At 31.9% G+C, this 72,089-nt stretch overlaps 2 protein-coding genes across 2 annotated transcripts; one reads left to right on the forward strand and one right to left on the reverse strand.

Annotated features, from left to right (window-relative positions):
• The first annotated feature begins 29,518 nt into the window (after positions 1-29,518).
• On the forward strand, positions 29,519-33,910 carry LOC137818402 (LOB domain-containing protein 19). The gene is made up of 2 exons (XM_068621812.1): positions 29,519-30,093; positions 33,403-33,910. The coding sequence occupies exons 1-2, from the start codon at positions 29,791-29,793 to the stop codon at positions 33,736-33,738; spliced, it is 639 nt and encodes a 212-aa protein (XP_068477913.1). The 5' UTR covers positions 29,519-29,790; the 3' UTR covers positions 33,739-33,910.
• A 392-nt stretch (positions 33,911-34,302) lies between these two features.
• LOC137818401 (uncharacterized) lies at positions 34,303-40,464 on the reverse strand. The gene is made up of 2 exons (XM_068621811.1): positions 37,738-40,464; positions 34,303-36,631 (listed from the first exon to the last, which is right to left on the reverse strand). Exon 1 carries the CDS (start codon positions 40,232-40,234, stop codon positions 38,396-38,398), a length of 1,839 nt encoding a protein of 612 aa, XP_068477912.1. The 5' UTR covers positions 40,235-40,464; the 3' UTR covers positions 34,303-36,631; positions 37,738-38,395.
• Positions 40,465-72,089: the final 31,625 nt, after the last annotated feature.

Below are 72,089 nucleotides of genomic sequence, written 5' to 3' on the forward strand. Positions count from 1 at the left end.
AGAATAAATTATTCAATTAAAAGTTATTAATAATTCATATAATTTAATCTCTCCCCCCTCTCTTTACATATATTTTTTGCAAACATTTTTTTTTATATTAACAAATTATAACTATGATTAATTTTAAAATAATTTACGTGTACCTTTTTGTTAAGATACTCCTTTTAAAAATACACGTAAGTGTCACATGCACATGTAAACTAAAATTATGTGTAGAGAATCTACGTAACCGGTGATTTTAATACTAATATCATTAATTACTCTCTGTTTTTCTTTTTCTTTTTTAATATGTTATAGTTTATCATCAAATTAGTAAAGGAGTTCAGTTAAACAAATATATTATCATGTTAGTACCCATGTGACCAAATGCATTATCAAGTTTAAATTTTCTTCTATTCCCACTTTTATTCTTTTCATTTTAATAAAAAATACATTTATTCTTGTTCATAGCAGCAAATAACAAATTAACCATTCCATTATTCGGACGTCAAATCATTTAAAAAAGACAAACTTAGGGTGAAGAAATATAAAATTCATTATTTTAATATATTAAGTAATCTTACATTACTTAAAAATTGAAATTAAAAATAATTAAAATACATCTTCCTTTCATATTAATATATCTTTTTCGTGATGAAACTTTTAATGTATTTGAAAAGTCTTACAAGCCAAAATGGGAAGGATTTGCAAATGATAACAAGAACAAAATGAATGAAAAAACTTATTTAACACATGATACAAGATCCAAAGTTTAGTTCTTTGAATTGACCACAAGTGTCCTTTGATTTGAGCATGAACAACTTCATAATCTATTATCAATTCTAACTAAGGACCCCACTAGTTCCCCCACTCGTGTGGTGAACACATGGAGATGATTAAAATCAACACACATCAATTTAATTATCACCACTTTCATGAATTTCAGTTTCAATAATTGTGTTTTGAACCCCAACATGTCACCAAAACAAGAGACAACATAGCTTAAGTAGAATTGTCTATGTGCCTAAGAAACCATAGCCAAAGAAAAACTATATAAAAGATATTTCTTAAATGACTTTAAACTAAAAGGGGTCAAAGAAGGAGCATGGACCAGATCAATAATGGCATCAAAAAATCATTTTTTTTTTTCACTTTCTTAGTCAAATTATATATGCAACTAGTGGCTCTAGGTTCCTCTAATGATCACTTGTAGTTATGCTTCAATTGCATGTAAGAGCCATTTTCCACTCATGGGGTTTCTTATTCTTCTAGAACTGTTATGTGTTTGTTAATTATGCATAAAGTAAGTGGAAATCAAAGAGTCATATTTGTGTGGACATATATGAAAACTTTCACTACTAAAATATTATTAAATAAAAATTAATTTTAAAGATAAAAATAATTAATTATTATATTTATTAAATTAAATATTATTTTAAAGATTAAAAAATTATTAATATTTAAAATAATTTTTTTATTAATAAATAATTTTTAAATTAATATTTAATTAGTTATATAGATTTTATCTATCAATTATTTAGATTTTAAAGTTGGTAGTTAAATTTTAGTACTTAATTAGATATTAATTTAAAAACTATTTATCAATAATAAAAAATATGTTAGATATTAATAATTTTTTTTAATTTTTAAATAATATTTAACTTATTTCAATATAATAATTAATTATTTTTATTTCTAAAATTAATACTTATTTAATGTTTTCTCGTAACAATGATACTTTTAAAAAAAAATGCAATAAAGTGTCAAAAACCAATCTGACCAAAAGTAACACTCATGAGCTAGTTAAAAAGGCGTTTTCAATTTATATAAAGCAAGAGAATTAGGCATTTTTTTATGTACAGAGGATTTTCTTGAGCCTAGTTAAAGTCATCGTCGTGCTTAAAGATAATTAGGTTTATGAACTTTCTGCAACGAGTTAAAGTCATGCATACTAGCATTGTATTGGATCAAATAAAGTCTTGATTCAAAGCTTGGAAAAAATTAAAAAGAAAAACAAGACTTCTCCAAAACTATATGTAAATTAGATTTATAGCCAGAAATTTAGTATCCATATAAAAATAACATAATTTGCGTTTATAGTAAGAAAAAATCATGTACTACTTGATTGTAAGTGTGTTTAGATGAAATTTTTCAAGCAACTTTTAGAATTTTATTCCCCACCATTTGGATAAGCTTCAAGATTTACAGGCTTACTCTGTTTGAAAATCTGATCGGGTAGAAATGTTCCTTAACTCCTTAACTCCTCTGCTACAGCGTTGTATGATCAGATTTTAAAATAGATGAGGTATGAAGTGAGAAATTAAGAGAGAAGGGAGAGGAGAGAAGTTGGTAGAGAGAGAAAGTGGTTTGGAAGAATGAAGAAGAAAGGAATAGTGTGGGCACGCTGTTTCTGCTTTTTTTTTTTAAAAAAAAGTGCCGTTACATTATCTCCAACTACAAAAATTTTCGTCCTCGAAAATGAACTTACCAAGAAAGAGATTAGGGTATGATGCTCGTATCACCTCTTCAATTTCCCAAGTGGAGTCTCCAGAGATGAGATCCCACAATACTTTCACCATGAGAATACTTCTTCCACGAAGTTGTTTCACTTGTGAATCTAAAATTCTGATTGGCTTCACTTCAAATGACAGATTTTCTTTCACTTGGACGGAATCAGACTCTAGAATGTGGCTAGGGTCAGATACATACTTTCTTAGTTGGGATACATGGAAAATATTGTGAATGTTAGCTAAAGAAGGAGGCAAAGCAATTTCATAAGCCACAGGGCCTATTTTTCGGAGAATTTGGTAAGGTCCTATGAACTTAGGAGTCAATTTCTTGGATTTGAGTGCTCTTCCTACACCAGTGAACGATGTAACTCTAAAAAAAACATGCTCGCCCGCAGAGAATTCTAAAGGTCTTCTTCTTTGATCTGCATAAGATTTTTGCATGCTGAGAGATGTTTTCAATCTTTCCTGAATCATTTGGACTTTCTCATTGGTTTGTTGTATTAATTTTGGTCCAATTAACACCCTCTCACCATCCTGAAACCAGCACAAAGGTGTCCTGCACTTTCTTCCGTATAATGCCTCGAAAGGAGCCATTCCTATGCTAGCTTGGTAACTGTTATTGTAAGTGAACTCCACCAAAGGTAGAATTTCATCCCAACTGCCCAAATGATCTAACACACAAGTCCTAAGCAAATCCTCTAAGGACTGGATAGTTCTCTCTGATTGTCCATCAGTCTGAGGATGATATGCGGAACTAAGTCTGAGTTTAGTCCCCAAAGCTTCTTGAAGCGTTTGCCAGAATCTGGAGGTGAATCTGGGATCTCTATCTGAAACTATGCTGGAGGGTACACCATGCAATCTGACTATTTCATCTATGTAAATCTGGGCCAACTTCCGCATAGAGATTCTCAAGTCTATAGGTAGGAAGTGTGTCGTCTTTGTCAACCTGTCCACTATGACCCAAACAGAGTCATGCTTCCTCAAAGTACGTGGTAAATGGGTAACAAAATCCATTGAGATACTATCCCACTTCCACACTGGAATGTCTAACTGAGTTAACATGCCTCCAGGTCGTTGATGTTCAATCTTTGATTTCTGACAAGTCAAGCAAGCAGCTACAAACTTAGCTATATCATTCTTCAGGCCATGCCACCAATAAGACTTCTTGAGATCTTGATACATCTTGGTCATTCCTAGATGTAAACTGAGTTTGCTTTTATGACCTTCAGATAACACTATTTGCTTTAGTTCATTATCCTCTGGTATGCATATTCTGTTTTTGAAACTCAAAATACCATCCACTCCTAAAAGAGAAGTCTTTAGCTTTGTCAGTATTTAATAAGCCCATGAAGTTCTTCAATTTTGAATCTTCCAACTACTTCTCCTTCACCTTCTCCAGAAATTCATTAGTTATAACAAGCATATTACAACTAATACAATTTGAAGACATGGAAACCTCCAAATTCATACTCCTGAAATCTTCAATCAATGCTAGCTCTCTAATCATAAGCGAAGATATTTGTATCTTTTTACGACTCAACGCATCTGCAACAACATTTGCCTTCCTAGGATGATATATTAGCTGAAAATCATAGTCTTTTAAAAATTCAATCCATCTCCTTTGCCTCATATTTAACTCCTTCTGATCAAACAAATACTTCAAGCTTTTATGATCACTAAACACATTAAAACTAACTCCGTAAAGAAAATGTCTCCATATTTTTAAAGCAAAGACAACTGCTGTCAATTCTAGATCATGAGTTGGATAATTTCTTTCATGCACCTTTAACTGACGAGAAGCGTAGGCAACAACTTTCTTATTCTGCATCAGAACACAACCCAATCCCTGATAGGAAGCATCACAGAAAACTTCAAAAGACTGATTGGTATCAGATTGTCAATACAGGAGCATTAGTCAATCTTCTTTTCAACTCTTCAAAACTTCTCTCACATTGTTCAGTCCATGCAAAAGAATGATCCTTTCTAGTCAATTGGGTCAAAGGAGCCACTATTTTAGAAAAGCCTTCTATAAATCTCCTGTAATATCCTGCTAACCCGACAAAGCTTCTAATTTCTGTAACTGTTTTAGGACGTTCCCACTGAAGCACAACCTCCAATTTAGAAGGATCTACTGATATTCCCTGTGCAGAGATGACATGTCCTAAAAATTGTATTTCTGACATCCAGAAGTCACATTTTGAAAGTTTAGCATATAACTGTTTTTCTCTCAAAATGTTCAGGACGGTTCTAAGATGTTCTGCATGTTCTTCCCTTGTACGAGAATAGATCATGATGTCATCGATGAACACTACCACAAACTTATCAAGAAAAGGTCTGAATATCCGATTCATATAATCCATGAAAATAGCTGGAGCATTAGTCACCCCAAATGGCATAACCAGAAATTCATAGTGACCATACCTTGATCTAAAAGCAGTCTTCTGAACATCTTCCACTTTCACTGAAATTTGGTGATAACCTGAGTGCAAATCTATCTTAGAAAAGACAACTGCCCCATGCAATTGATCCATCAAGTCATCAATTCTAGGAAGAGGATATTTATTCTTTATTGTTAACTTGTTTAATTGTCTGTAATCTATGCATAGACGTGACGAACCATCTTTCTTCTTCACTAATAGTACTGGAGCTCCCCATGGAGAAACACTAGGTCGAATGAATTACTTCTCCAATAAGTCTTCTAGTTGTTTCTTCAATTCACCTAACTCCGCTGGTGCCATCCGATATGGAGAAATTGACACGGGGCCTGCTCCGGGAATCAAGTCTATTGCAAACTCTATCTCTCTTTTAGGTGGAAGTCCAAGAATCTCATCAGGAAATACATCCATAAACTCCTGAACTACAAACATATCTTTTTGTACTTTATCAGTAACTATAGAACAAACCAAGAGCATAAAACATTCTGCACCTTCTCGTATCTCTCTCTCAAACTAATGAGCTGAGATAACCTGCATTCCTTCTAATTTAGGGAAAATTAACTTCTTCCGACCACAATCTATAATGATTTGATTAGCAGACAACCAATCCATTCCCAATATAACCTCCAAATCTTTTAGAGGTATACAAATCATGTTGATTTTGTATCTCTGCCCACCTATAATTACTGGACACTCAGCACACGTGGAAGAAGTTACTATAATACCTTCTGTTGGTGTAGATACCACCAACTCAAATTCTAATTCTCGGATTGGCAACTTAAGTTTCTTAGCACAATCAAAAGATATAAAAGAATGGGTTGCCCCAGAATCAAACAATACAGATAACTGTGTTCCAAGGATAGAACAAATACCTCTAACAAGGCTATCAGACTGTGAAGCTTCAGCTCCACTAATAGCAAAAACTCTGCTAGCAGCTTTGGGTTTTTGATTACTATTTTGTTGTACTTGTTGCACTCCGCCAGAATTTGGAGCTCCCAATTGGACAAAACAGTCTTTTGTTGCATGACCATACCTGTGACATCTATCACATGTCACATTTGACATTGGATGAGGGCAAAATCTAACAACATGTGGCCCACCGCATCGAAAACATCTGAAACTAGGTGGTGATTGAGAACTGAGTCTTCCACTGCTATAAGATTGAGGTTTGAAATAAGGTTTCTTTCTATCTTCATATTTAGGCATGCTTTTAGAAGGTCCTCCCACTTGAGGCTTAGCAAGTCTGCTACTACTTTTCAAACTCTCCACTACTTTTGCTTTCTCCACTAGAGCAGGGAAATCTCTAATGGACATAGGAATCACCACTTCTTTAAGTTCTTGCTTCAATCCAAACTCAAATTTTCTACATCTCCAAGCCTCAGTCATGGTCTGGGTGTAGAATCTAGCTAGGTGTTTGAACCTAGTAGCATATTCAGTGACTGAAAGATTTCCTTGTTCCAGCTGCATGAATTCAATTTCTTTTGCATACCTGACACTATCAGGAAAATACTCCTCTAGGAATCTTACTTTGAAGTTCTCCCAAGTAGCATCTTCACCTTTGTCTTCCATCATTTGCTTCATGTCTATCCACCATAATTCAGCTTCTTCAGTTAGTACATAAATGGCATAGGATAACTTTCTCTCTTCAGGGCATTGAGTAGCTTCAAGGATTCTTTCTATGTCTCTCACCCACTGGTCTGCTCCATCTGGATTTACCTTGCCATTAAATTTGGGTGGATTATGTCTCAGAAAATCCTCCAGACTAAAGGTATGGGGTTGTTGATGAAGCAGAAGATGCTTTTGCTGCTAATCTAGCTGTTTCTAATTGATGAAGGGCGGCCTGATGCTGTTGTGCCATAGTAGCACTCTGTTGTTGCAAGGCTGTTGCCATCATCTCTATTGCCCGAGCTAAGTTGGGCATATCTACTGGTGGAGGAGGAGTAGGTGGTCTACGTGCCATCTACTAAGCACATAAAGAATTGGGTTAGAAATTACTAAAATTTCCAACTACATCTTTAAGACAAATTAACTTCAAAGAAATAATCATACGAAACAGGTAAAAACCAATCACAACTTATCTCTAAAATGTACTCTAGCTACTTAGAAATAAGATAGAAAATAATCTTGATCTAGTCATGAGTGTGCACCATCACCACTCTATCAAGATTCTTTTCATTCTTAATGCTTTCATCTTTATTCATAACAATTAACTTGACTCGAACAAAAACAAGATTTCAAGAAAAACAACTTTGTCAAACATCTTATTAGAAACTTTTAACTAAGTCTTGAGACTTGACTTAAACAAAAATCTACACGCAAGAGAAACAAAATAAACCCACTACCCTCAGGTTATCCTAAGGATGAACCGCTCTGATACCATTAAATGTAACACCTCATAATTTACATATAACTATTACAATACCGGTTCTACATATTTCTATACAAGCTTACAGTTTTTTTTTCAAAATATTCCTAATACGTGATTAGGACATATAGAAATACAAATATTTACAATATAAGTTTCAAAATCAACGCCTTAAAACTCTTCTGATCCTCAGACACCTGTAAGATCATCTGCTCGTGTACGTAGTACAGTCATCGTAGTTCAAACACAACAAGAAAAGCAAGGGTAAGCTAGTGAAAATAGAATTTTATAATATACGCAATTAAATCAAAAGAGAAAACCAAGTTACATGATCAATTTCTCAAATTATACAATCTTTTTCAAATCCCAACATTAAAACAATCACATGGATCTACACATCCAAGGTATTCAACAAACAACGTCTTCCGGAAGACCCGTATTAAGTAAGTCCTACCAAAGACTAACACCTGATCCAAAGATTACCAGCGAATCCAACAGAAAGGATCAGGGTAAGTTCAATACAACCCAAGCCGTGCATCTCATATGTCACGGTGTGCATGAACTCCCCCATCAGCTTCTCACCACCTGATATCTTAGTCTATGTGACTTAGATCATCAGTGAAGCTCGGAGATCTCTGTTACCACATAGGCATCAATACTTAATACATAGCAAACATCAGTCCATACATTATCCCAAATGTATGAATTCAATTCCATACCATTCTGTCATACAATATCATTCAAAAAGTGATCCACAATATTCAAAAGCGTAATTAACATAAAAAAAACAACACTTAAATATTAAACCATCAAAATATAATATTTTTATAAATTTAAATAATATATAAACAAACAACCCAATATATAAACACACAACATCCCTGCAAGAAAAATTGAATATTGGGACCACGTCCCTTCCGCATTTAGATCTTCTATCCTAGGGTGCTATTAAAAATTAAATTTAGCTTCCCTTACCTCAATTGCTTGATTTCCAAGCAACTTTTAGAATTTTATTCCCCACTGTTTGGATAAGCTTCAAGATTTACGGGCTTACTCTGTTTGAAAATCTGATCTGGTAGAAATGTTCCTTAACTCCTCTGCTACAGCGTGGTATGATCAGATTCTAAAATAGATGAGGTCAGATTCTAAAATAGATGAGGTATGAAGTGAGAAATTAAGAGAGAAGGGAGAGGAGAGAAGTTGGTAGAGAGAGAAAGTGGTTTGGAAGAATGAAGAAGAAAGGGATAGTGTGGGCACGCTGTTTTTGCTTTTTTTTTTAAAAAAAAAAGTGTCGTTACATTGTGGGTAAAGTATCGATGGTTAAGAGGTAAAGTGTCGTTAAAAGAGCGAAAACTAAAGTTCAGCCCGCGTTACACGCTCTCATTCATTCTTCTTTTCATTCGTGCCTCTCTCCCTTTCCACTACACTCAACGCAGCTCCCTGCCTCCGACCTACACCCTTCGCACCCCAAGCTTTCTTTCGCACCTCTCTCCCTCTCCACCATAATCAACGACGTTCCAGCCTTCCTCCGCGACTGCACATCTCTCCTTTGCACGCGCACATCTCTCCTTTGCACGCGCAAACAACTGCCTCTGTCGCCAACCCTTCATGTCTGCAACACCTCCACACACTAGCAACACCTTCATTATAGAAGGTTAGTATTTTAAATTATTTAATAAATACTTGCATGTATGTGTTGATTAATTAGTAGTTTAGGGTTTGTGAGAACTTCATTTAGTGGATATTTGATGGAGGAGTCCTGACATTGAAGAGAAGAGTGATAGATGTGAAGTTGCCAAAAATTAGCATGAAAAAACTTCAAACGATCATAACTTTTGCAGAGAAGTCAGATGAAGACGCATAAAATATGAAAGTTGCTCGAAACGAGGTAACAAATCACGTTTACTTTTTTTTTTAAAAGTATTATTTAGGTATTCTTTTTAAGGTTTTAGTTCCCATACTTTCACTTGTTAGAAAATTTTGAAATTTTGCATGATGTTCCTAATATAAATTAGAGATTTATCAAACTATTATGATTATATTACATTCACAAATTTATTACTCATACATTACATAATTTTATGTGTTCTAACATGAAATCGTATTAATTTAGTGCTTATCAAACTCACTTGAATGCACCTTAAGGTATTTAAAGTATATTTGTTCACTCACTTTAATGTGTCTCATTCATTCATTTAATAAAATTTATTTGGACTTGTAGTGCAATAAACAATCTAGATATTATGAGTGTGATTACTATGTTATGTAGTTGATGTTGACTATTGTGTGAACTAGAATTGATAGAGGTTAGGATCAGGTGATACCTCAATACAAAAAAACTTCAAACTTTGGGGTTTATTATTCATGCACTAATTCAAAAAAAATTCAAATGTCATAGTTTTTCAATGACCCACAACCGCTAGATTCAGAAGCATTGAAGTATGTGAAGACAACATGGTCAAAATATTTTGTAACCATGTATAACACTTTAGAATAGATGAATTATTAGAATGACAGAACTTTTTCATATATTTGTAAAACTTTTTCTAAAATGTTATATGTACTAATTATGATATCACAAGCATTATTGTTCTGGAAATTGGATATTTTATGTACAACTAGAGTATATTTAATAAAACATTTCTTTAAAAAGAAATACATTTATAATGACGATTCCAATGGAAATGTCTTTAAAAATATATTTTTTTTTAATTTTTTCATTGTTTATTTGACGAGTAACGACAATTTTTTACACATATCGTTAATGTGGTTTTATATGACATTTTAGAACTGTCGTTATAAACAACTGATTTATAACGACACCTAAAGCAACGACGATTCTCAAACTATATTTATATGATCGTTTTAACGGTCGTTAAAGCACTATTATGCAGTAGTGTAAATGACGCCTATATAATATTAATTTTCAAATATATTTTTAATAAAATATACTCATATTCTTTATTACTTCTAATCACCTCTCATAATTTAAAAAAAAAATATTCTCCTTCTTAATATTTTTAATAAAATATTATCATCTTCAGTAAAAAAAAAAAAATCACAAACAACTTTAGGGAACAATTAATTAATTAATTATATATACATATAATTTTATAAGGATATTTATATTTAATTTTTTTTTATCAGCGATGAATAAATAAAATTAAAGGAGATACTTCAGGGGTATCCCAACCCATATACATTATCCAGAAGTGGATTTCCTAAAAATAACCAACATCGGCGACCACCGACTACACCTATGGGTAACGCCGTTTCATCGATCGACGATCTTGTTGACAGAACGCCGCTTCATCAACCGGCGATCATGGTGACCTTTGCTTACCTACGGCGACCACCGACTACACACATGGAGATCGCCGTTTCATACCGGCGATCATGTTGACCTTGTATAGCTTCTGCACCCTCCGACTACACACAACCAGCGATCATGTTGACCTTTACATACCTACGGCGATCACCGACTAATGGTGATCGCCGTTTCATCGACCTGCGATCATATTGACCTTGTATAACTTCAGCAACCTCCAATAACACATAACCAGCGATCATGTTGTTACGGCGACCACCGACTACACACATGGAGATCGCCGTTTCATACCGGCGATCATGTTGACCTTGTATAGCTTCTGCACCCTCCGACTACACACAACCAGCGAACATGTTGACCTTTACATACCTACGACGACCACCGACTAAGCACATGGTGATCGCCGTTTCATCGACCGGCGATGATATTGACCTTGTATAACTTCAACAACCTCCAATACTTACGGTGACCACCGACTACACATGGAGATCGCCGATTATGATGACCTTGTATAACTTCAGCAACCTCCGATTACACACTTATGGAGAACGCCTCTTCTTCCATCGGCGATCATGTTGAATGGAGAACGCCGCTTCATCAACCGGCGATCATGACTACCATGCAAGAGGTCACTAAGCTTAGAAGATGTCACTGGTCGCCTCTCGCTTAGAAGAGGTCACTATGCTTGACGTGTATGAACGTATTTTCCTGCGTCCTCCTCCACCCCTGCCACAACCGAGTGCACACTATGCCCTTCCTACCCAGACCCTCGTACAGCCGACTTCCCTTGGAAGATTGATATACACCCACTCAACCAGATAGCAGCTGCGACAGAACCTCAATTTGCTGCTAACACACGCCCCACCTCTACACTAACCCGCACCTCCAAGCCTCAAATTTTCCAAATTGAGCATATGTTGCTTCCAGGCTACTGCACCCTTAGGTATTGGAGCACCAACCCCCTCCCTTACGAACATAATCTATGCAAGCGAGACAGCATCATCCAGAGACTCTTCTTATCACTACTCCATCTCAATTTTATGCAACCACCTTCCTACTTACAGATTTTTAGGCAGATAATTGGGTTGAGAACCCATTCTACGAAGGAGTGATTAAAGGATTGCATCTTATGTTTCATCCACATCCAAGTCTTAAGTTGCACCTTTTGGAAGATCTCCTCCGCGTCTACTACCCCTTGCTTGAAGATGATCAGGTTCCTTTGATCCCATATGCATCTGACAACAGCTACCCATACTCCTTTCCAAATCAGATTTTGGTTGTTACTGACTTGGAACATGTGGAAGCTAAGGAAGTGTGACCTCAGGTCATTCTGCTGGACAAAGGAGATATCTAACCACCGGAAACACATAGACCACACTCTTTGAGCGTGACAACATTCCATGAAGAGATGTTGAGCCGACTCCTCCTCCTGCTGGCATAGGGGACATTCCATGGAACTTAACTGCACCCCTCCCCTGTTTAAGTTCACTCTCGTAGGAAGTTTGTCCAATAACACCCTCCACGCTGTCACAACTGCATTTGGAAAAGCCTGTAGCCTTCCGCAAGAGTTCGTACACCTCGGACTGATTACCTCTATATTTAAAATAGTGTTTTAGATATTAACTATAAATAAATTAAGACTTTCTTTTAAATAAAATTTAATATCATAAATATTAATTAGATTTAATTACCTTATTCATCCCTACATTTAGGGTCAATATTCAATTTAGTACTGTGGTTTTTAAAAAGATCAATTTAGTCCCTATGTTTTTTAAAAAGTACCCAAATTCGTCATTTTTGTTAAATCTCACTTATGGCGTCAAATACTGCTTATGTGGCAAAGATAGGTGGGATTAAGTGTTTTGTGAGGTGTGAGGTGTCCAGTGACGTGGATTGAGAAATTAGTTTAGTGAAAATTAATTGGGAATTAGGGGTTTTTAATTAGAATTGTGGATTAGGGTTTTTTAATTGGAATGGGGGAGTACATTGCAGAAGAAAATTCGTCTGCCTCGCCAACCAATTCGCGGGAGGGGGTCGTGCGGCGAACAGAGGTGAGCTGCGCGACGGAGGTTGCACAGTGGCGTTCTTTGCGAGAGAGAACCAAATGTTTTCTATTCCAGGGCTTCTCTGCAACATGTGCTCATGATAGAGATCAAATAAGAGAGGATTTTACTAATGGAGGAAGATGTCATCCACCCAAACATTTAAAGTTCTTCCTTCTAGTCTTCTAAAGAATTAAAGAAGAATTAAAATAAAGAGAGGACTAAGCCTAAAGCCAAAAGAAGACTACAAGCATTCAAGAATGGGCTCCAATTAATATCTCTCTTTATAGTTTCTTTTGTATAAATTTGTAAATAATATAGAATAGTGTTTAGGAAGGTGATAAAGAGGGAAACCTAAGACACCTATTTTGTATAGCACCTATAGGCATTAGTTTTTAGGACAAATCTAGAAGGTGCCTCTTCACTCTCCATTTTAGGCGCTAGAAGTGGAAGAGTTATAGGCTACCTTGTAAAGCTTCTCTTGTAAGCTTCTTTGTAATAGATGACCGGTCCTTCTCCCTATAAAAGGAGGGCTTGGGTCTTTGAAATAGATAGAATTGATTTTTGAGTAAAGAACCTCTCCCAAATTGGTGTGTGAAATTGAGAGAGACTTGGTCTTCTTCTCTTCTAGTCTTATCTTGAGTGCATTCTTGGACTCTCAAGTGGCGACAACTACACTCATCTTGAAGCCTTTCATCCTTCAAGTGGCGTGCACATCTCCAAGAGCTACAACCACATAAGTTTCCTAGTTCTTTTCATCTTCTTCATCCATTTCCATTCCAAAACAATTCCTAAAACATGTCTTTGATGTTTCTAGTCATTTCAATCGGTAGAACTTGCTTATTTTGTGTTTTTGTTCGGTAGTTTTCTCTTAGTTTGTTGTTCTTGTGAATTTGGTTGAGTTTCTTTGTGTTTTAATCGGTTCAATTGTGTTTTCTCTTGTTCTAATCGGTTCATATGCCATATTATGGGTTTCTAAGTGAGTTTGGCTTGGTTACTTGAGTTTTGGTTAGTTCTTGAATGTTAAGAACATTGATCCAACTCTTAAAAAGTGCCTAATCATATCTCAACTCTTGTTGAATCCATAACATGTTCATATAATATCTCTATCATGTTATTAGAATAATATCATGTGGTATCATGAGTCTTAGGTTTGTTCTTATGTGTGTTTGAGTTGTTTTGACACTTTTAATTCAAGAACTTTACATTCTTGTTGTTACCTTTCTGTTTTAGGTTTATTTTTGAGTTTTCTTGCTGTTTTCTTATTCTTATTACATTGTGTTTGTGTTATTTTGATTTTTGAATCCTTATAAGTTTTGTCAAAGTCATGTTTCTCCAAAAATGTTATCAATTTTATGTAGTCATTTTGTTGATAATTTTTGTTTCTTGATTTTGTTTTGAGTATAGTTTTATGTGTTTGCTTTCTTGATCCTTTGGTGCTTTTTCTTTTTAGTTTTGAGTTCATATTTGTGTAATAGACCTATACCAGTTCTCAAACATCACTTCTATTATGTCTTTTTTAAGTTCTTAATTTTGTTTTTCATTCCAGTTAGGTTTCCTCTATTTTCTTAAAAACGTGCTGATTGTTTCGATTTATTGCAATTTCTTTGCTTATTGGAAATTTCTGAAATTCTGGACATATCAGCTCATAAACAAACTAATGCTCTCATCTCTCAGCTACACTTCATTGTCGCTCACCCACCCTGTCGTGGAACTTTAACACCACCGACAACTTTTTCCAACAACCATCCGTCGATGGTGAATAGTGTTGCTACCTGTGAGGGCGAAGCCAATTTCGTCACTTTTGGACAAGGTTGTTCTTTCTCCCCCTAATTGCAATTCAGAAAACCCTAAATCCCAATTAATTTTTCACTAAATTAATATCTCAATCCATGTCACTTGACACCTCACACTCACAGAACAACTTGTCTCTGCCACATAAGCAGTACTTGATGTCGTAAGTGAGATTTAACGAAAAGAACCAATTTGGATACTTTTTAAAAAACATAGGGACTAAATTGATTTTTTAAAAAAACCACAATACTAAATTGAATATTGACCCTAAATGTACCAATAAAGTAATTAAATCTATTAATTACTAATTTATATGAATGATATATAATACAAGATGAGTTAAATTAGTTGGTAGATAGGATAATGCAAAACTGTGTAAAGTGAGTTGAACATTTAAGTCTGTCAATCCATATAGACCCGTTTTACATAATATGTAATTCGTGTAGGTTGATTCGCTTCGTTCCATCTTACTGTGCACATTATTTTTTTAAAATTTTTATTATTGTAAAATTTATTTTTCTAAAATAAAATACTTAATTTGAGATTAGAAAATTACGACATACTTTATTAATCCGTAAGTTTTATTCAAAGTAATTTGTCGTGATTCGTTTTTGGTAGATCAAATGCGAGGGTGCCAAGATGAGGCAGGATCACCCCTACTAATTTCATATGTTACATAAAATATTCGTACAAATTTAATAAAAAAAATTGTTTATGTTAATCCTAAATCTTTAAGAAAATGTTTATTAATGTTAAAGTTTATTAAATTAAAATAATATGTTATTCTTTAGATGATAGTTAAGAACCATTTAATATATTTTAAATTGATTTTTATGTTATAAAAGCAAATTTTAGAAGATAAATAATTAAAAACGTTAATTGTTTCTTCTTTTAAGGTCTATACATTCGTAGGTTTGAATCCATAATATTTAAATAAAAATAGAAAAATATAAAGAGTGCACTAAGAAGGGATAGATAAGAGAATATTTATTATAGTCTCAAACCTAAAACTACAAGTCTTGAAATTAAATTTACGATATTGACAAAAAATTAGTAAATAATGTTTAAATAAAAAAAATTTATAATAAAATTATATAGTACAAGGGAAAGACTACAATAAATTTAAAAAATAAATAATATTCAACTATTTTATTTTAAAAGGAAAAATAATTATTATTTCTACAAAAGAAAATATAAAAAGGAAACTAGTGCATTTATATAAAAAAAACAAAAGAGTATTAATCTCTTCATAATAATACTAAATATGATTTTCTTAAAAAAGAATTAGTATTTAATTTAAAAATATAAACTATTTTAATATAAATATGTATTATAAAAATTATTATTCTTTAATTTCAAAATATAAATTATTTGTAGTGTTAATATTATATACAGATTTAAATTGAAAAAATTCAGGAGCTCTAGCCCCTAACTCCATGTCTTTTCGTCCCAATCTCCCTTTTTTCTTTTCTTTTTATCAGCCCCTTATTTTATTTTAATTTTTATATTTTAAAACTTTAATTTTTTAATTTAATAGTTTTATTTAATTTTAATTAATATGATAATTTTAAATAAAAGAAGGGAAACGAATGTCGCTTTATTAAAAATACAAAGAGGTGAATATCATTTATTAAAAACTTAAATAAGATGAATGTCTATTTAAAAACTATAGAAAATATGATGTTATTTTACCAAAAACATAAGGGTAGTGAATGTCTATTTTAAGATTAGAGAGGACGTGGGTGTTATTCTTATAAGGACATAGTGACCTTCAGAGGACCATGACTGTTCTCTTCCTTTGAACTAAAGTGTCCTCTTTTATGTGGAGTGTTATCTCCTTTAGGGTTCTGGATTTTAATATTAGACCAACATGGTGTGTCTTCTAGAAGATGTTCTAACACTTAAGTTAGATAAACTAGTGGTGAGGTAATAAATGTGCATTAAAATGAATAATGCATATCTTACAATTTTCATATATTTGTAGTATTTTAATGGAGTTTTAATTGCATGAGCCTTTATATACAACCTTAACCCCTCAGCTAATTAACTATTGTGGTTCTTTAACATAATTTTAATGTATACTCAAATTTAAATGGTAAGAATATCCTTAGTGGAAAGAAATATTAGTTTTATAATATATATTTTTTTAAGTTGGAGTTCTTATTGGAACTATTGGAACATTGAGAATAAAGAAACATCGGTTGAGACTTTTTTCGCTTTATCTTTATAATAACCTTCCAAATTCGAGGCATGACAAGTGACGAATAGTCTTTTTTTTGAGAAGAATGTTGATACCACTTGGTGTGAACCTAACTTGAAGGTTCAAGGAAGGGTAGATATTTCCACTCCAGTTTCAAGAACTTAAAGAAAGATTTAACTATGATATCTAATATGTATAGTAATGTTTAACCAAGTGATAAAGTTGGTATACATTTGATTGTATTTTTTGGGACTTAAGTTTATTTGTACAATAAAGCAAAATGTTACAAACAAAGCTCCTATGAGACTCAATTTGTCACATTAGTTTACTTGAAGAAATATTAACATTTGCTTCATATTATTATCCTTCTTAGATTCCATCAAGGAGGACATGAGTTCCTCAAAACAACGATGCAAGTAAAAAATTTTCGTCCAATCCTCCAATATCAATTTTCAATTATCCAGGTTGTATCTTTGAAAAATGCATCACTTTTACATTGAATGAAACGTACAAAAATATTGCATATTTGTATATCCTTTCAAACTCTAGTAAGTATTTCAAGTTGAAACTAGTTATATCATACATTATTATTTGTGTGTCATTCATTTGGTATGATGACCGACTTTATACGTACAATATGTATTCAACTTTCTTATTAGAATTAGAAATTGACATGGACAAAACAATATTAGATGCGAGTGCGATGACTATTATTTTTTTACATTAATTACATCTATTTTGTTTAACAAAAGAGTTAATAAAATGTTTGTAATGATCTGATTTTAAGAATTTTGACATGCAATCATATTATAATTGTTCCTAAATGGCTTAACTCTATTATTAAAGGATACAACAAACTAAAAAATGAAGGAACAAGAACAACAAATTACCTTGTTTATGAATATGATGCATATCAAGTTGATTACCATAGAATAGGGATGGAAAATAAACCTATCCCACAAGTAATTTTCAAACCAGTCCCGATTTTGATGGGGAATCCTTGCATTGATCGAGTATGAATATAAGTATGAGTAACACTTAATTTTTTGAATTGGGTATGAGGATGAGGATGTACATATATGTTCGTCCTCATTCTCATACCTGTTCGTATACTCGTCTTTGTCCTCATACCCATCCTTGTTTTAAAATATTCATAGTTTACTAAGTAACCTGACAAACTTATCTTCATTGTTCTCTCTTGTCTTCAATTGCATTTCATTTGAAAAGCCCTTATTTCGTTCTTTTGTCACACAATTTTTTATTTTCTCTCTCATTTTTGTTCGACTTATTCAATATTTAGAAACTCTACTGAAATCCCTAAGGTATTTTCCATCTTATTACAACCTTGGTTACACATATTTTTTCCTTTATGCGATTTCGTTCAAATGATGTATTGCATATGAGGAAACACAAACCTCAATTTCGTTAAAACAAATAATTTTTTAGAGCACACATTTGACTTTTGTTATTCCTTTTTAATATTTTTATTTATTGTTTAATTTTTCACATGAGAATATCTCAATTTCAAGTGTTCAATTGTGTAAACCCTTACAATGTGCATCATTTTGATATGGAATCATTGATAATATCATATTTTCTTTGATGTGGTTTTTATATGTAGAAAATATATTTAATTAATATTTAAAAAAATAAAGGAGTAGGTATGGGCACGTTATGAGTATATATGTTACCCGATAGGGGCGAGAATGTGAGTACATTATAAAAACCCTAAACCATAAGCTCTAAACAATTTTATTTAAACTTGAGTGATTTGACATTAGTTCTAATGTCACAAGTACAAGTGAATATGACAATGTTGAAAGTAAAAAAAGTATGAATATCACAATTAAGATATTTTTGGATTCACTCAACAAATAGAGAAAATCTATATTTCGTTTTTTCCCTAAAGGCCAATGCACATAGTAAAATATAATCCAGTACAAGTGATAAACTCAAAGTTACATACAAAAAAGATAATTATACACATAAAAGACCCATCATTGTTGTAAATGATGATTTCCACCAAAATTCTTTTGAGACTATTGTAATCAAACAAAAATATCCATAAATTTGGAAGAAGAGAAAAGAAAAGACAAATAAAAATAAGAAGAGGATGACACATACTTATCTCCCATTGATGAAATAAAACATGAAGATGAATATTACAGACAAGAAGATAATTGTGACTATTTTGAGAACAATAGAAAAATTATGATTTAAACTAAGTTGTACATTTAATATATGTTTTTGGAAGTAGTTGTGGTATACCTTTATTTTTATGTTATTGCATATATTAATAACATGTTTTGATTTTTATTACGATTGAAATGGTGTTTTCTTTATATACATTGATCTCGACTCTCATAAAAAAAATGATTTGCATCAATATTTAGATGGTAAAGAATAATACGTCAATTAGAGGGAGAAGTGTTAGTAGAGAAAGAGGAAGGGGTAGACATAATGGTAGCATTTGTTATGGACGTAAATCAATTCATCCAAGTCCACAAAACATGTAAATAACCTTAACATTTGAATTACTAAATCAATTATCATATTTATTTTAAACTTGTTTAGTTTATCTTATTTGACAAGTTTAAGCTCCCTTTTAAGCCCACACGTGATCTTCCCTGAATAATAAAAGGAAATTTTGAAGAATGTTGGGAGACTTACGAAGAGGTGAAAAACTCAAACTCATATATGGCATAATGTGGCTTGAAGAATTTTCGATATAATAATATTTTTATAACCTTTTTTCTAAGATGATCATGTAACAATGTTGTTTATATGTTAACAATGTTGAATATTGTAATGTAGAGAAAATACATGTACACAATGCAAAAAAAGCCTTTTAAGGCTTTCTTAAATGCTATGTATGAGGTTTGATGTGGTGTTGATTTGGGGTTTGAATTCTTGTTGCAATGAGACAACATTTAGAATAAAATTGGAGCAACTAGGATTGATAAGACTAACGTCAATAATATAAATTCTTTTGATGGTTCCTTGCATAGAAGATGATTAATTTATGCATTAGAGCATTTTAAGAGATTCACGTGTAATGCAATTTATTGTTATTTTTTGTTCCAATTACAAAAACAACTAACCTTATTATTTTTTTCTTAGAAAAAACATAGAGATATCAATAAAATTGGAGTAACTAGGATTAATAAGACTAATGTCAATAACATAGATTTTTCTGATGGTTCTATGCATGGTTCCTTGCATAGAAGAGGATTAATCTATGCATTAGAGCATTTTAAGAGATTCATATATAATGCAATTTATTGTTCTTTTTTCTTCCAATTACAAAAACAACTAACCTTATTATTTCTGGTTAGAAATAAAACAAAGATATCACTCTAACTTGTTGGGATATTTTTGAAAAGAAACATAAGATTGTTAAGATTGATGCATGAGTATCCTCTAATGCTTGGATAATTGTTATAAGTTAGATGGTTTTTATACCAATTCATGTTTTAAATCACAACCTCTTATCCTAAGTGATGAATGATTTTTTTTTTTTTAATTATTGAGAATTTAGAATGTGTACTTGATGTATTAATTATGCATGATTTATCACTAAATCTCACTTTTATTTTTGTTAGGATGATTATAGAAAACTCATTGTTGGCATAGACTCATTAAAGACACATAAAAAAAATGTGTTTAATTGTTCATCTAATAATGACATCATTTACAATATTGTTAGAGGAAAGCGCACAAAAAAAGATGTTTATGGACAAGGATTAGCTAGTAAAAATTTTAAACATTTTTCCTCTACAAGTTCTTTAAATGTCATCATATCAGATGAATATGAAGAGATGGAGAATTTTGTGTCTAACTTATATAAACAAAATAAGAACTTAAAGACGTCATAATTACCTCCTTAAAAGAGTGATATGACTTACTTTGTATTGAAATGTATAGCTTTATTGTAATTTTTAAGTGTTTCATATAATTTAATTAGTAATATTTTTACCTTTTCTTGTCATTGTGGTTCTTTTGTAAATTACTTTAATTTATATTTTTTTTGCTAAATTGGTGTTTATTTGTTGTTTTGGCCAAAAAATTTTCTATAGGTATTATTTATTTTCTGTTTTCATAAATGATTAGTTGGATTTGAATTTTTCTTATATTTTTAATGATTTTTTTTTAAGTTAAGGAAAATGTGTTGAAATGTTTTATATATAATTACATTTTGTAATTGGGCTGGTAGATAAAAGTAAGACCTAAATTCAGGCTCATTCCTTTGTATTAAGGCAGATTCTCCCTGCACCATATCATTTAAGATTGGCACCCAACAACTTAATGTAAAATGACTTATTTACCCTCAATGAAGTAAAAGATAGGTTAGATTTAAGTTGCACCCAACACCCAACACTACCACACTACATTCATTCTTCCGGATCCATTTCCATACACACACAACCAGTGTTCCTTGAGGCACGGCTGCGGCGGTAGAGAGTGGCGACATAGCGAGAAGGAGGTGTCGTCGACAGAGGAGAAGTAGTGTGCACCGAAGAAGGCATGGAGAAGGATACCCAATGTAGAACTTGGGTAAAATTTCATAAATTTAGTGACTTCTAGATACGTATATTTGAAAGTGTGTTTTGTACTATGGGCGTGTATATACGGAGTTGTTCCGGATGGTTATGTTTGGAAGGTTATTGTTGAATTTATTGCTTCCGGATATAGATATATGTATAGGATCCAGATGAGAAATCCAGAAGGCAATGGTTTGGATGGTTCGGATGTGGAAATCTAGAAGTCAGTGTATGTGCGCTTTTTTGTTTTTGATTAGATAACATTTTATGATTAAGAACATGGCGAGGACTAGAGAAGAAGAATCTTCTAATGTGGACCGTGTGCGACCAACTGCATCTGTGAGAAGAAACTGTGGTGATCCTAGTACTTCAGTTGCAAATGAGGACTTTGAAAATTATATTGAACAAGAAGAAGTTGAAGATCATGTGGCCAAATAGGATGGTTTGCTAAACAGGATGGCCAAACAAGAAGAAGTTGAAAAACATGTGGTGATCCTAGTGGATAAGTCATTACTGATTAATTATGAAGATCATGTCGCCAAACAGGATGGTTTGGTAAATAATGAACATTAATTGAGTGTCTTATATATGTATGAATTTATTGATGGTATATGTTGATTATTGTAGGATTGTGGTGAGCTGAAGGTCGTTTCTCATGGGAGAAAAATAAATAAGTTAGGAGCACCTCATGAGCGCATAGAGGCTCTAGTAGACATGTGATGTGAGTTAACTTTATATTCATTAATATTGTGACACTTTTTAAGAATTATGATCAAGATTCTTAAGCAATTTCAGGTGAGTCACCTAAGGAAAATTCTCACTGGACACTAACTTAACAAGTGTTAAGTAGATGTGAAGGTTCATTTCCAAAGGTCCAAGGAAAAACACAAGTATATGCAATGATTGATGACAATTAGGAGTTGTAAAAGAAAAGGAAACAATTCGATTAAGTGGAGAAACTTAAGGAAACATCAATGGAGCTTAAAGTCTTCCAAGTGATGAACCAAACTCATAAACACGAGTGCCATTCCACAAACCGATTCACAAGAACAACACAAATGTAAATCGAAAAGGAACCCAAGGATTTAAACACAATTCCTGAATGAAAAGGAGAATTAAGTGCAGAATTGAAAAGGAAACACAAGAAGAAAAAGAACAATCGACAGAGTTGAAGAACAAGACAACATAACCGAATAGAATGAAGAATTAAGGTGCGGAAATGGAAATGGAGATGAAGCAAGAAGGAACTTATGTGGTTGAAGCCATGGTAGGGAAGAACACGCCACTTGGATGGTGATTGATCCAAGATAAGTGCAAGATGTCGCCACTTGAGAGCTTCCTAAACACTCACAAGATAAGACTAAGCTGGGAGAAAGCAATTCTCACAATTCTAACACAAAATGTGTATAGTTTCTTTACTTCAAATTCAATATAATTTTACAAGAGCCAAGAACCTCTATTTATAGTGTTTAGAGGGCTGCAAAAGAAGAGAAAAAAATTCAAAAACAAAGCTATTCAAATTCGGCGCCTAACAAGTCACAAGGGATGTGTGACTTGATTTCTTTCTTTGGCACCTCCTAAACTACACATACACCTTATTTTTATGTCACATGAAAGGTGTGACTTATTTTTGTACATTAGCACCCCTTATATCTATATCTACACCTTCCTTTTATGTTCTACTAAAAACTACTTAAAAGAAATTACAAAAAGAGACATCCAATGATGCTCATCTTCCAAAACCTTGGCCTTGCTCCTAGTAATCCTTTGAGGCATGAAGGATGTTGAGCTCATGGGTTGGGCTTGGGCCCCCACTTGGGCTTGGGGCTTGGGCCTCAGGCGCCTCCTCTACTTGGTCTTCATGCCATAGTAAAGAAGGATGTTAATGAGGTACGAAGCTTTCATGGACTTGCTAGTTTTTATAGGCGGTTTGTGAAAGACTTTAGTACCATTGCCGCACCTTTAAATGCCATAGTAAAGAAGGAGGTGGTGAGATGAATGTCGTTTCTCATGGGAGAAAGATAAATAAGTTAGGAGCACCTCATGAGCGCATATAGGCTCCAGTAGACATGTTTGGCTTAGATGGTCTAGTTCATCCAAGTTATGAGAATTTAGACTGAGGATTGCTTTGTCCATTTATAGAGAGGTGGCATGCAGAGACAAACACATTTCTTTTACCTAATGGGGGGATGACCATCACTCTTGATGATGTGTCAAATTTGTTGCATCTGCCTATTGTTGACCAATTTTACATAGACCAAACCTTAAATTCAGATGCGACGAATGATTTATTGGTAGAATCCCTATGTGTTGACCATGGAGTTGCATCTGAAGAGACATGGCACTGTGGAGGAGCTCATGTTCGTTTGAGTTGGTTGAGAGATGTTTACGAGGACGCATGCTCAAGGAGCCAGTGGATTGTAGTTGTCAGGGCTTATTTACTTCACCTTGTTGCACTATCTTCGCCAACAAGAGTGCTACTTCGGCGAGTGTGATATATCTTGTGTTTTTTTTATCGATCTAAGGTTGATTGGGGGATATGCTTAGCCGACAGCTACGTTAACCCACATGTATGAGCAACTAGGAGATTGTAGCTACGCAAAGACTAAGCAACTAGTTGGTTGTGCAACATTGTTGCAAGGTTGGATATATGAGCATTTCCCATCTATAGGGATGAGACGTGTGCAATTTGATTATTTTGAAGAGGAACCCCGGTGTAGGATGTATGAACTAGGGAAAGTTACTTCAATTGTTGTTGTCCAATTGCAGCTAGACACAGTGACACCAACTTGTATTTGATTTTCCCCACATGACGAACATAGGGTAGAACACCCATTTGAATGAATATCGTTTTTGTCTGGTAATTTGAGACTTGGAAATTGGAGACAATTACACTTGCCAAAACGTATTTTTCGTCAGTATGTATGTGCAAATTATCTCTCGATATTTAATAATGAATTGATTTCATCACAATATTATATTATTTTAATAGTAAAATATATTCATTCTAAATTTGAAATCTTTGAAAAAATTTACTCAACTTTTGGTTCATGTATTTTCTTATTTTTATTGATTCTCGTAGACTTCCATAATTTTTTTCGTTTTAAATTAGTTAAAAAAATACATTTGAAAAGGCAATACATTTGAAAGTACATATAGAAACAAAACATGAATATATTTAAATAATGAAAGCATATTTACCCTAATAAATATTGGCATTACATACGTATTGTATAAAAAGAAATGGTGAAAACTCAAAGAAGGCACATCCCTAGAGGCTCATTGATATCACCATGTCCCTATGCTTCCCTCCACCTTCTCCTATGACACCAATAAGTAACAACACACCATTGGTGGGTCCTTTCTCTTGTGTTGTAACTTGATGTCTTGTAATCACATCAACCATGTTTTTTTGTGCTTCCTAGTCACTTCACTTTGACACATTTAATTACTCCTCTATCTAACTCACTCACTTCTCTTCTTCAATCACTTTCTTCTATTCCTTATTTCCTTTAGATTCTCTAAATACCTTTTGGTACATTATTTAGATACTTTTATAATCATATCTTTTACTTCAATATTAATATAAGGGTTTGTTTATCAGATCTCTCGAATAATTAATAAATAAATAATGACTCAAAATAAAAGAGATGATCATATTTAGTATGCACATATAAGATCGACAAAATACCAATCTCCATACCCTCTATTAGATTAACTTGTTCTTTCTAAGTGAATAAGTTCATGCCTTTTTTTTATCTTTTCCTTTTGGATACAATTAAGTTTTTGGAATAAGAGATATATCAGTTTCTTCTCAAAGTTGTATACTACATCACCAAATCTTAGCAAAAAAAAACTATTAAATTAATTGAATGCATGACATATGATTGGCCATCTTTTAATAATTTCAAATTATACCTTCCATTACTTAACAAATTAAAAAAAAAACAAACAAAGAATACATATTTTAATATAATAAGCTGTTTTTGTAATAAATAACTAGTATTTAGTTTGTACATCTCACAATATAAATATTTTTTATATAATTAAAAGTTATAATAAATTAACATATTTAAATTATATAATAAAAAAATCCATAAAATACAAAATATCTTCAAATACATAAATTATATTTAAAATTTGCTATAAATAATTTAAAAACTATTAATATAAAAAGATAAAAAAAATTTATTTATGAGACAATATATATATATATATATATAATATCATCACATTATCAACATAAAACACATAACTAATTACAATTGAATCAATTTCAACGAAAATATATTAATCTTTAACTACATCTTAATGAAATAATGTAATTTTTCACACTCAACACCTTGCAAAAGACTCGTATTAAACATCTTTCACCAGATATTAATACCTGAATCATAAAAAACAATATTGAAAAAAATTAAATATCAATTTTTTATATCAGGATGATTACTTGCATTTGTTATAGAAAACAACAATACACGTACTATATGAAGTTTTACATATATGATTAGATCATTAATGAAAAATATAATATTTCCTTTTTTCAATGAGTTTCGAACTTTGGGACCACAATAACATTCAAGGTATTCTCATCACACATCTATAAAGGAAACACACTCCCAAGGAGCAACACACTAAAAAGAGTCACATCCATGAAGGAAACATATATAAGAAAGATTTTCTCGTTTGAGAAATCTCACTCAAATGTTTTTTCTACTCTTGAACGTCCATTGTTTGAGCATCCTTGTAACACTTGAACATCCTAGTAATGTTTGAGGGTCCTTGTAACACTTGAGCACTCTTATAATGCTTGAGTGATGCATTTGTTGTATCATACACAATAGGTTCAGAAGCATTAAATACATCACTTCACCAACACTTGAACGACCATGTTATCTCTTGAGTGTTAACATGTAGTTCAATAGTTTCATATATTCCAAAATCAAATGTATCATTGTCAATCCTTGATGCTTTGAGTGACCATGTTGCAACTTGAGCACCATCTATTCTACATGTGAGAATTATCTAAGTTTCTCTCGCTTAAGCTTCAAGTCACCACTTGAGTGTGTGTATGGAGAACAAAGCTTAGTAGACAACAAAGGTTAATAATTTGATCAATTAAATTTGATTTTCACCTTACTATTCCCTTATAAATATAATCTTACATTGTTAGGAATCCCTCCTTAATTTAGTGGGAGACCATGACCAATGAATATTGGCAATTTATCCATTGAGTGTATTCAATGATGGCCATTTCAAAGTCTTAGAATTATATCTCTCCTTCTTGAAAGTTGAAGATAGTATTTTCAAGGTATCTTGAAAATGTGATAAGCATTAATTATCCATTATCTCTTTATGAAGAAGTTTTCCTCTCATTCTCTATATAAAGGGAACTTGTGAGGAAAAGAAAGGCAAGCAAGAGAGAAGAGCAACATAGAGAGAAATAAGATAATAGATATCCACCATAGTGTGAGATTAGAAATTCTAATGAGATGCTAGAGAGACTTTGTATTTCATTCTTCTTGGGTGAGATTAAGAAATAAGAGAATAGATATCCACCATAGTGAGATTAGAAATCCTAGTGAGAGGCTAAAGAGACTTTGTATTCCATCCTTGTTGAATGAAATTGAGTGTTATCCTTACAGAGTAAGAGAAACAAATATTGTAATCTTACTTTCATAGTGAAGACATTTTTTGGACCAGGTTCCGTAGGTTTTTATTTATCAAGTTGAGAAGGTTTTCTCACGTTAAAAATTCTCAGTGTCATTATTATATTTTCTATTATTTGCTTATTATTTCCGCAAATACCCATTTTGTATCTACACCAAAGAGAAAGAATTAGTTCTATTTTTTCCCCAAAACATACATAATATTCATACTATTCCCTTTTGCTATTCTTAGAAATAATTTAGAGATAAACCAAAATTTAAAGAGATAAAACTATAATAAAATAAATAATAAACATTTATATTTATTTATAACCTTTCTATTCTACCCTCATTTGTATTGGTATAATTGATTAGAATATTTGTCTTAAAATTTCCTCTAAGCATATAAATATATTTACTTCTATATTATAGAATACACAACATATTATCTCCACTTTGTCAATAAAAAAATTTAATTTTTTTCTCCTATTTTTTTATAAGAACATCACACATACAAATAACTAGTAAAAAAATTATCTCAATCATTGTAAGATATGAAGTTTTGTTAAAATGAACGTTTCAAAATAAAGATTAATATTATGGATTATATACATCATATAATAACTAAACATTATGCAATTACATCTATCAATGATTTGTCACATGCCACATTGGATCAAAGTAAACAGAAAATCCAGTAAATTTGATCTGCATGTAAAAATTTAAGAAATACTGAACCTCTAATGCTTCCAACTTGCATGACAGTTAATTAAGTTTGAGTGTTAGATTTAAAAGAAGTGTGGTGTGACCACAGACATTATTCCAGAACAATAACAAACCCTAATCAACACACTAAACAGAATAGTTGTATTATATTAAAGATGTCACACATCAGTAACTATTGAAAAAGGGTGAAAGACAGCACACTGGCATTGTCGAGAGGGAAAACAATCTCGTACTAGACAGAAAAACGAGGGCATGAAGGAGGAGGAAGAGGAGCCCTGTACGAGGTGAAAGAAAGTGTAACTTTTTTAGAAGAAGCACAGGGCAGCAATAGTAACTCACACATTTCATGGTGTCATTTTCTGTGCTTGCTTTGTGTCATTTTTTGGAACAGAAACAGGAAATGGGAGAGGTGAGTGGTGAGAGAGAATAAGAGGGTCTACAAATGTAGCATTGAAAAGATAGAAAGAGATTGAAGTGAATGAGATGAGACAGATAGGATAGGATGTTTGTCCCACGTGCTGCCGTAGGAAGGTGGTTTGGCACGTGGCTTCTTTTAGTGGCGGTTGGAAGCTGATATTGATGCTGTCTGTCACCTACTCAATTCAACTCTCTTCTCTCTCTCTTCTTCACACATCTCACCATTTTTGTGCTGTGTTGTGCACTGTGTTTGCTTCACGCAAGCCCTCTTCTTCCCTTTCTTTCTCTGCTATACAACTATATTCCCTCCCTTCTTAACTTTCCTTGCTTTGCTTGCGTGGCTTTAAAGTTTCAAACTTTCAACCAAATTCAGCCCCCCACAACACACATCACCCTAATAACCTTAACAAAATACTTCTCATCAACCCTACAAACCATTCTTGCTACCCACTTGCCTCTAAACATTCATACAATATTTCAAAAAGAGAGAACTATATGATGAGGGGAAGAAGAAAAAGTAAAAAAGAAATTATCAATTTACATGAACTTGTGTTTTATATGAGTGTCTATGTACTATTACTTCATAAAACAATACAAAAGTGAGGTTTTTTTTTTTTTAATTATTTATTTTTTACAAAACTTCCCTATATTTTTTATATAACATTATTAAAAATTTATTAAATAAAATTTAATTTTATAAAAAAAATTAATTACTTGATTAAATTAGATATAATTTTAAAAAATAAAAAATTATTAATATTTAAAATAATTATTTTATATTATTAATAAGTATTTTTTAAATTTATATTTAATTAGCTATCAAATTATCAACTTTATAATATAATTGATATTTAAAATCAGTTAATTAGATATTAATATAAAAATTAGTTTATAAATTTATTAATTTTTAAAATAATATCTAATTTAATTAATACATTAACTAATTATTATTTTTTTAAAATTAATTTTTATTTAATAATTCTTTTTGCGTTATTCTTTAATGAAATTGGAGTTTTATTGTATTTGATTTCAATACAATTTTTTATTATTATAAGTTGAACTTAAACTTTAAATGAAGAGATATTAGTAACATATTTTCAAACACTTTTATTTTATTTAAATATAACAACTAGTATGTTTAAGCTAAGTAGGATTATTTCGTGCCATGAAATTCTTTTTCTGAATATTTAGTATATGATAGGAAGCAACTCTTACTTCATTTACACATACTAAACGTAGCACTTCTTTATTATCGATTAAAATTTGTTAAAAATATCAAAATTAGACGTGTTCCTTCTTGTTTAAAGACTTCAAATTTTGTTTTTTTTTGTTAAATTTGAACCGGTAAAAAGCATTGAAAAAGTGTTTGAAGAATGTTTTGTTCAACACTCTTCAAGGAAGAGTAATGCTACAAAATAGTTTAGAAATTGCGTCTTCCATTGATATATATACATTTCTCACGTCTCATTAATTAAAAACTAATTTGTAATACTACTTCTCAGAGAAATTTCATAGGATTACTGAAATCAAAGTCTTTGCTAGAAGCCAAATTAAAACTGAACCACCAAGCTAGTCCATCTCAAGTGAGTGACCCACCACCAAAAGCATTCACTCATCATTCTCTCCACATCAAATCAAAATCAAGTTAGCAAGTAACATACAAACCCCTCATCTACATCCCACACCTCATTATATAGGTCTCTTTCTTGTGCCCCACAAAAAATTTTGGTTCAACCCTGAGCAAGGAAAAGATTAGGCCAATTTCTGGCTTCAGATTAGATTTTAGAGAGAGAGAGAGAGAAGTGATGGATTATGGAGGAAAGATTGGTGGAAGTGAAAGAGGTGGGCCTTGTGGTGCCTGCAAGTTTCTGAGGAGAAAGTGTGTGAAGGGTTGCATATTTGCACCATACTTTGACTCAGACCAAGGAACTGCACATTTTGCTGCAGTGCACAAGGTGTTTGGTGCAAGCAATGCCTCTAAGTTACTCATGAGAATCCCAGCACACAAACGTCTTGATGCTGTTGTTACTCTTTGCTATGAGGCTTTAGCTAGGGCTAGAGACCCTGTTTATGGCTGTGTTGGTCACCTCTTTGCACTTCAACAACAGGTTCATCTCACTCACTTCATTTCTCCCTTTCATTTCTCTCTCCTTCACTCTACTCATCTCTTTATTCCCCTCATTTCCTTTCTAAGTGCTCATCACAATACTTTTTAAATGTAACAAAGGCAAATCCAGCAAGGGTTTAATTTTTGTATGTATCTTCATTTGGTGGTTTGGTTTTCTGCATTTCTGAGTAAAACCAGATAATGCATGTTCCTCAGCTAAAAAAATAGTCTCTTCATTTAAAAAAAAAATCATTTCTCCTAAGAGATAGAGATGGAGTATAATGAAGGAAATGGTAAAATTCAGATAACAGTGATTCAAACAAGATTACATATGTGAAGAACTTGAAAATATCAGAAGTTGGAAAGTTAAGAGAATTGTTAGACATGTATATTACACCCTCTTTACTGATCTTTCTCTATTAATCACTCTCTTCATTATTGTTACTTTTCCTTTTGTTTCTAAACCATGAATTAGTGATGAACCGAATGCTAACTAGCTTGTTCTTGAATCCTTAATTCACACTGCTGCACACTGCGTTTTAGATCAATCATTCACCACTACAATAGGCTTGATTAGAAAGAAGATGGATAGGGATTAATATTTTGACACATAAACTGCTAGTAATCATGCTAACATGCGCCTGGGTGTGAACTGGTCCTATACAGTACTTTCCAGTGTAGTCTCTTGACAAGTATCACTGTTCTGCATTCCTCGTAGGTCAAGATCTTACCATTTAGGATATTATTATAGTTTGTACATTGTACTGTTTGCTTTGACACGTTTGTTAGCTTTTGGACTATTTTTCCATGGAAGCCATACACTACTTAATTAGGACGCCCCCTACAAGTGTAGGTAGGCTTTGTGATTTCAAGGTATCCATAGATATATCCATAATCAGGTATACTATACTATTATCACTAGCTACTACTAATTAATACTTAAATACCATGTCATTACTATGGTAGTAATAATAAACAAAACCTACCCAAAAGGTCAACATTTAGCATAAAAACTTGGGCACCTGAAATCCATGTGTCTTGAAAATTAGGTTTTCAATGGACAAAACTTTGTGAAATTCATGGTAATTATTAATATTAGAATAGAATTTTTTTTTAGAGATGGGTGGTGGTGGTAGCCGCCAACTGGGTGTAGCTGACTATGGAGGCTTGTTTGGTTGCTAGCCGGAGCCACCAAGCAACAAAATTAGCAGCTCGAGAAATATTCAAATATTTTCAGTCTTGACTTTCAAACTCTTGCTACATATATACACATTTGTTTATTTGCAAATGGTGATTAATGTTCACAATCTATTAAAATTAAGTGATTAAAAATGATGAAGATGTTCCTTCACGTGAGCATATTGCAGTAGTTCCTTAATATTGATCTGTGAGGAAATTTCAGTCTAATGAAGTATTGTTTAACTATGAACAATATCTGATTTTGTACTTGAAATTTTGTGGTGTTAATAATTATAATATAATGATCACTGAATTGCAGGACCTTGTCTGGTGTATAAGAGTTTTAAAAATCCACACTGTTCATTGTATATTGTATTCAGCACGCTAATCAACTCAGTTACCATATACACTGAACTATTAATCCAAACAATGAGTTATTTTATCTACAGTATATTTTTTATCTCCTATTTGAAAATTTGTGTTTTTGAGTTGTATGAAACTTTATAAACTTATTCTACTTGATTAAAACTAAAGATGTAAAGTGGTGGATTTATTTATTAAAATACGTGCGCAGAAAGACTCTACCAGTTTCCAATGTTGGTTTGACAAGTCTATGCTATATTAAGGTTATTATTTAGTATTGATCATCTTATTAGATAAAGTTGCATAGTCTTATGCCTGATACAATAGCAACAACCCTTTTCCTTATATTGAAGAATGCATCAAGCATCATCTAATTTCTAAGATGCAATAACTTATTAGTAGAACCTCTCTACATGTTCATCCATCATAGCTGTTAAATAACATAGTTAGAAATATATAAATTGTTCTTAGTTTCAACTTTTTAGTTTTAACTCTTAATTTTAATTCCTAAATTTCGTACTAATTAACAGATGAAAAATAATAAGATAACAATTGCACGTACTACACTATATATACAATGTTTTTGTTCCAATTTCGTGGTCATTATTGGGCAGAAACACACCAATTGAATCCTCAGCTTTAATTAGGTAGAATACCATTTTCTCTGTGATTAGTTACCTCTTAACAATTAAATAATACCCCTTCTAGATTCTGCAGAGAGAAAGGAAAAGCAGTTTTGGATAAGATTGATCTTTGTCTTTTGCTGCAATTAAACAAGCATTCAAAATAAAATATTGAAGCTTAAGTTTATCTTTTAACACTGAATGAGAATATTCTTCACATGCATGTATAATTTGGAGTATGATAAATTGTATTAAAATGTCAGGCACATGACTGAGGTAAGTGGCCATAACATAACTTTATCTCTTAATTATCTATGACATTCTTTTACTACCGTCTGTTCTATGATCTGGTAGAGTACTTTTGGATCAGTTAATGTGTTAATCTCTATCTTCAGACAAATTGTTCTAATAATATGGCTGCAGAATGATTAAGTTATCATATTTTACCAAAGCATCTTACATATATAGTAATTGTCACTGTATTATGTACTCTTGTTTACTATAAATGGTCTACAATTTCACTTCCCTTTTCATGTAAAATAGAGCATAAGTAAGAAACAGTAAGTTTAGTGAAAGATGGAGTTATTTATCTCTATTTTCACAAGTTAATTGTATACCATAATCCCAATTATATTTATGGGAAAAATTTAAAAGAATACTAAGTAAAATCTGAAAAACAATTGAAGTATGAATATATATATATATATATATATATATATATATATATATATATATATATACCAATAAAGTATAAAGTATAGCCAAGTTAGTTAGTAGATTAGGTTCTTTAAACATATAACAAGGTTCTAATCCTGATTATGAGTGTCCCTTAACTACTAGTATTTTGCTTTCTCAAAAAATTAGTAACATGGCTTTCAGCTGTAAAAACACTATTTTTATGGTAAAAGAAAAAGAAATCGAAATCGATATGATTATATGGTATGTATTATCAATCACTTTTGATGGCTACAAGCTGCCATCATGATAAGCACTTTTATTCTGTATTTAAGATGGTTGCTTTATCAATTCTTTTAAACTTGTAAACTGCACTAGCTAGAAAGATGATAAAGTCACAGATAAAAAAACATGGCATTGGTATGGTAGAAAGCACAATGATTAACTAGATCTTGATCTGGATTGTGCAGGTGATGAACTTGCAGGCTGAGTTAACCTATGTCCAAGCCCGTCTTGCCACAATGCAGCGCATGCCAATGGCAGTAGCTCCTCTTCTACACCCTCAAAGTTCTTCACCACAAACTCTTCCTTCCTCAGATCAATTGGCATCAAATGTTGACATGCAAAGTGTTCCTATTATGCACTATGATCCTCTTCAACCACATTCAGCATCATTGGAGTTAAGCAGCATCCTTTTCAATCAATCAGATCAACAAGTGGAGGATAGGGAACTCCAAGCTTTGGCTCGAGAATTTGTGACCAAATACTTGCCCGGAGTAAGATTCCAGCAATCTAACTCTCCCTAAGCATAACTTTGCTTACCATTTTCTAGTCTTCTGCTTTTGCTAATCATGTTTAGTGAAATCATAACTCTACTTTATGTGCCGAGTTTGTTGATAACTGTACTATTGTAAGAGTACTTTCAAACATGAAGAATCATGTCACAGCCAATGGCTATCTCTTTCTTTGGCTTACAAATTCTCCTCCTTTTATTGGAAATTGGACAACATTATTCATCATGCAGTGTGTACCAACTTCATATAACGTTTATCTGGTTATTCATAGATTCTGAATTCTGAAACATCTAAATGTTAAATGGTTCTAAGCCAAGTTATCATCAATGTCGAGAACAATGTTTTCGTGGCAGCATGTTTGGCGTAAAATTCGAGAACTAGAGACATCCTTGGAACATTCTTAGAAACATCCGTGCCTTGAACATGAGAACGTTCTACGATAGATAAATTAAAGAATTTTGCAATCAAGTGTTACACTGAATACATAATGTTTTTTTAATAGAAAATTCTGATAAGATTACGTCAAAAATTACGATGCAAGAATATATTATACTAGAAGAGCTTAAAAAACAATCGTTAACATTCACAAAAATGCAATTATCATCCTAGGATGACAATCATTACCTTACGAAAAAGCATGGCACCAAGTTCCACTATGTTCACGAGAATCAACTTAAAAAAAGCTGATTCTGTAAGAACATTTCCATCAACGACATATTACAAATAGTAAAAATAAATAAAACTTGCACTGATAAGTAGCCACCTATTGGAATTACCCAGAGTCTGTTGCAAATCATGAAGCAGACACATCAACCACTGACCAAACAAATAACAATAAACAAAACAAGAATGAACAGTATATTTAAAGAACAACCCACGTGACAAGTGAACCTTAAATACTCCACTCCACCCATTCTGCTGAACTGTTCAATGAATGATACTGAGGCAACAGTACTCAAAAGTTCCATGCATCTTTCTGATCATGTCCGCTGTTTATTAAACTCGATGCATCACAAACTTGGAAACAATTAGTGCACTACGTCAAAGTAAAAAAGAAAAGAAAAAGAAAATATCACCATGATTTAACAGTTGAAATCCAGTGATTTTCAGAATACGTCAATCACTATGAAAGAGATAAACTATGTCAAAATGACTAGGAGACTCTTTTCTGTGTACCACATGATGTGTATTATTTTTTTAACAGAAGTGTATGTGTATCATCAATAGTGTATCAATGATATCATTTGCATTACGACCATGGCATTATTCGAACCATTATAGCACATGTTGTTAACATAAGAACGGTTATTAAGACACATTAAAAAATAACTCTTTCATCCACCTATAAGAATAACCAATGTCACATTTGATCTGCACAAGACTACTAAGCGAAAGGCACTGGTCAAATAACTAAGTGATATGGATCACTAATTAGGATTATCATATCCCTTTATCTTGAACTTTAGTTAATTTGTTTCTTTATATTTTCCTATATTCATAAGATCTGCACATCAGAATCCCTATTATCAGATCTATTATAATTTTTTATTAGGACAATTGTGGCCTACGATTATATTAATTATGATAATTACTAAACATCATCCCACTAATTAAGGATCTCTTCATTTCTTTATTTTATCAATTGGGATAGTTCAGTATGATCCTATTAATTATGAATATCTTTGTAAGCCTTTTGTAAAGGCAGATCTGATTGAAATATGATTAACGAAAAATTACTTTTAGAAGAACTTCTTAAAAGGGACTCTGTCAAAGACAAGCCCTGCTTTTCACTTTACCAGAGTCACAAGAAGGCTCACATCTTCACGCCTTCACAATTTTCAGTAGTAAACATACACATAAGAACAAAAGACAAGAAAATACTGAACAGTGACAGAGCAAAACAACAGAATAGCCAAGGGCCAGAGATGATCGATTCCCCAATCCCAATAAAACAAAGCAAAGAGAAAAGAACCAATTTTGGTCCCAGGTCTTATTATGTTCCTACATTCATGTCAAAGTCACGGACCTTCATGACAAGAAGGATAGGTGTGTGACTGTGACTGTTTACTTCTCTCTTTTTTTCTAATAAGCATTTGCCAAATCAAAGCATGTCTGCATCTGTATGTTTCCCAGCATTCAAAGGGTGGAACAGAAGCTATTTACATCTTTTGAGGTGCACATGCATCAGCCCATGCATAATCTCTTGAATAATTCTCAATAAAAATAAATAAAAACAATATATTCCTCGACTCAATGTGATGACACCTTTGAGCATAATTATGTTACAAATAATGAAGAATATGATCCAATTTCATAAATCTTAAAAAGCATTACAAAAACAAAACATACTTCCATACTCATCTGAGATTCCAAATCCTGTTTTCTGTGTATTTAAAAATTGTATTAACACCTCCAAGCTATGAAAAGTCTATTGTTGCTTGACTTTATTTGGTGTTATGTTCTAACAGTTGAAAGTTACAGAATATTCCCGAGCCCAACTAGGCATACTCTTAGCAGATCAGATCAAAATTCTTTGTTCTCGACTAAACCTAATGAAATATTAGAACATAATTACTATTATAAAGATTGAGAAGAATCAAAAGGAATGATGAAGCCACAAATGAAGAATGTGATCAAATTTCATACAGATTACAAGTATGCAAGAGAGTGTACTATCATAGAGATTCAAGACTTCAAAATGGACCATGTCTAGCACATAATGAATGAAACACAAAGAGAAACAAGAAATAGATTCTATGGTGTGCTTTCAGCTCAAAACTGCAAGCCTGCTAACTACATAAGGAAGCATACCTAATTTCAGGTTATACCATGATCTTCTTGGTCCTTACTCCGTGCAGTGTCTGATATTTCTCCAGATCAGTAGCCTTCAGAGAGCCAATGGGAACTTATGAAAGACAGATGTAAGATTATAATTAGGCACTTAAAAAAGGCTACTACAATGAAAGAAAAAACAAAGGACATATTTATCTAACCTATATGTTTGTTACAAAACATCCATGAGCAACATATAGTTACAACTTACAGGTAAATTAATATGCACAAATACCAATTAATACAGAACAATAATCTAAGATTTTGATCATAGGAATTGTGACCACGGTACAAAGAACCCTGATAGTCTTAAACTGTTTCCCCCAAACTTAAAATATATAGCCAGAAGTGACAGTTTAATCTGACAAGGAAAGATCCTATTTTAAGAGTATATATTAAGAGAAAAGTTCTGGTCAAAGTCTCTAGGAGGACCCTAACCGGAGCATTCAGACTTAGACCAGAACAAGAACTGCTAAAAAATATATTAGCCGCAGCCCAAGAACTCACTAGTTTATATAGAACATGTTCATCCACATCTTCATGTTGATACAATTGCACCCATTGGACTTCCAACAAGGTAGGCAATACAATGGTAACATTTAAATGCAGAATAGGTTCAACAATGCAATCAAAATGTGGTACACATCTTTGGGATTCTTCACTGAACTTATCTAACAATGTTGGGAATCTAATTACATTTAAAAATGGATCTTCAGGCAGGATGGTGCAACATATAGCAAAACCAAAATCTCAGAAACATTTATTGAACAAGTAGCCTAAACATTAAATGTTGAAAATTGTGCCACCCACCATTAAAATCCCAAGCTTAAATTACGGTTACTGTCTTGATTGAATGCCTCTTGACATGTAGAAGGCAGAGATCTGTTATAAATTATCAGTTAAACAAAAATTACGAGGGACGGATTCGTATGTGTGGCAAAGTTCAATCTAAAGTGTAGTATGGTACCCCTTTCACCCAACTAGAGAATATGATATCTGGTGATCAATGATATCTGCCTCTTAAATTGTTTAATTTCTTAGCCAATCCTGTATTCAAGCTTCATATATTATGGCATTTGTCACAAGAACAACCACAGTATAAGATATGGATGGGGGGGCTACAAGAATCCCTAAATATCATAATTCTGAAGTTCCAGAGAGGAGGGAAACTGGGTGTACCTGAAAACATTTGTTAAATTGTTATGGCACCAAAAACCTTCATTCTTCAATTCAGTACTAAAGAGATTGTCACGGCATGTGCCAAGAAGAAATAAACAACGAGGCTGAGCAACATATGAAGTATTGGGTTGTCTCACCCCTATGGCATAAAGTCAATAATCTTCAAATTGAAGCAGAAGCTAAATGATCATTTGCATATAAGAAACGAGAAAATATATAAAGCTAATGGCCGGGGAGTACAATACAACACATACAAGTTCAATATGGAAATAAATCAGCAGTAGTTCCTTGTAGTACATACAAATATCTCTCTAAGTTCTAAAGCAGATCACTCAAAACACTGATGTGCATTATAAGGACCAAGATTAGAAAAGGAAAAGCCGAAGGCCATGAACAAGGTTAACAGATATAGTCATATCATACTCATAACGAAGTTATGTGCAAGAAGCATACTGGTTATACTTTACAGAACCACAAGCAATAACAATAAATAATAAATACACCTAAAAGGCATGATGTGAGCGGCTTCAATCTTCTGTATACATAAATGTACAATCCCTCTTCTATTTGTTGGAATTGGAAGGGGTAAATAGTCATTAGCCAGGATGACAGAATTTGATCTCTAAGTTAGAGTAGATTAACTTGAATGTTCATGGCACTATAAAATCTCTCCATGACGGAATCCACTATCTCCACAATCAGCCCCAGTATCCAAAGCACAAGGAGAATCATACCATTTAGAATTGTCCTGATAGAAACTATCAACCTGTATACAGCCAAGACCAACTACATCCGAAACTATCCCCTCGTCGTGCCTGATCATTCTGATGGGCTTGGATAATTTACTATCCTCCTCACAATCAAGAATGCTCTTCTCATCAAAGTCACTGCACTTCAACCACTTCTCAGGCTTACAACTGTCACTCATGAGATCCTTCTCACTCCTGCAATCACTCCTCATCTGATCCCCCCACGAAACCACCTCCCCCAGCGTCCGCCCAAAACTATCCTCATCATCCTCAATCAGCTCTGTGTCCTTGCCATCACCATAAATCCTCTCATGATGGTTACTCCAGTTAGCCAGATCATTATCCCCAACCAACACATCATCCACCTTATCAGTAATCAACTCGGCTGGCTTCAACCCCATCTCCCCTATGCTCCTAACCTTATTCAAAACCTCGTACAATTCCCTGGAAACCGCCCCCAACAAATCTCTTGGCATCTTTGCAACCTTCCCCTCCAACATTCCCACCTCATTCCTCAACTCCTGCACCTGTTGCAGCACCGAAAACTGCAAATCCCCACCATCCTCCTTCCCCAACAACCCAAACCCTCCCTCCCCATCCATCTCCTCACTCACCCCATACACATTTTCCTGATCCATCAAATACCCACCACCCTTATGCCCAACAACCCTATGCATAATCCTGGCATTCCCATCCAAAGGCCCAGGCTCATGCCCAGAATGCACAGCATAAAGCTTAAAAACCGCAACACCCTCTTCCTGATACACAAAACTCTTATCCTTCTCATTGTAATTCGCAATAGGCACAATAGCCCTAATCCTAAACCCACATCCACACCTCTTGGAAGCATAAGGTTCCCTCTTCAAAACCTTAGATTTTTTAGCAGCAGGTTCACCAGCCCGATGGCAAGCATAGTCCTTTACCTCAGCCATGAAAGGCTTATACCTAATATACTTCTGCCTGATGCAAAGCACAACCTTATGCTTCGCCGCAAGCTGCTGGAGCCTTGAGGGGACTTCCCTAGCGGGGACATCGAAGCTCTCCGTGTACTCGAAGCGGCGGCGCTTACCGCGAGAGGCGGATGGCTCGGCAGAGCCGTCAGCCGCACAGCAGGCGGGGCAGGCGGCGACGCAGACGCGGATGAAGCTCTCCGGGATGCCGTAGAACTTGGCCCCGACGGTCCAGTGCTGCTTGATGCGTTCGAGGGTGTCTTTGAGGTTGAGGTGGTTGAGGTCGGTGTCAGCGTGGTGGGACATGACGATGTGCTGCCATTGTTCCACGTGGGGGACGAATTGGTGAGGGTTGTTTTTGAAACAGAGGAAGTGGGAGTTGGTGGAGGGGTCGTGGTGCGTGGTCAGTTTGTCTTGGATGCGTTTCCAGGCCGTGAGGTAGGCTGTGTCTTCGTTCCGGTCCTTCCAGACGGTGCGCCAGGAGGCCAGAACGGAGCGAGGAGTGGCGCCGCGGATGTCGGAGGGGGAGGGGAGGCGGTGGAGGAGGAGAGAGCGGAGCATGAGGGCGTGGGAGGATGGGGTGAAGGTGTAGAACTGGGAGGAGATGTGGGGGTCGGGGGAGATGAAGAGGGGTTTGGAGGGAGGAGAGGGGGAGGAGTGGGAGGAGGAGGGCGAGGAGGGGAAGAGAAGGGAGAAGGAGGAGGAGGAAGGGTCCGTGAGGGGCGGCGGCGGAGGAGACAGATCCGAAGGCTGTGGGAGGAAGAGGTCGTCTTCTTCCTCGCGCTTGTTGGAATTCATGGAACAAAACTGTGAATCAAAAGAAGCAAGAAGAAGAAAATGGGGAAAGTGAACAGTGACTTTATCTCTCTTTCTCTCTCTGCTGCTTCTGTTGCTGAGGTTTTGTGTTGTGTTCAGTTGTGTTTGATGTGTCTGACATCTGTGTCTCTTTGGTTGGGGTTTGGATTTGGGTTTGGGTTCAGGTTGGGGTTCAGGTTGGGGTTTGGGTTTGGGTTTCGGCTTGTTTTTTTCTTCTTGCTGCTTTTCTCCTTAGGATTTTTTTCTCCATATATTGTATGTGTGAAAAAAATGTGAAAAGCGGGTGTTAAAACAAGAAGGGATTTTGTGTTCAGTTTTTGTTCAATATGTTATTATTTTATCAAAAGTAAGATAATTTTATAATTAATTAGTAGGTAAAATTTTAAAATGTTATTCAAATAAATAATTTGTGTGTAAATTGACACAACTTCATTCTTGATTTCACTATTTGAGTATAATTAATTTTTAATTAGTATTATCTTGATACAATTTTAATATTAATTAAAATATAATTATATTTTAATGGTGTTAATGTAGTATAGTTTATTTATTTTGATATTTTTTTAAAATTTTAACTATTTTAATAATTAATATATAAAATTACTTTGATTAAAAAATATCACGTTTTGTTCTTATAATGGTAATTTTTTACACTGTGATAAATGTTTGTATGATGAGTATTTTATATAGTTTGTTAGGCGTAATTTAACTTGACTAATTAATAATAAATTTGATCTAATAAAAAAATAATCGAAATGAATTTTTTTTTAAATTTAGGAGATTAAATTCAAATTAAAAAGTAAGATAAAGAATAAAAATGAATTTTAACATTGGTAACATTTTTTTACAAGTTTTATCTAGGAAATTCTTCTCATTTGTGTAACAGCGGAAAAATATAAGAAGCAGAGCCACGAAATCCCCCAACAGTGCCTTTCATTTTTGTTTTTTTTTTCTCGGTCTCTCTTCTCATATTTTCTTTTCTTTTTTCTCTTTTAAATTTCTCTCTCAATCTTTATCTATTTTAGAATCTGATCGGACCACATTGTAGCTGGCGAGTTAAGGAACATTTTTACCCGATCAGATTTTTAAACAGAGTAAGTTCATTTTTACTCTAAATATCATTTGTTCTCTATTTTTACTTAGGATTTAGTCATCAATATTGGTAGGGTCAGTTGAGAAGTTTAATCCTCTCAACTTATTCTACTATATACTAAATTTTTGTTCTGTTTAGATAACTTGCATTAATATTAAGCCCGTAAATCTTGAAGCTTGTCCAGATTGTGGGGAATAAAATTCTAGAAGTTGCTTAAAAAACAAACAATTGAGGTAAGGGAAGCTAAATTTAATTTTTAATAGTACCCTAGGCTAGAAGATCTGGATGTGGAAGGGACGTGGTCCCAATATTCAATTTCTCTTTGCAGGGATGTTATTTGTTTATATATTGTGTGTTTGTTTATATATTATTTAAACTTCATAAATATTATATTTTGATAGTTTGAAAGTTAAATATTGTTTTGATGTTGGAAAAGTTCTTGAATGGTATAAATTTTTTAAATGTTATCTGGTTGAATGATATGTATTATATATGAATGATGTAAATTGTATGAAATTGATGTCATACATTTGAAAAACTCCAAGTTTGTATAGAATCTGGTAGAACTTTTATTGTAATAGTTATATGTAAATTATGGGGTGTTACAATTTGCGTCAATCTAATACTTTTTTTAGATGATGAGAGTATCTACCATCATACAATCTTAAGCAAATATGAGATAGCAAAAGTTCTTAATTTAATGGTATTATAAAGCTCCAAGGTCTTGTAACTTTTAGGTAATTTTCTCTAAATAATTATGACATTTTATTTATTATAATTATTTTGATCATGCGTTATGTGAAAGTTTTTCTTTGTTGTATAATTTAGGGATCATGTGTCTACTATCTACTTAAATTATTGAGATTTTTCATCATTTTTTTTTATTTGCATAGAGAAATCTTTATTAAGCAACTATCAATGTAGCACTTGTTAGATTCTTACTAAATGTTAAAGTAGCTAAAAATGCCATATATTTCTCATCTTTTGTTTTGTGAATGATGTACCATCTTATATAGGCTAAATATTTTTTTTAGGCTTTTAGTCAACATCTTCAATTATTTTCAATGGATTTTTGTGGGAAGATAAGGTTTTGAAAATCTAAAGAGTTTTTGTAATCCCCACCCCCTTTTTTCTTTTCTTTTCTTTTTTTTCTCTTACCCTCTCCCTTCTCTTTTTTGTTTTTTCTCCCATACCACATCTATTCCAATATGATCACGTCATGTTGTAACTGAGGAGTTAGGGTACATTTTTACCCGATCAGATTTTCAAATAGAGTAAGTTCATTTTTATTCTAAAAATCTCTTATTCTTTGTTTTTCTCTATATTTTAGTCATCAATCTTAGTGGCCAGTTGAGAAAAGTGTTTCTCTCAATTTGATTAAGCTCATACTAAAATTTGGTAATGTTTGGATAACTTGCTTTAGGTTCCTAAATTTTGGAGTGGTTTCCCTGTTTGAGGTAGAATTTCCATTAGAATAAGGAATTTCAGGTAAGGGAAGCTAACTTTAATTTTTTTTAATAGCACCTTAAGCTAAAAGATCTGGATGTAGAGGGGGATGTGGTCCCAATATTCAATTTATCTTGCATGGATGTTATTTGATAAAATTGTTTGATTTTTATTTTGTGTGGACATGTATAATTATTAGATTTTGATAGTTTGGAATTTAAATATTGTTTTGATGTTGGAAAGGTTCTTGAATGGTAGGAATTTTTAAATGTTATTTGATTCAATGATATGTATTATATATGAATGATGAAAATTGTATGAAATTGATGTCATACATTTGGGATGATGTATGAGTTGTTATTTGATGACATTAAGTATGAAACGCCTATATTTAACAGAGATCATTTAGCTTCACTAGTGATATAAGTCATATAATATCAGGTGGTTCGATGAGGGAGTTCATACACACTAAGTCTCGTTGTAGACACTCGGTATTGGATGTTTAAACTTATCCTGATCCTTGATGTATGGATTAGATGTTAATCTCTGGTAGGGGCATACTTAACGAGTCTTCTGGAAGACGATGGATTCATGTGCAATCAGTGTTTTTGAAATGAAATCAAAGTACTATGGATTGAAATGAAATCCAATGATTGTGATTGAGAAATTGATCCATGTAATTCAGTTTGCTCTTTTGATTGAAATGTGTAATTATAAAACTTTATTTTCACTAGTTTACCCTTGTTTTTCTTGTTGTGTTTGAACTGCGATAACTGTACTATGTACACGAGCAGATAATCATACCGGTGCAAGAGAGCCTGAAAGGCTTTGGAATTTTGTTTTGAGCTATGAACGATAAATATTGTATTTATATAAGTCATAATCATGTATTAGGAATGTTTTGAAAAAACTCTAAGCTTGTATAGAAACATGTAGAACTTATATTATAATAGTTAGATATATTTTTGGGGTGTTACAATTTTTCTAGATGTAAAATAGATATATTTTTTTGTCATCGTGCTTTAGTTTAATAAATTAGTTTGTACTTGAATCAATAGTCATGCTTTAATTTATATTTTTCTTTCTTGTTATCATGTTTTTCTTAGTAATTTAAAATAAATCATGTGTCACATTTAATAGGTGTTGATGTTTTTATTAACTATTAAATTTTATTTGGATCTCTTATATATAAGAAAATTGTTGTATAGTGTTTTTTCTATTAAAAGATCAATAAGAGTAAGTTCTTTTGCACTATCAGACCTATAACACTTAACATTAGTCAATTTTAATCATTTGTAAAAAATTGTTTTATAACATTAATGTCTTTAAATTTCATTGAGCAAAAATATCCGAGTAAAACTACTACAATCGTCCAATAAGGTTAGGAAAAAAAGTTTGACATCATAAGTAGACTTATCATAAGACCTCTGAATGTTACAACGTAATATATCAAATAATGATTAAGACACATGATTAACCCAAGTGAAAGATAGTCTTATAAACGTAGCAAAAGGACAAATTTAAGAATTTTAAGTAAAAAAGTTATGTGGAAAGATCAAAGGAGACAACATGTGTAATCCTCCAATAAGATTACCATCAACCGTCTTCTTGAAGTAAAACATCTCTTGTATAAAAAAAAATTATTTTTAAAATAGGTGATTGACAATTCACTATGGGCCAATAAAGCCCTCACATACAACAAATTAAAATTGAATTGAGGTACATAAAAAACATTATAAAGTATCGATGTAGAAAAAGTTGAACTAACACCAATAATTACTACAAAAATAATATATGTGTAATATTGAAAACAACAACATTAATGCTAGCACGTGAATCAATCATCAATCTATCTTTAAGCAAAGGATTGATAAAAATAGCAAAACAAACAAAACTATTAAAAAATGACTAACGTCTAAAGTAAACATAATCATACCACTCGGAACAGTTGATCAAAGACACAATTTTTTATCTATAACATCCATCGAAGAAAACAAAAAAATATTAAAATAAATACAAAGAAATTACTTCTAATACTATATGAAATATCAAGAAAAAAAATAATTAATTGAATGAAAATATGTACCATTTATACAAAAGAGAAATTTATATACACTAACAAACAAAATCAAATAGAAAAAGAAACAAAATAAGTAATTATATAATGTTTATAATATTTAATTATATTTGATTGTAATAAAAGTTATGCCTAAAGTTATTTAAACATGAAAAAAAAAAGTGTCTACTTACACTTAAAGTCATTTATTATTGATGGAAAAATAAAACATTGTACTAACAACAAATCAAATTTTATGATTTTAAATAAAAGGTAAAACTTAATTTCTTTAAGAATTGAGTTATTGTTTTTAGAATCATCTTTTTTATAATAACAACTTTAATATTTATAGTTTAAGAGGGATTTATGACATTGATAATATTTTTTTTTCAATAATAATGCACCAAAATTAAATTATTTATTAGTTTAAAATCTTGCTAATTTTGTTTTATGACAAAACAACACCACTTGTAGGTTATTAGGTTATTGTTCAAAATTCTTATTACCGGTTGATAAAGATACGATATACTTGGATGATATATAATATGTATTTTTCTTCTAAAATGTTGTGAAAAAATATTATTCATTCTTTTATTTAATTTTTTAAGCAAGTAAGCAATGTATTTAAAGAAACTATCTTAAAAGAATTAAAGAAATAATATTGAAAATGAATTTGTTTGTTATATTTCAATTGTTGTTTTATAAAGATCGAACTCATGTGGTTATATTGGTAGATATAATATTAATGTGAGAAGTTTTAACTTATTATACATCTTAAAATAAGTATTTTGTATTTATTAATAACAATATGAATATTAACCACCTACATTTAACCATATATTTCACTATTTATAATTCAGACTTATCATCTAGAACAAGACTTATCATCTCGAACAAGATTATTTTCTTTTAAGTTCTTTTTATTGAAGAATTTATGTACACTACTAATTTTAAGACATGATCTCTTATATCTTAAAATGAAATAACTACTATAAAAAAAAATCAACTACCTAGAAACTTATATAAATAGGTCTTTGAAATGATCGTTTAAAACTACTAAGATCAAATAATTTAACTTTAGATTTCAACAGTTTTTACTACAACATTAAATTATAAATTTCATATAAATATATAAGAATAAAGTATATAAGAAATTATTATATTAAATAAATAATAATTATCAAATTATATGTAATTATGGTATGCAATATTGTATCCAATTATATGCAATTAATTTAATAATGATAGAATTCATGATTAGTATCCTACCTACTTAGATTGTAATTTGGAAAGAGAAACTCTCTATATATTTATTTCCTATACATACACATAAGAGAATAAGAAACATCTCTTTCCTCTTACCATTTTTTATCATTTTATTATATGGTATATCTTGGTGCCCTGACAACCTCTCCATTTTTATCCCCTAAATAAAAAATTATGTCTGGCAAAGAAGGCATCAGTAACGAGTCCGATAGAAACCTCGTACAAGACTTCCGTGCCGAGCAAATTCAGCAATTGGCAAAGGCTATTTACTCGCTCAACAATAACGGTAAAAGTGACACGTTTGTTAGCTCTACAGTTCTGCTTGCCCATAACTCCTCTTCTAATTCTACTTTTACGAAACCATGGATTTTGGATAGCGGAGCTATCTGATTCACAATTTTTCACACACACTTCATCATCATTTATTCTAAATGTTAATGTGTCCACAAGCTCAATTGCGCCCATCTAATCTACAATCACAATTAAATTCAATGACAAAATCACTCTCAAAGATTCTTTGTGTTTCTTCTTCTTATTTAAATCTCATGTCCATTAGTAAGATAACCAGTTCACTAAATTGTTGTGTCGTTTTTACTCTACATGGTTGCGTTTTACCGGACTTGGTTATGGGGAGATGATTGGCTCGGGTAAACAACACGCAGGCTTATACTACATGTCCCCTCTTCCAAACCAAGCCCACACATCTCAAATATCGACCGGCCCTGATTTATATGACACAAGCGTCTCAAACATCCTTCTCCGGTGTGTCTACAACTTGTATCTTCCTTACTACCTATGATGGCATTTTCATGTGTTCTTCTTGAATCAAAGTAGAAAATAAGGTGCGGAAGCAATGGGTGAGATGATCAAGACCCTCCTAGGAGTTGTGTTGGCCTTGTAGGTGCATGATGAGTATGGTGTTTGAGTGGTTCGGCCAGCTCAAGGGAGAAGGTGAAAGGATTGAAGTTTAGAGCCTAGATTTCTAGGAGAAGTAAAGCTTGTGCACAAAAATGGCAGCATAACCTTACTCAATTAAACTTGCAAAATACATGAGATAGCCTCCCTATTTATAGGCTATATGGGACGTAAATCCTAAGCTAATACATAATGAAATGTAAACCAAATGAAATGCAAAGCTAGGCCATGTGCCATGACCGGTCACACCTAGGCAAGGTTCTAGAAAGTTTCACTCAAAAATACTTTCTACACTACTCTAATTACTAAGTACCCCTAATGGGCCTTCATGTACCAATTACAAGGCTTTCCCAAACCGTAGCTTGATCCATGTGTGGTGAGCTAGACGGTCCTTCTAGATGCTCCTTATGTAGCCACTCCTCATCATGGCCTAGACGCTCCATATCTTAGGCTAGACGCTCCTCTTTGAGTCTAGACGCTCCTCTTCATAAGCTAGACGGTCTTAGCCTGTGAAGCTTGGCTTTCATAGTGTGGTGAGCTTGGGCCCTCCTCCATCAACCTATCCCTATCAGTAAAAATCTCATTCCCATTCATAATAATTGTAGTATTTGTCCCAAAGCTAAACAGACAAGGCTACCCTTTCCTTTAAGCACAATAAAATCTCATTCTCCAATCTATTGCATTGTGACATTTGGGTTCTCATAAAACCCCAACTCATTTTGGAGAACGTTTTTTTCTCACTATAGTCGATGACTATACTAGATGTACTTGGCTATTTCTTATGAATCACAAATTTGAAACCCAACATCTCTTAGAGTCATTCATTACATTTGCACAAAATCAATTTCAGGCATCTATTAAAACCATCCCCGTTGACAACGGATTGGAATTTATTTCAATGTATGATTTTTTTTTCTCAAAAAAGGTATTGAATGTCAACGCACTTGCGTCTACACTCCTCAACAAAATGGAGTAGAGTAGTAGAACGCAAACATAGACACTTTTAAACACAGTACAAACCTTCCTATTTCAGTTCAATTTACCATTAGAATTTTGGGGAGAATGCGTTTTAACCGCCACATATATCATTAATCGTTTGTCATCACCTTTACTACAAAATAAATCACCTTTTGAGCTACTATATAATCAACCACCTTCACTTTCTCACCTAAAAACTTTTGGTTGCCTTTGTTACGCAACTGTTGTTTCACCTAAGCAAAAATTTGATCCGCGTGCCCGACAATGCATATTCATTGGTTATCCTCACAGTAAAAAAAACATATAAATTATTTGATATAGATGCAGACACCTTTTTTACAAGTCGGGATGTCATCTTCCATGAAAGTGTTTTCCCATTCTTCCAACAGTCACAAACACAATCCTCACCTCCATTACAAGGTATTTTGCCCACTATTGACATTGACTTACCCACTCCTGTCCAACATTCACTCGATCAACTTTCTTCTCTTACTCATCACAATGCACCTGAACCTCCATCAAACCAACCTTTTTCTCCTACTCGTCACAATACACCTAAACCTCCATCAAACCAACTATCTTCTCCTACTCGTCACAAACCAACCTTCTTCTCCTACTCGTCATAATACACCTGAACCTCCTTCTCCCATGCCAAGAAGTCTAGCACCCATTTCCAAACCTTCTCCAACCGACCTTCTTGTTCGACAATCCAGTTGCACATCAACCCCACTGATGGAAGAGGGCCAAGCACAACTTCACAAGAAAGACAAAAGCCAAGACATGAGCATCCAAAGCCAAACCAAGAGCGTCTAGGGCTAAGGGAGGAGCGTCTAGGCCAAAGGGGAGGAGCGTCTAGCTCAAGGTGGAGAGCGTCTAGGCCAATGAAAGGAGCGTCTAGGACCAAATTGCTAAGCCCATGGCCAAGCGAATCTATGCAGATTTGTTTATGCTACATGAAGGCCCATTAGGGGTAGCTTAGTATTAGTTGTGGTGTAAATAGCATAAACTTGATTCCATGAGACTTGACCTAGATTTGCTAAAGATTTGGTCACTTTCTAGAAGGATTCTCCACATGGCCATGTGCTCCATGTGATGTAAATTTGCATTTCATTTTGATTAGCATTAGGGTTGCATTATGGTCCTCTTTAGCCTATAAAAAGAGGAGCCTACACCTTGTATTTTCAAGTTTATTGTGAGTAAAGTTATGCTGCCATTTTGTGCCAAGCTTTGCTTCTCCCTAGAATTCTAGGCTCTTAAACTTCACATCCTTCACCTTTCCTTGGGCTGGCCGAACCTCCCAATGTTCATACACATCATGCACCTTCAAGATCAACATCACTCTTAGGAGGATCTTGCACACACACATCCATGGCTTCCGCACCATCTCTTACATGATTCAAGAAGAACTTCATGAATTTTGCCATCACCCACCTTCCTGGCTTCAAGACTACGTAACGGGATCCCAAGCCAATCATTCGACCACTGCCCAAGACCAATCGAATGGAACCAGGTATCCTATGCATCATTTTCTTTCTAATTCACGATTTTCTTCTACACATAGTGCATATCTTGCTAACATCATAGCCACCAAAGAACCTCACACTTATGCTCAAGCTATCCTTGATCCAAATTGGAAAAAAAGCAATGGACGAAGAGTTTTCCGCCTTGCAGCTAAATCAAACGTGTACCTTGACACCGTTACCCGCTGGGAGAAACCCATCGGATGAAAATGGGTCTATAAAATAAAGCACAACTCAGATGGTAGTGTCGATAGATATAAGGCACGCCTTGTCGCAAAGGGGTACACTCAGATTGAAGGTGTCGACTATTATGAAACTTTTTCACCAACAACAAAATTAACAACTTTGAGTTGTCTCCTCACCATTGCAGCAACCAGAAATTGGTTTACTCATCAGCTAGATGTGCAAAATACCTTCTTACATGACACATTGCATGAAATTATTTACATGGACTTGCCACCCGGGCATCATCGACAGGGGAGAACATTGTATGTCGACTCAACAAATCCCTCAAGCATCTTGAATATGGTTTTCAACATTTTCTCATGTGATTAAATTTGTAGGATTTCAACAGTCCAAGATAGATTACTCTCTATTCGCAATACAGAATAACTCATCATTTACTGCCCTTTTGATTTATGTGGATGATATTCTTTGACAGGAAATGATTTGACAGAAATTCAGCGTGTTAAAGATTGTCTATTACAACAATTTCGCATTAAAGATCTTGGAGACCTAAAATATTTTCTAGGGATTGAATTTTCCCGTTCCAAAGCTGTTATTTACATGTCCCAAAAAAAATATACACTTGATATTTTGCAGGATACGGGACGTGCTCGTCCAAACAAATTTCCAATGGAACAATAACATAGTATCAGCTCGCAGATATTTTTACAAAGACACTGGGCAAGGAACGATTTTTGACGATACGACACAACTGGGGTTCCTATATATTTCCTATACATGAGTGATGTAACCATACACATAAAAGAATAACAAACATCTCCTCTTCTTACCATTTTTTTATCATTTTCTTATATATGATTTATCCTTTTGCTCTTTTCTATCTCTTAAACACTTTTTATTTATTTATTTAGGACTTTAAGTTTAGTTCGGCAAAGGGACTAGTTCAACCTTCAAGTGCTTTCTTTTTATTTCCTTTTTTGATATATTTTTTAGATAATTATTATGTAAAGTTACAAATACATCATATTCAAGATTGGATGATAGTGTTAAATTGTTTTAAACTTTTGGGGTATAGTCTTTTGGCTATTTTTTTTATTAATTATTATATGATTATAAATTATGTAATAGTTATTGTACAATACAATAAATTTATCATATATGACAATGTTATTGGATTATATAGTGCATTTAAATTAGTTTTTTATTAAATAAAGCTAAACATAAATTATTTATGAAACTAATGTAAATATATAAAAAATCTGATCATAGATTACGTATATTATTTTACTTTTATAATAACAACAATTTTAAATCACTTTTAATTGATATATGAATAAAAAGTTCACACGAATGATGTATTCAAATTAAAAAATTCATTTAATAATAAAATATTATTAATATTTTATTTTCTATGAGAAGAAATTCTTAATTACCTTTGGGAAATAATAAGTTATATGTAATAGGTATTTTATATATAAATGTTGTTATTTTGTTCTCACCTTTTTTCGAGAGTTAGTATAATGTAAGAAATCCGTATATAATGAAACAAAATGGTAGAAAAAATTGAAGATATTTACAAATTATTTATGATAAAATAGCTATAGATAATTTGGTTTATTACGTACGAATTCTTAAAATTTGTAGGTAAATTCCTAGGATCATATCTATGGGTGATGTATATATGTCATTATTATGTAGCACATACACAGACACTGATACGACACAGGCACAGAGATACTTAAAATCTCTAAAATGTAAGATGCATGGACATATATATATATATATATATTATAATTATGAATTATATAAATTGACAATAAAGATTTATGTGCACAAGTATGTTTCAGATTATTTTTTGGAGCACAAAGATGTTTTTCATGACTGATTCACAAGGATTTGTTTCTTATTTTTATAATCATAATAACAATTTATACAATAAAATTTGAATTTTAGAAAATTAATGTATTTTTCTTTTTTAAAATTGTGTTAGAACCGTACTAGAATTGTCAGAAATCTAACAAATACTTTTTGAATTGGACACTTCACGGATACGTGTCTTACAGATGTCATACGAGTGTCGGTGTCCGATATGAGTATCGGACACCGACACGCTATTTAAGAGGAGTATCCGAGCTTCATGTATATATTTGTGCATATGTATTTAATTACTTGTGAATTAATTATAAATAATTATGTCTAGATATATTTTTAAGTACACTCGTCGAAGTCAAGTCCTTTAAATTACAAAAAAAACTTTAACCATTACATCAATCAAATTTTGTTATTATGTTATGATTATTATTATACTTATTAGTATGATTATAATATTTTTACAAGTTTTATCTAGGGATATCATCTCATTTGTCAACCTAATACTTTTTTTTAGATGATGAAAGTACCTACCAGCATACAATATTTATGAGCAAAGAGGAGGTAGCAAAAGTTCTTAATTTAATGGTATTATAAAGCTCCAAGGTCTTCTAATTTAGGTAATTTTCTCTAAATAATTATGACATTTTATTTATTACAATTATTTTGATAATGCGTTATGTGAATTTAGCTTTTCTTTGTTGTATAATTTAAGCTTTTAGTCAACATCTTCAATATTTCTCAATGGATTTTTGTGGGAAGACAAGGTTTTGAAAATGTAAAGAGTTTTTTTTAACCTCCCACCCCCTTCTTTCTTTTTTTTCCCTCTCCCTTCTCTCTTTGTTTTCTCTCCCATACCACATCTATTCCAATATGATCACGTCATGTTGTAACTGATGAGTTAGGGTACATTTTTACCGGATCAGATTTTCAAATAGAGTAAGTTCATTTTTACTCTAACGACCCCTTATTCTCTGTTTTTCTATATGTTTTAGTCATCAATCTTAGTGGCCAGTTGAGAAAAGTGTTTCTCTCAACTTGATTAAGCTCATACTAAAATTTGGTAATGTTTAGATAACTTGCTCTAGGTTCCTAAATTTTGGAGTGGTTTCTCTGTTTGAGGTAGAATTTCCATTATAATAAGGAATTTGAGGTAAGGAAAGCTAACTTTAATTTTTTTAATAGCACCTTAGGCTAGAAGATCTTGATGTAGAGGGGATGTGGTCCAATATTCAATTTATCTTGCATGGATGTTATTTGATAAAATTGTTTGATTTTTTTTTAACATGTATAATTATTAGATTTTGATAGTTTGGAAGTTAAATATTGTTTTGATGTTGGAAAGGTTCTTGAATGGTAGGAATTTTTAAATGTTATTTGATTCAATGATATGTATTATATATGAATGATGAAAATTGTATGAAATTGATGTCATACATTTGGGATGATGTATGAGTTGTTATTTGATGACATTAAGTATGAAACGCCTATATTTAACAGAGATAATCTAACTTCACTTATGACTTAGATATTAGGTGGTAAGAAGCTGATGAGGGAGTTCATACACACTGGGTCCCGTTGTAGACACTCGATATTGGATGTTTGAACTTATCCTGATCCTTGATGTATGGATTAGATGTTAGTCTCTGGTAGGGGCATACTTAATGAGTCTTTCGGAAGATGATGGATTCATGTGCAGTTAGTGTGTTTGAAATGAAATCAAAGTACTATGGATTGAAATGAAAATCCAATTATTGTGATTGAAAAATTGATCCATGTAATTCAATTTGCTCTTTTGATTGAAATGTGTATATTATAAAACTTTATTTTCACTAGTTTAACCTTGTGTTTTCTTGTTGTGTTTAAACTGCGATAACTGTACTATGTACACGAGCAGATAATCATACAAGTGCAAGAGAGCCTGAAAGGCTTTAGAGTTTTGTTTTGAGCTATGAACGGTAAATATTGTATTTATATAAGTCATAATCATGTATTAGAAATGTTTTGAAAAACTCTAAACTTGTATAGAAACATGTAGAACTTATATTATAATAGTTAGATGTATTTTTGGGGTGTTACAATTTTGCTAGATGTAAAATAGATATATCTTTTTTTGTCATTATGCTTTAGTTTAATAAATTAATTTGTACTTGAATCAATCGTCATGCTTTAAGTTGTATTTTTTTTTCTTGTTGTCATGTTTGTCTTAGTAATTTAAAATAAATCATGTGTCACATTTAGTAGGTGTTGGTGTTTTTTTATCAACTATTAAATTTTATTTGGATCTCTATATAAGAAAATTGTTGTAGTGTTTTTTCTATTAGAAGATCAATAAGAGCAAGTTCTTTTGCACTATCAAACCTATAACACGTAACATTAGTCAGTTTTAATCATTTGAGAAAAAAATTTATAACATTAATGCCTTTAAATTTCATTGAGCAAAAATATTCAAGTAAAACAACTACAATCATCCAATATGGTTAGGAAAAAAATGTTTGACATCATAAGTAGACTTATCATAAGACCTCTAAATGTTACAACGTAATATATCAAATAATGATTAAGACACACGGTTAACCCAAGTGAAAGATAGTCTTATAAACTTAACAAACGAATAAATTTAAGAATTTTAAGTAAAAAAGTTATGTGGAATATATTATGTGGAAAGATCAAAGGAGACAACATGTATAATCCTCCAATAAGATTACCATCGAAAGTCTTCCTGAAGTAAAACATCTCTTGAATAAAAAAATATTTTTATAAAAGGTGATTGACAATTCACTATGGGTCAATAAAGCCCTCACCTACAACAAATTAAAATTGAATTGAGATACATAACAAAGATTATAAAGTATCAATGTAGAAAAAAGTTGAACAATAACTACTACAGAAATAATATATGTGTAATATTGAAAACATGACAAGGAACAACAATATGAATGTTAGCACGTGAATCAATCATCAATCTATCTTTAAGCAAAGGATTGATAAAAATATCCAAACAAACCAAACTATTGAGAAAATGACTAACATCTAGGACTAAACATAATCATACCACTTGAAGCAGTTGATCAAAGACAAAGTTTTGATCTATGACATCCATTGAAGAAAACAAAAAAATATTAGAATAAATACAAAGAAATCACTTCTAATATTATATCAAGAAAGAAAAATTAAAAGAATTAATTGAATCAAAATATGTACCATTTATACCAAAGAGAAATTTATATACACTAACAAACAAAATCAAATAGAAAAAGAAACAAAATAAGTAATTATATAATGTTTATAATATTTAATTATATTTTATTATAATAAAAGTTATGCCTAAAGTTATTTATACATGAAAAAAAAGTGTCTACTTACACTTAAAGTCATTTATTATTGATGGAAAAATAAAACATTGTACTAACAACAAATCAAATTTCATGATTTTAAATAAAAGGTAAAACTTAATTTCTTTAAGAATTGAGTTATTATTTTTAGAATCATCTTTTTTATAATAACAACTTTAATATTTACAGTTTAAGAGGGATTTATGATTTTTTCAATATTAATGCACCAAAATTAAATTATTTATTAGTTTAAAATCTTGCTAATTTTGTTTTACGAGAAAACAACATCACTTGTAGGTTATTAGGTTATTGTTCAAAATTGTTATTACCGCTTGATAAAGTTACGATATACTTGGATGATATATAATATGTATTTTTCTTCTAAAATGTTGTGAAAACATATTAATCATTATTTTATTTTATTTTATTATTAATAAAAATTTATAAAATAGTTTCTAAATTGATATCTAAATTAGCTATTAAGGTTTTAGTTACTAAAATTTTAGATTCTAAATTAGTCTCTACAAGACTAATAGGACTAATTTAGAATATAAAATAGTTTGTAACTAAAATCTTGGTAGTTAAGAGTTAAATACCAATTTAAAAACTATTTAATAATTTTTTATTAATAATAGAAACTACTTTAGATACTAATAATTTTTTTAGTTTATAAAATAATATTTAATTTAACCAATATAATAACTAACTTTTTGGTCTCTTTGTTTTAATCAATATATCATTTTGTAAAACAAACTTTGTTATTAATTATGTTTAAATTTGAAGTAAATATATTATTAACTAATATTATAATAAAAAGTAATAAAGGTACTAATGGATAGAAAAAAGTATCAAAATAAGTATTGTAATTGTAAAGTGACACAAAAGTTATCTCTTAAATAAAAGGTCATGAGTCCAAATTTAAAGTGGAAAAGATTTAATGTTAATTTTAACAATTACTAGTAATATAATAATAATAATAATAATTAATATTATATAATTGTTTATATTATATAATCATTATTATTTTATAAAAATTCAAGAAATCTTTTATTAATTATATTCTTATTGAAAGAAAAATAAATTTATGATATGGTATTTTATATCAATGAATAATTATTTGTAACATGTATATTTTTTTCATTTTTAATAATTTTTTTGTGACAAATTAAAAATAGTCACAACTGTAACACCCCATAAAATACATCTAACTATTACAATATAAGTTCTACCGGTTTCTATACAGAATTGGAGATTTTCAAAATATTTCTATTACAAGATTATGACTTATAGAAAAACAAATATTAACAATATAAAGTTCAAAACTATATCCCAAAGCCCTTCAGACCCTCTGACACCTATATGATCATCTGCTCGTGTACGTAGTACAATTATTGTGCAATTCACAACACAACAAGAAAAACAAGGGTAAGTTAATGAAAAAAATATCATAACACATTTAATTCATGAAAAAAGAACCAATCGAACTAATCATTTATAAACATTTCTTTAAATGTTGTCATATAAATTTCAATACAAATTTCATCATTCATATAGACCACACATGGATCTATTTTCAATCACAATCATTGGATTTCATTTTAATCTCACTGACTACACATGAATCCATCATCTTCTGGAAGCCTCATTAAGTATGCCCCCACCAGAGACTAACACTTGATCCAAAGATTACCAGTGAATCCAATAGAAAGGATCAAGGTAAGCTCAGACATCCAATATCGAGTGTCTACAGTGGGACTCAATGTGTATGAACTCCCTTTCAACTTCCCACCAAGTTGAGAGAAACACTTTTCTCAACTGGCCCCACTAAGATTGATGACTAAATCATAGAGAAAAATAGAGAATAAGGAAACATTAAAGTAAAAATGAACTTACTATGTTTGGAAATCTGATCGGGTAGAAATGTAGCTTGACTCCTCAGCTACTGTAGGGTGTGATAAGATTTTGAAATAGATGAGGTATGAAAGAGAAATTGAAGAGAGAAGGGAGAGAGTTAGAGAGATAGGGAGAGAAGAAAGAAAAAGAAAAAGGCAATGTGGGTGGGGGATCACGACTTTGTCCTTCTTGTTCTTTTTTTTTTAATGTTGTCACATTATCCCCACCTTCAAAATATTTCGTCCTTGAAAATTAGCTTACCAAGAAAAATTAGGATATGATTATGTTATCTTCTCTTTTATTTTTCAAGTGAAATCAAATCATATGAGATTTCACAATACTTTTGACTATGTCAATGTTTCTACCATGAAGTTACTTTACTTGGAACCCAAAATTTTAACTAACTCCACTTTAAAAGAGAGATCTTTCATTCAACTAAATTAGACATTAGAGTATGATTGTGACCAATTATATATATTTCCTTAGTTACGATACACGAAGGACATAATGAATGTTGGTTAACGAAAGAGATAAACAATTTTATAAGCAGTAGAACCTATGAATTTTGGAGTCATCTTCTTAGATATGATTGTTCTCCTTACACCAAGGAATGATGTAACTCTCAGAAGATCATTATTACCCATAAAGAAGCTTAAAGGTCTTCTTCATTTATCTGTATCAGATGTCTGCCTGATCGAAGATGTCTTCAGTCATCATAGTTCTTAAAATTTAGCTCATAGTTGTTGATAACTGAGGTGATGAAAAATACGCTGAGTGTTTTTTTTTTTACTTAACTAACTTCCTCCTGGTGTATATCAATGAATACTTTGATGTCTTTTTCCTCCATCTTAAACAAATGATCTAGGTCAACCCCCCGACCTTCGAGTATTTTGCAATATTTCTGCTAAAAGGTTCTTGTCAAATTGCCTAAGAGATTTTCATGTGACCTACCTCAAAGATCCACGACTTTGTTGTAGTCTAACATGAACAGAGGCATCTCACACCAACCTCTTCGCAAACATATCTCTAATAACACCCATGTTATCCCATCTAAGCTTATACTAATATAGGAAACACCAAATTCCAAAGAAATGGAATCCATAAAAACTTGAGATAGGTATAACTAAATCAAAATGGATTTTTCTCATATTTATTTGGAGAACCTCTTTTACTTTCTAATGGTCATATGTGGGTGTCAACATCACTAGCTCATTTTGTTCTTCAATTTCGAGCAATAACATTCTCATATTCAAAGGGACATGCAACACCAATTACTAAAGACCTCTGCTTAGGACTAAGAGTAAGATCTACCACCATCTCACTCCACCCAATACAATGAGCTAAATGATTCATTCACAACTTTATGAAAAGATAAGAATAACCCAACCAAACACAAACTTCCTTAACATTAGTTATAGTACCCAATATCACTTCTTCACCACTTTTGTCAAATTGATACCTCTTATCTCACCCAATTATTTGCATTACCTTAAGCATATCATTATCTTCCATAGGTAGAACGTGCATAGTCTTCATTAATCCATCTCATATTACTTATATTGAGTCATTTTCTTCACTATATGTGATCACAAGTAGGTGATAAAACTCATGGAAATATTATTTCACTCTCATCTCGTGAATGTCAAAACTATGTTAACATACTTCCTAGTCATTATTTATTCAATCCTTGATTTTTGACAAGATAAACAAGTAGTTGCATACTTGACTATATCTTCCTTCACACCATCTCACCAAATAAACTTCCTTAAATCTCAATACCCTTGGGTCATACTTAGATATAAAATGAGTTTGCTTTCATGACTCTTAAATAATCTATCTGATTTAATTTATCATCTCCTGACACATATATTTTGTTTCTAAATTTTAAGATACCATTCACCTCCCATAGAGAAATCTTTACTTTTATCAGAATTTAATAATTTTAGAATATTCTTCAAATTGAATTTCACCAATTTCCTTACTCTCAATTTTTCTATAAACTCATTAGTTATAACAAATGCACTACAACTTCCAAATTTAAACTGATGAAACTTCCCCTCAACTCCAACCATATAATCTTTAGTGTTGATACTTAAGTCTTCTCATGACTTTAACCATATGCAACAATATTTCTTTTTTTTTCAGGATAGTACTTCCACTAAAATTAATAATCTTTCAAAACTTCATCCATCTTCTCCAAAAGGAATTATGCATCATTCATTACTCGATCTACCATAATCCAGATTCTATTATGTACTTTTATTGTCCGTGGAAAAGGAATCACACATATATCAACACAACTCCATGCTACGTAGTCACATCCAATGGTTGTAACATTATCCCAGATCTTTGACACTCCACTTCAGTCTTTTATAGGTCAAACAAACAAGGATCTATGGAGCCACTTCCTCTTTATGTAGAACCATCAAAAAAACTTCTTCAAATATTATCTTAGTTATGTGTGATGCACATTAAATCATTTTTATCACTTTTATACTAATCTATGTTATCTGACTTCTTGTTTGCAAATACAAACAACTTATCCTAAACCTCGTAATTCTCCCTTTACTTCCATAATGGAATTCTTAGTCCACTTAGTTCTTAACACTCCATTAACCATTAATTTGAGTCTTTAACCATTTCATTTGACACTTGAAATGCCCCCTTGCTCATGGTAGTTTCAACCAAATTTTCCTTCCGCAGATGATACACAAACTTGAAATCTTACTCCCTTAATAACATCACCAATCTCTTTTGTCCCATGTCTAATCTCTTCTGTTCAAACAAGTACTTAAGATTCTTACAATATTGAATGCAACTATCAACCTCTTGTAACAATAAACTAAATCCAAATAACTTTCTATTTCCATGCTAGCCTTGTAACGACATCATTACTCATTCTTACCGATCATATTTGGATTATTGGTTGTCTTATACACATCTTCACTCTTTACTTAAAGTTTGGACACCCAAATTTCTTGTCTACATGAAAACCATTGATGTTTCATGCAACTTGATCCACCATACCATCACCCTTCAACAATCTCATTTATCTTTTGAAAATCCACACATAATCTAGATTCCTCATCCTTCTTCTTTACCAACAACATTGATATTCCTCATGGTAGCATACTTGACCCAACAATCTATTTTCTTCACTTTAATTTTTCAACTTTACTACTCAAATGAAGCCATTTTATAATATGTCACTAACGCCAACCCTGCTCAAGCACCAGACCAAAGAAAATTCCACTTTTTTTTTTCTTTGAAGACAACCTTGACACTTGCTTTAGAAAAATGTGTATAAAACTCCACTTTGTCGAAGTACTACTTCTCTAACTTGTATTATTTATTTCTATTTGAAGTCGGATTATGAAACAAGTTACCCTAATTTGTGACCCGTTCCATACTCGTTATGCAACTACTCATTCCATATTATTTCAATTTGAAGATGTCACATTCCTATTCATCACAATTAAAAATAATGTGATCGACATAAAGTCAATTCATCCCCAAAGATTATATCTAGATCTTTCAAAGACAAATGTCTCAAACTCACTTAGAATTTGAGTCAACCGGTAATAAAAACCACCTACTGTGTATATATATAAAAAAATACTACACTAAAAAAAAGTTTGTGTAAAATTATTAGCTGAAAAGACCGCTTTAAAACTTGCAACCAAACACTTACACTGATTAAATTTATTTCCTTAAAATAAACATGTATTCAATACCAATTTCACATAATATAGAAATAATCAACCCAAAACATATACAAAAAAAATATTGTACTTTTAGAATTAAGATAGAAAATTATCTTGATTTAGTCACGAGTGTTCATCCTCACCACTTTAAGAAGATTCTTTTCATTCTTAATACTTTCATCTTTATTCATAACAATCACTTTGATTCAACCACAAACAAGATTTAAAAAAAAAAACCTTGTTAAACATCCTATTAAAAAGTTTTAACTAAGTCTTGAAGCTAGACTTAAACAAAAATCTACACGCAGAAGAAACACAATAAACCCACTACCCTCAGGTCATCCTAAGATGAACCGTTTCGATACCATTAAATGTAACATCCCCGAAAATACATATAACTATTACAATACAAGTTCTACCGATTTCTATACAGAATTGGAGTTTTTCAAAATATTTCTATTACAAGATTATGACTTATAGAAATACAAATATTAACAATATAAGGTTTAAAACTACATCCCAAAGCCCTCCAGACCCTCTAACACCTGTATTATCATATGCTCGTGTACGTAGTACAATCATTGCGCAATTCACAACACAAAAAGAAAAACAAGGGTAAGCTAATGAAAAAATATCATAACACATTTAATTTATGAAAAAAGAACCAATCGAACTAATCATTTATAAACATTTCTTTAAATGTCATATAAAATTTCAATACAAATTCCATCATTCATATAGACCACACATGGATCTATTTTCAATCACAATCATTGGCTTTTATTTCAATCCCACTGACTACACATGAATCCATCGTCTTTCGGAACACTCATTAAGTATGCCCCCACCAGAGACTAACCCTGATCCGAAGATTACCAGCGAACCCTATAGAAAGGATCAGGGTAAGTTCAAACATCCAATACCGAGTGTGTACAGCAGGACCCAGTGTGTATGAACTCCCTTTCAGCTTCTCACCACCTGATATCTTAGTCTATATGACTTAGATCATCAGTGAAGCTAGAGAATCTCTATTAAACATAGGCTTTTCATACTTAATGCCATCAAACAACAACTCATACATTATCGCAAATGTATGACATTAATTTCATACAATTTTCATCATTCATATATAATGCATATCATTCAATCACATAAAATTTAAAATTCATACCATTCAAAAACTTTTCCAACATCAAAAACAATATTTAACTTTCAAACTATCAAAAGATAATATTTATATATGTTCACACAACTTAAAATCAAACAATTTTATCAACTAACACCCCTACAAGAGAAATTGAAACTTGGGACCACGTCCCCTCCACATTCAGATCTTTTAGTCTAGGGCACTATTGAAAGTTTAAGTTAGATTTCCTTACCTGTAATTTCTTATCCCAAGAAAATTTCGGTTGAAGCAGGAGAACCACTCTACAATCTAGGGACCTAAAGCAAGTTATCCAAACATCACCAAATTTTAGTATGAGCTTAATCAAGTTTATAGAAACATTTTTCCTCAACTGGACCCACTAAGATTGATGACTAAATCATCGAGAAAAAACAGAGAATAAGGGAACTTTAGAGTAAAATTGAACTTACTCTGTTTGAAAATCTGATCGGGTAGAAATGTAGCTTGACTCCTCAACTACTACAGGGTGTGATCAAATTTTGAAATAGATGAAGTATGGAAGAGAAATTGAAAAGAGAATAAGAGAAATTAAAGAGAGAATGAGAGAGAATTGAAGATATGGAGAGAGAAGAAAGAAAAAGAAAAAGGCATTGTGGGTGGGGGAATCACGATTTTGTCCTTCTTGTTCCTGTTTTTAACGTAAAACAACTAATATACAAATAGTAACAAATTAAAAAAAATTAGCTCCAACTAATATATAAATAGTGACAAATTAAAAAATAGTCACAACTTATAAATAGTGACTCCTCAGCTATTAATTACATTATCATAAAATAAATAAATAAATAAATGTTGAATTATGAAAGGAAAAATCATAAATACAAATATAAAATAACATAAATTTAATAAAAAAAATTATCTTACCTAAAAATGAATGACATTATTATCGACCCAAATAGCATAATAATTCTGAAGTGGGTATAGTGGAAATCATAAAATTGTTTTATTATAGGTTCACATCTAAAGTATACTAAATTTTTGTTTTTTTAACTTTTTTTTTACAAATTAAAAAATAGTCACAAAGAATATACTATAATATACTATTGACAAATTTTATACTTATCACTATTAATTGTATTATAAAAAATCACAAATTTAAATTTAAAATGATAATAAATTTATATTTTTTTACCACTAATATAAATACATGTACTTGTAAGTTTTTTATTAAATATATAAAAATAATTTTATAAAACATTATTATTGAGATATTTTAACAAACTAATAATTAATAGTTTTCTGTTGATAATAAATAATTGTTAATTTATGAATGTTTAATAAATTTTATATTAATTATATTCTTATTATACAAATTTATTTTATTATATTTTTTAATGATTATTTATGATATGTACTTTTAATTTTTTAATATAATTATTGTGACATTTTTAATTTTGTTATTATTATAAATAATATTTGTGATAACTAAAAATATAGTTATAAATAATGGATAAATAATGACAAATTTTATGTTTATCCCTAAATTTTTGTCACAAAAACTTATATTTCTTATAGTTAAAATTTAAAAATTCCTAGAAATTTATAATATAATTGAAGTGTCATGAAAACTAATAACTCATCAATAATAAAAGTGAAAAAGAGTATTATCTAACTATGTAAAGTACAAAAATCCTATAATTCAACCATAATAAAAGAATCATAACCAAGATCCCATTTCATTACTTCATTTCATTAGTGCTTAAAAATATTTTCTAACACATTAATAAAACCTTCAAACTAAGTTATAAGTTCTTTACCATTTTTTTTTTGCACTTCTTTATTGTTATAGATTTTCTTGTTGTTGTTGACTATTTATGGGTTGGAAAATATTTTGTGCAATAGTTGGAGTTAAAGTCGGTAAATACTAGACGATTGTACCAATTAAAGTACGGGTGGACTAGATCTGGGAATCCATCTAACAAATGTACTACTCTTTAAGGGTGTGTTTGGATTAGAGGGTGTGGGGGAGTGGAAAGTTGAGGGTGAGTGAGAGTGGAAGTGTGAAGAAAGTGCGTAGAAAGTTAAGGTTGTTTGGATTGGGATATGTTAGAGTGGATGTGAGAGGAAAGTTTATTGAAAATTGTGAGTGATGTGATAGTTGTAAGAATATTATAAATTATTTTGAATAATAAAGTTTGTGAGATTATAATTTTACCCTTGTATATAAAAAAAAGAATAAATAATGATTAATCCTATTTCATATTTTAGTTAATTATAATTTAAAATTAAAGTATAATTATATTATTTAACATTTTATTAATTAAAAATTATTTTTTTATTTAAGTTAATTTATTTACATAATTTTAATATTATAAATGATTTTATAAATTATGTTATGTTATATATATACAAATATATATAAAATTAATTTTAATAATAATTTTCATTATTATGAATAGCAAAATGAATATATTTTAAAAAGAAAATAGAAATTTAGAATATAACATGAATATTAAGTAGGTGTCAAAATATATAATATAAAGTCATTACATGAAGAACATAATAATGTTAATTAGAAAAAAAAGAAAAGACATTCCCAGTAATAACATTTGAATCCTTCTTGTGGAGACCTTCAAACGGTTTTCTAGAAGACATATCTTATTCCGTTGTATGATAATAATTTCATCTTTTTCATCGGCAACATCTTCAATGCACCATTTGAAAAAATTACAGCCTAGAACCATGCCACTTCTAATCTGTTTTGAAGAAAACAATAAAATTGAACAATGAATAAGTTTAAAATAACATTCTTAAGTTTGTTTCAAACCTAATTGAATAAATTTTACCTTGTAGTTGGGACAACCCCAAAATTGTTTTCCAGCATTTTTTTGTGTTGTCGTTATTCTTAAAACAGCAAATTGTCCACAATCACAAATAGGAGCAACAAAGGCACTTGTGCTCCTAGTAGCATGGGTAAAAGTACGACGTTTTTGCACACTACAACCAGTACAACTAGATGACGACGTGTTGTGATACGCAGACATTGAATGACACTTAACCAATGTTGTCGAAGTAATAAGATGGTAAAAAAGTTGCATTAAAAACAATATGATTATGTAAATAAGTAGCATGAAAAATAGCATAAAACCTTAACAATAACAATAACAATAACAATGTCAACGTCAAAAATAACAATAACAATTCATTAATGTTCAACATGAAAATTAGAAATAAAAATAACAATGACAATAACATAATGATAACACACTCAATAGCCTTGATGACGTCGAATATCACTCAGAGTATCCTCAATTCTGTCCATCCTTTGATCAACCCTGTCAATTCGGGTATTCATGTTTTGTATGCCGAACAAAATTTGAGTTAACAATTCCCTTTGAGTGGGGTTTGCCTCCTTAGGTTGACCACCTTCAACATCTTGTGCTGGCAATTCATCCTCTTCATCATCTTCTTCGTGTGCATGGTGAGGTCTACCAAGTTGCCATAAGTCATTGACCTGGAATATATTTAATTTTGTCATACTTTTTTTGCCAAAGTAATGATTCCAGCCTAGCATTATTGCTTGTTCATTCGACAAGTCAAAGCCATACACCTGCAAGATCCTTGTTATCAAATTTGCATATGGGAGAGGCATCTTGTTATCCCGACATTTGATGATGTGTTGCATTATGTAATGAGGCCAATTAATGCGTACATTATTCTTGATTAACCACAACATGAAAATATCTCCATTCAGTAGTTGTGCATAGTTGCTTCCTCGAGGGCACAAGATATGCACCCATGTGTAATGCAACAGTCGGTCATTCATTTTCAGACTACCGACATTTTTTAGATTTTCACCTTCAACATCTTCACGAATCATGGACGATAATGCTAGAGCTCGATCAAAATTCAGTTCCTCGGGGATCATCCCAGGGGTTAACCTAAGACTGTCATACTGTAGATGAGCAATGGTCATCCAATCTATTTCTTTAATATGTATCATTTTTCCGCAAATCTCAATGGCAAGGTGACCAACAGGTGTGATTTTTGCATTTGTATAAAATACTCTTACCAAATCCTCATAATACGGAAGATTAATTCCAAGGAAAGGTTGTAAACCTTGCCAATTCAGAAGATTTTGGAATTCAAATCCTGGACCAGCAAAAAATGGAGTATGCATCATTTTTGGTGGTAATACTGCTCTTGCGTGAAAGTTCTTTTCAAAAACCACCATTTGACGCCTGGTACTGAAGTATCTTGAATAATCAAGAACTTATGGAATCCTCGTTGCTGGAGGAGGAACGTCAACATCTTCTGCTGGAGATTTACCCTTACGGGTTCTGTTACGTTTGTGGGATGATGATGTCATTTATAATGCAATTACTACAATAAATAACTAAACAGAAGTTAACATAATATCATAAGTTAACATAATATCATAAAGCAATAGTGCAAGTTCAGAAAGCAAAATATTACATTGCTAATGAAAGTAGAAGTTCACAAAACAAAATATTACATGTCCAATAACTAACAAAGACAATCAAATATTACATGTCCAATAACTAACAAAGACAGTCAAATATTACATGTCCAGTAACTAACAAAGACAGTCAAATATTACATTAATAATAATTAAAGGTAACCCCCACGCAGAGATATGAAATCAATGCCTAGTCATAAATCCAAACAATTTTGTCATTCGACGCTCATATGACATCCCAAATAGTTGCTTAACTCTTCCGGGATGGTCACATAAAAACTCGTAGCATTGGTCCATGAGTTGTTCATCTTGAATGTTTAGCTCCACGAGCATTGCACAAATATCAGACTCTGAGTACTGGTCTGAGGCATGGCGTCGATGGTGGTGTACATGCTCAGCATATAAGTCGTTTCTTCGTCTAATTTCGGCAGCTATATCTTGAGCTGTCGTTGCCTGTGCACGAGCAATATTCACCAACTGAGAGGCATTTTCATTTCCATCCTTCATTGATGACACACATTGTTGAAGATTAGTATTCAACATTGCAAATTGTTCATCAATGCCGTCCATGGTGGGGCCTTTTCTCTTTGATCCTCGGGATGCGAATGTGCCCGCAGAGCCAGCAGATGGCATAGAAGAAGTGTTTGATGGTGTGTCTGAAGGAGTTTCACTAGATTGGAATTGAGGAGCAGGTGATCGTGGGACGTAGTCATCTGCCTCCTCAAAGTTCGGTTGTTCGGGGATATAATTCATATTATTCTCCCCTAGGTTGACACTGAAATTGGTCATGTCAGGAGGTGAATTGATGTCACGGGCTGTCCTGACCCGACTTCCCGTGGCTCTATCATTGGACCACAACTCCTCCATGAGGTCATAATGGCGAATGGGATTGAAACGCCATTTTGCTGCAGATGGTTTGGCCTACATACATTTCACATATTAGTATATGATGCGAAATGTGAAGTTAAATGTAATTGTTACGTAAAAAAGTACTTACCATTGTACCTTAATCATTTCACTCCAAACTTCGTCCTCGGCTTCAAAAAGTTTGGTGGTCTACTTCCATGCGAAACCACTCAATCCACCAAACAAATCATGGATTTCCCTCCACCTGTCCTTCAGGCTTTTCTGCCGGTTCTTCACATTATTTTTCTTAAGACCCGATAAACCAGCCTCATTTAAAGCCATAACTATGTTAGTGTATCCTTGAGTGGTCCAGCTACCATCAATTCTACACCCTTTTCGTACCTCGTCAATCATTGCATTGAGCAAAATTAGGTCCATCTCCGTCGTCCACTTGGTGAACTCTCGATAAGAACCTGATGAATTTGAAGCCACATTTTTTCCGCGATCCATCTAATTAACTTAAATAAAGTTAGGATGACAAACATTGAAAAATGGTAGAAAATATATTATTTCATGAAATTAATTGTTTACATAATCTTGCCACATTTCGTTTGCTATAGCGTCCCTAATATCACACCCTATCCAGTAATCATGTTCACAAGCATGGGTGGTGCTTGGTTGGATATCTTGTTCTAACAATTCATTATCTACTTCTTCAAGCAGAGACTCATCATTGTCGATCCCGCGTAGAAAGTTATGCAGAAAATACAACAAGCTAAAACAATTTTTGTCATAGTATCCACATCATAATGTGGCTCAGTCCCACTGGCTATAATTGGAAAACGTTTTTTAAGCACCCCAAATGTTCTCTCAATTACGTTCCTAAGTGATGAATGTCGATGATTAAACAACTCTTTTGCATTATGTGGCCCTCTTCACGAATATTCTTTCAAATGGTATCTCACCCCGCGATAAGGTGTTATTATATTTCGTTTTAACATAAAACCTGCATCACCAAGATAGTATTTTCCTACAAAGATTGTGGAAAGTTGGGTTAGTATATACTACTACAACCTTTTAATTCTTCTGCACACCCAATCCCCTATAACTAACCTTATGGAATAACCAAAGGATCGCCTCGTACCAAAGCATATTTCAATATCCTTGAATCGGAGGCAGTTCCTGTTGAAGATGGTTGCTGCTCCTTCAAGACATGTGTTTGATGAAGACTTTTATGTACAATTCATATATATTTCCTTTTGCTTTAAGAATTTCTTAGGTAGTGTTTAGAGGTTGTTTAAGAGTAGGCTTTTTGCTGAGTAACTCACCTCTTAACCACTAACCATGTGATAAGAGCAAGCACAAAATTTCTTAAACTGTTTTTCACATGTTTTACAAAAAACACGTTTACTGCATAAAACTAAATCTGTTCTTTTCTAAATAAACAGATTCATTTTTAAACTGATGTCTTGGCTAAGTCTTGTGAAAATTAGATTTTGTGCATCAAGTATTTTGACTAAGTCTTCTACCTTTCAAAACGATTGTGTTCTAATTGTTAAGCTTTTTCTGTTATCGTTTTGAAAAATAAATCTGTTCATCTGTAAATGAATAGATTCTTTTTTACTCTGGTGCCATGTCCATCTTAAATGGTTTTCAGTTTTGTTCCTGCACCAGAATGGCTGACTAAGTCTCCCCACATAACAAATTCTCTAACTGCTTTTGAAAATAAATATGTTCATTTTATTTTCAATCTATTCTTTTTATAACAGCTTTAATTGTTTTTCAAAAAATCTGTTATAAGTTGGTTTTCTATAAAAAGAAAACTTGTTTATGAGTTTAATCATCGATCATACAATTGAGAAAACAAGTTTTGCATCAGAGAATTAAGGTTTTACAAAGAATTAGCATTTGTTCTTGAAAGATTTCGAAAATCAAAAGTGTGCTTGTTCTTGTTTGGTTCCAAAACTTGGTGAGAGGTGCTGCTATAGTTTTAGCGATCTGTTCTACTGGTTTAAGGTAGATTTCTGCATCCTCTATCAGGTGTATTCGTTTCACATTTCTTTTTCTGTAAAAGTGTGGTTGTAAACTCTTCTTGATAGGGTTTCTTGAAGAGTGTGTATGCTGAAATAGGGTTTTTCAGCAAGTGTACCTATGTTCTTGTAGGGTTCAAGAACAATGGGATTTGTGTTTGTTTGAATTGTGTTTTAGTGAATTTCACCTTGGTTTTGGTGAAGACTGGATGTAGCTCAGTTGAGTGAACCAGTATAATTGCCTTGTGTTCATTCTCCCTTAATCTCTGCACTTAAATTTCTGCATATCAGTTAAACTGTCAAGAAATAAATCTGTTCAATCAATAATAAATCTGTTCTTTCTGGGCTCGTTTCATACTGTTCTTAATTTCTGGAAAAACTGTTTGATTCTGAAAAGAACATATATAATCTGTTAAAAGCCACTGGACCAGATTGATTGTGATAGGCTACTCAATTAATTGTCAAGCTATCAATTGAACCTTAATCACTTGCTTAAAATTGAAGTTTGTTGTTTTGTGATTCACTGTTCTTCTTCCTAATATCAGTGTGTGTATCTGGAAAATCAATCTACATAATATCGTGATTGACTTGGCTGTATAAATGTTTTCAAACACAAACAGTGCCAAAATAAATCTGTTCATTTCCAAATAAATCGATTTATTTTCTGAATACTGTGTTAAATACTGATTCTGCGAGAAACTTTTAAAAGGTCAATTCACCCCCCCTCTTGAACTTTGGCACTATTATACCCAACAGTTCCTTCCCAACCGGCTAAGACATATGTTTTGGGTTGGCCAATCTTTTCTCCCTCGAAAACGAGGCGCATCAGCACGTGTAACCTTAGCACGTACATGACTCCCATCTATGGCCCCTAAACAATCCTAATGTAAACAAAAATTCATAACTTTAATTAAACACAAACTAAAGAAGACATTACACATAATTTCAAGTAATGTTATTATCAACAAACCTTAAAGTAGGGAAAAATCGACAGTTGTTAAGGATGTGTGGTTCTACAACCGTTCCATTTGGTTGAATTAAGAATTCCCCCCTCCAACCTTAAAATTGCACTCAAAATATTATGAAAGTGACGGGAAACTGTTTCTCCAGACCGATGGAAAAAGAATGACACACTTCGATTCTTCACATTATGCCCAATAATGTGCAGAAATTTCGCTACTTATTCTTCCACGGTTGATCGATATGCATCTTTAACAAGTCCAGTTCCTCGTATTCGTTCACATAATTTAATGAAAGCTTCCGGTCCCATGCGAATAATGTGACGAGATTGTTCAGTGTGAATCAAGTACTCCATCAATTTTTGTCTATGGCGCTCTTTTTGTGGTTGGGACTCACTGATACAGTTGCTTGTAGTAGGCACCGTGCGTAACAATTTCAATCCAAAAGCAATCCTACAAAGAATCATGACTGATGCACCTTCATTATTATTTTTTTATTTGTTCTTCGATTTGTGAAATTAAATTCATGTTCGCCGCAACAAGATCGTCATAAATTACTACTGTTTTCTCAAAGTGTACCATATCTGCCTCGTCATAATTTCTTTCCGAATTCATACCGAACGCGGTTACCGTATCAGTGTAAAAATACACCAATACAGTTACCCTAAAACGTACTTTTAATTAATTTTAATAAAAAAATTAAAAAAAGTACTATATCATTCAATAACATAATTTAATCAAACAACAAATAAATATAAACAAACCAAATAATTTATGTACAATCTCAAAAAATATTAACTAAACATTAACAAATTTTATTTGTATTCTGTAAAAATATTATTTACAAATAAAATATTATTTCTTATAAATAATTTAATTTTTAAACACTAATAACTATCTAAAATTATTATTACAAATTCATATTTCATATGTAAACTTTTTCTGAGTTTTTAAATTACTATAACATTTTTTTATAACATTTAATTCTAACACCAATAATTAATGTTTAAAAAAAATTAAGTCAAAATCATATTTTTACTCAAAACTTTGACTTTTTTTTTTTAATTATTACAACATTTTTATAATGTTTTTAATTATAACATTAATAAATTATGTTAAATCTACAAAAATGAAAACCCTATAAAAATATTTTTAAAATTTTCAATTCCATTCTATCTAAATTAAATTTTGTAAATCTTTTTTATAAACAATTTATTTTTAAATAAATAATTACTTTCTACATTTATTATTAAAATATCAATTAAAAATACCACTTTTAAAATATCAATTACTTTTTAAAAAACCTACAAATTACAAATTTCTATTTCCAATTTTAAAAACATTAATTTTTTTCTTATAAACAATTAAATCTTATAACAAAAATACCTAAAACATTTTTTTTTAATTTTTTTAATTATAACATTAATAATTTTTGTCCAATCATTTAAAATAAATAAATATATTCTCTTATAAACAATATTTAACTAAACTTTTTCAGTTTTCTTTAATCACTACAACATTTTTTTATTTGATTTAATTATAACATTAATAATTTATGTTTACTATAATCAAAAACCTAAACTTTACAAAATTTTATTTCCATTATGTAAATCATTCATTTCATACAAATAAATATTTTTCTTAAATCTTATAAAAATTATAACTATCTACAAAAAATTAAAACAATAAATCAAATAAAGGAATTAATTTACTAACTCCTTAACATAATTAACTAAACTAAAGTCTAAACAAATTATATTACAACCAACATTAATTTACTAACTCCTTAACATAATTAATAATTAACTAAACTAAATTCTAAACAAATTATATTAGAAAACCATAATCATCCAAACATAAATATAAAACAGAAATAAATAAAAAATAACTTTACATAAAAAATTTAAAAACTTGAAGATAAGCAAGAACAACACAATAGGATGACTGATAGGATGAAGAACACACCACCACAAGTGCCTGAAAACCACATAAAACAAATTAAGAAACACAGAATTTCAAAAATTTTAGAACATAATCGATTATCCCTTCAGTTATATACATAGGATAATCGATTATCCATGAATAATCGATTATGTTAGTAGGCAAAAAACAAGCATAATCGATTATGGCAATAA

Source organism: Phaseolus vulgaris, chromosome 10 (genome assembly GCF_000499845.2).
Source record: "Phaseolus vulgaris cultivar G19833 chromosome 10, P. vulgaris v2.0, whole genome shotgun sequence".
Lineage (NCBI taxonomy): Eukaryota > Viridiplantae > Streptophyta > Magnoliopsida > Fabales > Fabaceae > Phaseolus > Phaseolus vulgaris.

Excerpts from the sequence above, each read along its gene's own strand:
- LOC137818401 (XM_068621811.1), bottom strand. The coding sequence starts at position 40,234 with ATGAATTCCAACAAGCGCGAGGAAGAAGACGACCTCTTCCTCCCACAG.
- LOC137818402 (XM_068621812.1), top strand. The coding sequence starts at position 29,791 with ATGGATTATGGAGGAAAGATTGGTGGAAGTGAAAGAGGTGGGCCTTGT. Across the intron at positions 30,094-33,402 it reads TCTTTGCACTTCAACAACAG|GTGATGAACTTGCAGGCTGA; the intron begins GTTCATCTCACT and ends TGGATTGTGCAG.